The following is a 72,089-nucleotide window of genomic DNA, read 5'->3' as shown; positions in this document are numbered from 1 at the left end:
GCTCTGCATTGGATTGGTCAGTAAGTCCCACAGGCTCTGACTTCATACTGTATCGAGAGCCTGACCTTTCAGCACCGCATCCTCACTCTTACTGTGGTATTAGCATATAGTGAGCACTCAACCACCTCTCACCTGGATTATTCCCTGTGACCTTTCAGTCTATTCCCAACAGGACAGCCACGGTGATCATGGGGAAAATTATAAGTCAGATCATGTAACTCCTATTTTCAGATTCCTTCAATGGCTTTCCATCTCATTTGGAGCAAAACCAAAATCCTGACTATGGGTTGAAGTCTATCCCACTCCCACCATCTTTCTGATCTCGACCAGGCATCATTTTTGCTCAACGTGCTCCAGTCACTCTGCCTCAGTCTGTTGTTCCAACGTTCCAAGCACACTCACATCCAAGGCCTTTGCGTGCCATTTTCCCTTTAGTAGTCTCATAGCTTTATCTTAACCACTACTTCCAAACATTTTCTATGCTCCTTTCCTGTTGTTTTTCTTCTTATCTCTTACTACTTTTCAACATACTCATTTTACTTATTATGTCACTCATTATCCTTTTTCCCCCACCAAGTCTAAACTCCTTCAAAGCAGGCATTTTTCTTTTGTTTACGTTCATAGCACCCAGTACAGGATCTTGCACATAGTAGGTTATAAAAAAATACTTGCTGAATGAAAAGGAACTGTGAATGAAAAATGGAAAAGTTACTTCTTTTTACTTTCTATACACTTATACCAAATTGGAAGTATAGTCAAGTGTAGATATTGACACCATGCTACATGATACCGTCCATAACACACCATCTGTCTCCAAGGCAGGGAAAGTTTATTTTTAATGAAACTCTGTTGGCTTTTAAAATATATCCTTTATTTTTGATATAAAATTTCAGAAAACTATGTGTAATGGGAGTTATTCTGACCTTGGAAGTTCTGTATCTTTTATTTATAATGCACAGAGTCTTGATATATCTCAGCATATCTATGTCTATGTACCAAACCATTTCAAAATTCAACTGCTATCATCCAAATCAAATAGAGGAGAAGTTGTTCTGCCACAATGTAAGTCACCTTTTTTTTCTAGACTTCAAAAATAATTTTAAAAGCCTGGATTTCCCCCCAGGAGGTTTCTCCCTAGTTAGCTCAGACTTTTTCTCATGGTATCTACCTTCCAAGTGGTCAAAAGAGGAGGCTGTGGCCTCTTGAGTCTGAGCTTGGAAGGCCTGCAACATGTCTCTGCTGCATTCCACTGAGTCAAGCAAATCGCAAGGTCAGCTCAGATCCAAGGGGTAGAGAAACAGACTTCACTTCTAGATGGGAAGAATGGTGACCTCACAAAAGGTAATAGCAATTTCAACTTCGCATGATGATGGGAAGAACAGAAACATTACATCACAGGAATCAGAGGAACTTTGTGTCATATTTTGCAATCTACTATTATCTGTCATTTGTCCTAAATTATTCATGTTAGTTCTCTTGGCAAACTGTTCCTGTCATCTCAGAGACCCCATAAGGCCAATAGCACTAGTTTAGCAGGTCTAATTGTCATAGACTTAAATCTTTCTATGTCAGTGTTTCACAGTGCATGGTCTCCAATCCAGCAGCATCACCTGAGAACTTTCTAGAAATGCAAATCTTGCACGCCCTCAAGAAAACTACTAAATCAGAACCTCTCAGGAGAGGGAAAGGATCTTCTGTTTCAATAAGCCCTTCAGATAATTCTTACAGATGCTAAGGTTTGCGAGCCTCTGTTGTATATTTTACCAAAGAGTCTGAGCTCTTGACTTGATCCTCAGCCAAAGCCCACTTCTTAAAATGGGAATCATTTGCAGAATAGAGAAACTGGGGATGAAAAATAATTTAATTTTCCCATTCAGCCAGTCTTAGAGATGCTAGGTTTTCTCTAAATTTTGTTTGTAAGCTGAAAAGTTTCTTCTTTAGTTTGTCTCTCTTGTGCAGTAACATGTCACGAAGCTAGTAAGAACTGAAATGACCTTTCCAATATTCTGCCTAGAAATCTCCTTAGCTAGATCCATATATTTTACTGGGGACCTTTTCTGTCATCCAAGTTATCTCAGAACACAATCGTTTCACAACTAAATAGCATGAGTTGCCCAGTTTTAGCCTTCAATAACAATTTACTCATGATTTCTTTCAGCTTACACTAACATTTTGCCATTTTGTTTTATATTTTTATTGGTCGACTATTTCCCCACTGCTTCTCCAGTTTTGGCTACCACCCATTCCCAAAGCAAAGGCCACATGTTTTCAATTTTTGATTCATTAACATTCTACTTCTAGGTACTAAATTTTGTAATCATTATTTTTTGCTATGTATCGACCACCCCAGAACTTAGGATGTTTAAAACGACAACCATTTGTTTCCTCCAAAACTCTCAGATTTGCAGTTTGGGCCCAGCTGAGCCATGGCTGGGGTTCTCTTTCATGCATGTGGAGTCAGTTGGCAGTCCTGCTGAGGGTTAGTTCTTAGAAGACAGCCTCACTCACATGTCTGACAGCTGGCTAGGCTGTGAACAGAAGCGCCTCTGTCCTCTTTTCCATGGCCTCCACAGCAGACTAGGCTTTCTCACATGGCGGCTAGGTTCCAAGAGGGCAAAATGGAAACTTCAAGCCTTCCAACTTCACTTTTTTTGCATTCTTTTAGCAAGGTAAATCACAAACTTGGCCTAGATTCCAGAGGGAAGAAAAAGAGGCCCTCCTTTGTTTGGAGGTGCAAGAATATCTCATCATAATACAATGTCTAGGGAAATATCTGGTCATATTTTACAGTGTACCAGATTATGCTTGGGAATATTTGCAAACTAAGCTCAAATCAAGGTTGAGTTAGTGGCCCCCAACTCCATATAACCTGGAACCTTTACCAAAATAAGATACTATATGTCTCTGAACCGAGAGACCTATGAATAGATTTTATCAAAGGCATCATATGAAATGAATAATTATAAGTCAGTGTGTTATGCACCAAAGGTGGCAAGAGCCGAACAATAATGACAGCCACAGTGCTATGGGTCAAGTTCGTCCCCTCTGAAACTCATGTTGAAATGTGATTCCTAATGTGGCAGTGTTGGGAAGTGGGGCCTTGTGGGAGGTGTTTGGGTCATTAGAGTGGATCCTTCATGAATAGATTAGTGCCCTTCCATGGGAGCGAGTAAGTTTTCCCTCTCATGAGACTGGATTAGTTATTGCAAGAGCAGGTTGTTCCTTCTCATGTTTGGTCTTTTAGCACACACCCACTTCCTTCCTTCCTTGCTTCCTTCCTTCCTTCCTTCCATCCTTCCTTCCTTCCTTCCTTTCTTCCTTCCTTCTTTCCTTCGTTCTTTCCTTCCTTCCTTCCCTCTTTCCTTCCTTCCTTCCCTCCTTCCTTCCGTGAATTGAAACAGTATGAGGCCCTCAGCAGATGCAGCTGCCCGATTTGGACTTTTCAACCACCAGAAACAGAAGCCAAATAAACCTTTTGTCTTCATAAATTACGCAGCCTCAGATATTCTGTTATAGCAACACAAAATGGACTAAGACAAACTGTACCTTCTGAAATGTCAACTCCCAGAACTTCTTAGGGCTTATATATCACTTGACTGACTATCTAAATTTGAATGTCAAATGAGAGAAGGTTAAAACATGCTCAGTTGATATAAGGAGAAATATGATTAAATCAGAATATGCACCTAATGTGATTAAACTTGCAAATAATATGGAAAGAAAAATACATGCATGGGACCCCTGGAAATGATATTTCAAGATACTTATCACCTAAATTAGAGTGGAACCACCTGGGGTTTGGTAGAGGCCCATATATTGGATAAAGTGAGGCACACGCTAGGGACAGCATAACATGCAACTAATTATTCACGGTTATTTATAAAATAATTTCTTCACAAATTATTATAAATCATGAAGAAAAATGAAAACCTCAGGAGAAAAAGAAGGAGGCAAAAGAGAAGAAAGGGAGATGGGAGGAAAAGAGGAAAGGAGAAGAAGAAGGACTCTTTGGCATAACTTATATCAGGTCGATCCTAGAACAAAACAGGACCAATTCACCTCAGAGACAAATTCCAGATTCCATCTTGTGCACTATGCTTGTATGTGGTGGGTCCAGTAGTTTGAGAAATACAATTGGTACCCACAGGGGTTTGGACATATTGAAGTACAGCCTAGAGCCTCTCTTGACATGATTTACCTACCTCAAACATGGACAGATAGCAACTGGAAAAAACTCAACACTTCATTTTTCTTGCTATAATATAGCTGGGATTATGTTTCATATGTATTTGCTTGTTTTTATCATCAATTTTCTCTTTCAGGTCAGGGACATTTTCTCTTTGTTTCAGTCTTGAGTCCCAAGTCTAGGTCGTGCAGAGACAGAGAAGACACTATTTTTAAATGAGGGATTAAATAAATGAAATGAGTGTGCAAGCACATGGCAATCTGGTGAGTTTGAATATTTCCTTAATTGTTAAATTCAAGAAATTATAATTCATTCTACTAAGTTAAATTCATGGCTATTCTTTCATATGAATCCTAGAATAATTTATGCTTTATTATAAGACAGAGTTTAAAAAGTCCTCTTACCTAGTGTTTTCTAAATTCATAAAATATATTAATCTTAGAGATATTTATCTTCAGGATTTGAGAATAAGATATCAGAATTCCCTGGAATGTTCAGGAACTCTTAAAATCATTTTACACTGTATTTTTCATAACACTATTTCCATCTTTTACACTGATAATTGTTTACAATATTAATAAGCAGCAAATATTTTTAAAACAAAAATTTTGGTGGCTTTTCTATTATAAAGACATGATAAAAATAAATGGTCTATCATTATTATGAACCATTATATTATGACAAGGTTATTTCAATAACATGTAAAAATAACTTCAATTTTACATAGACATTTGAAAATAGAAAACAGTAAAAGAAAAAATATTAACACAAAAAAATCAATAAAAATCATTTAAAATTGAAAGATAGTAGAAAAACATTCATTGTTTAAAGGTAATTCTTAAAATAAAGTTTTAAAATAAAACATGAGTTGTTCTATCTAATAATTTTGACCTTGCTTTGTGATAAATATTCTAGAACAAAAAGAGGTTTGTTTTCTATTTTGTTTTACTCATTTATTTTTCAAAGATGAAAATATTTTTGTCTTCTTGCCCTAGTTTTGGTTCTGTCATTGAGAATGGTATTGCTCTGTCCAATTCAGATTTTAGATAAGCTTCTGATTTTAAATAGCAGTATTCCACAATAGTCTTTCTGCATGTATTTCCTCTGTTAAATAACTAGTGCCCATGAGGAATGTTCAAACACTGCAAAACACCAGCAAACAGAGCCACATAAAACCCAAGTTGACAAGCACTACTCAGAATCAGAATTGCCAACTTAAGCACTTACTTTGCTTTCAATATTTACTTATTGTAATACAACTCATAGGATAAAGTCTACAGTGCATATCAACTTATTAATACTTGTTTATTTTAAGAATGAGCAACCTTGAGAGTGGATCAAGCACCATGAACAAGACAATCAGAGCAGGCTCATTTTGCTCTGTCCCCTTCCTAAAATGTTGTCCTTAACTCTGTGTCCACTTCCAACTCAGCGTCAGTGGATTCCTTAACCAACTGATATCTCTATGTTGATTGCCAAGCATTATTTCTCATAGGATATAATGCTGCTTTTTCCTGTTTTTCGAATTTCTTGTTGTTTTTCAGAATAAGAGACTCTTACAAACATAAATTTCCGGAGACATACTGGGAATAAATTTCCACCTAGAAACATTGCACTCACCTCACCGTATGCCACTTCATAAAAACCTTGGTATTGTACTTTGAAACAATTACCTGGATGGGGGAGTTCTTTCTATGTAATGAATAGTCGTAAGAGATTATTTTGAAATAAAGTGAAGATGTATGTTCTGTTGAATGAAATTCAATATCTGTTTCATATCTGGTATTTTATTTTCTCTCCAAGCTGCACTTTGGTTTCTAAAGAGATGAGTCAATTTTATGCCTCAATCTTAAATTACTCAGATGTTTGCAAAGACTCAAACATTTCCATATTTTATGTTCACATTTTGTTAGCTCTTACATTGTGAAAATAGGTATTTGCTAGCTATTAAAATATAGGTAAAATAGGTAAACATAGCTCCAGTGTCAAACATTGGTAAATGAAAGGGCTGAATAATAACAAATTTATCTTATTAATACTTTAACAAAAGATTCTCATTCCATTTAATACAAAAGATAGAACATGATTTTTATAGCTGCTCAAAGAGAGAATATTGTACTTTTATTTCTAGCTTAAAATAAGCCTTTGCTATTCCTTTTTTGTTTGTTTTGTTTTACTCCCTTTTGTTAGTGAATATCTTACCAAAATATCTTTAGGAATTCTTAGAATTTGTGTCGTCAGGAATTCTCCCAAATTCGATCATTGCTTTGTTCTATTTTTCTACTTTATACAGCATGGCACTTGGAACTATGCAAATACCTGCTTACCCAAAAGCTTGTTCTGACAGCCTTCTCATTTGAAGTCCCAGGAAATATAGATACTTCTTCTGACTCTGGTTGCCAAAGAATAGCCAAAGCCAGCAGCAGTGTCTCTTTTATGACATCATGTTCTTAGAGAAAGCACGAAGGAGAGACCCTGTTGGATAAACTAAAGTCAAAGCTGAAATTATTGTTAGAACTCAGTTCAAGAGAAGCCTCTGTAAGGCTTGGTGCAAGAGATTATTAAATCTTCCTGTATCTGTGGATGTTGGAAATGGTGGAGGATGGGAGTGGAGGATTCTTATAGATTCAGGATAGATTCAGAATAGATTCAGAGTAGCTGGCTCTACCAAGAAGCACAAGTTTTACAATATTATAGACTCCTCTGAATATCCATTATTGCCGAACTCCACAAAGCTACCTCCAGCCCCACTGACCTGTATTTGTTCTGCAGTTATCTATGTTGGACTCTGAGCCGCCCAGGCTGTTTCTGCCCTTTGGGCTGAGAATGCAGAATTGCCATTATAGTGCCTGGAGCTAGTTACAGCTCTACCCCAGGAAGAGAAGGGCCAAGCCCTGCCTTCCACACCCAGTCTATTCTGACAGCCTAATATTTCATCCTGTATGCTTTACCTGGGCGAGCCTCTGAAGAAGCCATTGGGTTGCTTCTTTAGTTTTATTATCTACTTGGTTATTGATTTGCCCTGAAGTGGCATCCATTGGATCATTCTCAGCTTCAAACTCAGAAATCCTGTCACCCAAGTAGAACTTCAGTTGCCCCCTTGACCAGAAGGAGATTTCAGACAGCAGGAGCTACTCACCAAGGAATCTGAAGGCTCTATAACCACCTGTTGCCAATTCCCACTCCACCCCCCCCCATCTCTAAATTAGAGAGGTTAGATTAGGCAAAATCTAATCCACATCATACAACTCTGTATGATGCAATTAATCAGTGATTCTATGATCTCCCTATTAACAAATTTATGCAAATTGGATTCAAAGTAAAAGACTCACCAAAACAGTCACAAATGTAGTTTATGAAAATAACATAGGACAAGTACTCTTATATGGAGTCTAGGTGCTTCTTAAAAACAAGTTCGTTAACAAATTTTCATTTTACATTTTCTCCAAACTGTTATTCAAAGATTAAACTGTAAATGTAAATGTAAACATTTTACATTTTCTCCAAACTGTTGTTCAATGTCGGCCACCACCATTTTCTGGAAGTCAGGAAGGTGCTAGCCACTACTCATGGTCTATATTCTTCTATAACTTTATGTAAATTTGGAATTTACCCTGAATTCCCTGCCATCTCATTCCCTGCTTTGGTCCTAGAAAATATAGGTTACCAAAAAGCCTATGGTCTATCCCTCATGACTGTCAGGAAGGCAATGTCAATATTTCCATTGCATATGCTACTCATATCCAATAGCATCTGTTTCACTTTGGATGCTAAGTTGTAGCTATGAAGACTTTAAAATAATAATAAAAGGCTTAACCTGTCCCAAGGGCTTACAGATGTAAGGGCATTTAGCTGAAAGGAGCACACAAGATATGGAACTTGAAAACCAGCTTATTTTGTTTCTCTCCTTGATGGTAAAATGACATGTCTCATTTGTGAAAATATGTTTTTATCGTCTGCCATGTTTTGTGTTCCATTTAGTTGGTGCTTATACAGTCAGAATCATATTTTTTTCCCTTATAGGGGAGAAAGGGTATAAAAATTGAAGTGATGAGTTTTAAATAAATAGTAGTTTGGGAATTTAAGCATGACGCTGGCCCACATTTACAAAAGTACATTGTCTGCATAAGTCAGTAAATGGGATGAATATTTTTAAATGCATCATTAAAAACCAATATGCAAATAATCTTACCAATTATAATGGCATCTGTGCCTGGGCCAATGGAAGAAAATAGACACATTTCACCTTATTATGCATCAGCATAAAGAACTATCTTCACCAGCACCAATATAAAACACACACAGAGAGGCATGTACAAACAGGTGAGTCAGTGGTAGTCTTCATATGGAGTCTTGCCTCTTCCCTTTTCATCAACAATTTCATTCCTTTGTTTGTGGCTTATTTTCAGGTGACCCAGAGAAGGGAGGGTCTGCAAACAGCATGTTAAATCTCATTGTACTAATGGATACATTGAAATAGAGGAAATTTGTTGCAGAATTTGAACTAAAACCAGATTTTTTTAAAAGGCTAATGTAACTATGCTTAAATCTAACCTTGCTTAAAATCTTTCAATGGTTCCTTGTTAGTCTGATAAAATCCCAAATTCAAAGCCCACCTCTCCAGCCTCATTTTGCTCAGCACGTCTCTACCTTCTCTGTTCTCTAGCCACACAGAATGTTTTCTATGCTTCAGATGTGCTCTTGCATTATCAACAACCTTTCACGTGTTGTGTTCTTGGCCTAGAAAGCTGCCTTTTATTTTTGATTGGGTGATACTCATCTCATAAGTCTCTGTTTAAACATTATTTCCTTAATAATGTCTTTACTAACCCTGGAGTGAATTACATTCCCTTGCAATATGCTCTTCTTCTTTGTTAAGACTCATCACATTTGTCATTAGTTATCATTATTTTTCCTATGTGCATCCTCCCTGCTGGACCATAAGCAACTGGAAAGCTGGAGTGACGTCTGTAGTATTATAGTTATATCTTCCACTTTATAGGCAGTGCCTCAGATCTATTATATATTAAATTAAAATCAAATAATTGATGGTTAATTGCTTGGTCATGTTATCTTGCTTTCAATGATTATTTCTGTATTATATCATACTTCCTCAATATAAAATACATTTTACAAATATATTGCTGTATAAATGTTTACAGTTTGTTGTGACTAAAGATGATTTGAGATGGTCCTTTCAGTAATTAAAATTACTGCATCTTCCAAGTAAAGCATGATGGAGGAAGTTACCGATTTGAAAGAGAAGCATTACTGCAGGGCCAGGCAGTTATTTTAAGAGTCCTTCCTTTACAGTCGTCATTTTGTGGTAGGGATTAGGGCAAATACTGATGATGTCATATTGTAATATCCCTCCTACTCAGTTCCAAATTAAATCCTACACATAAGAAAAATTTGTCTAGCCATATTTTAATATCACTATTTAGAAAAGCAATGTTGAGTCTCTTAAGTTCATCAGCTCTCAGTTAAAGCTAACTTTTCATTTGTTTCTCTTATTTTTTATAGTCTTTTTCTTCTCAGATTAGCTGCCTACATTCTTCCTGATGATGCTACTTTAGTAGCTAAGCTCAGAAGAAAGCAAATTCTAACCTGTTCTTCTTGTATAATCAACCCACCTCATATCCCTTTTCTGACAACGTTACCTGTGACTGCTAAGTTATGGGTGTGTCTGGATATCTAATTGAAGTGCAAAAGGTGCCAGTGTCTAGAAAAAGATAGATCATGTCTAATCTCATTAGCATTTTTCTGGCCTTTAAAAATTTAAGCCTCCTATTCAAATGATAGGATGTTCTGACAAGTTCAAATTGTTTATCTCTTACACCAGCTGGGGAAAAAAATGAATTCTCAAGTACCTTATATTTTCAAAAAGCCTTAAATAGTTGACACCATCCAAAAAGTTTGGTTGATCTATTTACAGTCATTGTACATACAAAATGGTCTGACTGAGGCACACAGGATGACTCCAGTAAAAATAAAAGGTAATGAAGGGAGTGACTTGGGATGTGATGAGTGACTTGAAAATTTTAAATATGAGACTTCATCATTACTGTTATCATCATTACTGTTATCATCACTGTCACGACATTCAGGACTCAAAGCAGCTGCTGCCAGCCCTATGCTAGGTACCGTGTATACAAACAGTTGTGCCTTATGTTGTCAAAAGTGCCTAAAATTCCATACAGTCAGTGACATTTTTTATTTTTTTAAAACATTACAAAATATTACACATATTTTCTGAGTTATTATATGTATATACATGTACACACACACACATATATGTTGTTTATAAGTGATTGTGCCTGATTTTTCTGGGGACTGAGCCAAGTTTGGCTTAATTTTTATTTATTCATATGTATCATGTCCTAGGTTGTTTTTTTTTTAGATGATGTCTTGCTAATTAGCATTATCATATATGGTACCATTAAAACTGAACAGAAAGAAACAAAGAAAAATATAGTTCCGCCAGTAAGAGTGATGATGTGGCATGAGGTAAAAATCAAGTGGAGGACAAACATATCTGGAACCAGCAAAAAGCTGGCCCTCACTTTCATATTGCACCAAGGAGCCAGCCTTCAAGCTGTATTGTTCAGGCATGAAAGAAAAGACCATTAGGTTCTAAAGGACCAACTTCTTTTTAAAAGCAGGTTCAGATTCTAGCTAAGCCCAGTCAAAGAAGACTCAGTAGGCCTAATTCTTATTCTATCCCTCTGTACTCTCATTTACCATGCTGATGTACAAAATGCTCATTCACTTTGAAAGATCTGAGCTGCCCTAGGAAACGGCACAGGAAATCTAGATACCGGGTCACATGACCTTTACTAACTAATCTTGGAGAATTCTGATGATAAAGTAAAGTTTCCAGGGGATCAAAACCTCTTTCATTAAAATCATAAAAAGCAAAACCCACAATGATGGAGCATCAGGAAATCACCCTCTAGAATTGTCAGAAATAGATAAATAGCAGAGCTAACTGATCTCTAGTTTTTTGAGCTGGTTCCTCATGCCTTTCTCTCATTAGTTAACCTCATGCAACTATCCCACACCGATGGCCTCAGAATTCATGCTAAAAGAGATCATTTATTGGTACCAATGTCGTAGTTGACTGTACCTTGGCTAAGCTTGATGTAATTATCAGACTCACACTGACTTAACCAGGGGTCTTGTCCTCTGTCCATGTGAATGTAGAAAAGAATGGAAGGACAAATGTCCTATATTGTGGCCTAAGGAGGCAAAAGTCTTCATCATTGATTCCTGACAAAAACTACTGAAAGTCAATGTTCTTAATTAAAAAACAAACAAACAAACAAAATGAGGTCTTGCTCTATCACCCAGGCTGGAGTGCAGTGGTGCAATCACAGCTCACTGCAGCCTTGAACTCTCCAGCTTAAGTGATCCTCCTGCCTGAGTCTACCAAGAAGCTAGGACTACAGGTGAGCCTGGTTAAGGTTATTTATTTATTTATTTATTTATTTTCATGTAGTGATGGGGTCTTGCTATGTTGCTTATGATGGTAATGAACTCCTGGCCTTAAGCAATCCTCCTGCCTAGGCTGAAAGTCAATTTTTGATGTAGTAGTTCTAGAGATTTCCCTGGCTTATTTTGTCATTTTTTGTCATAAAGGCTAAAGGAAAAAAAAACCTCTGTTCAAAAATGGCTTTAACCATTTTTTTCTGCCTGAATTAACTGAAAAATTACATCATGCTGCTGCTTTGAGAGTGAAGACCTGGCACTAAATGAGAGAGAAAAAAATGCTTTTATGCTGCATTTGTTCTCTCAATTAATATATATTTTGGGGGTACTACAGAGACATAATGAATCATCACAAGTTTAAGGATTTTATAAGAAGAAGAATGAAGGAGTATCTTGATTTCTATGAAAATTAAAGGAGGAAATTGTTCTAATATAATAAATCATTATCCAAAATGAATTTTTATGACTCTTTTCAGAGGTTCATGACCAAAAGACCATGAATGTCGTGACAAACTACTATCAAATGCGTGAATAAAGTGAAATCATAACTTGTAAAAGCTATCATGATCATTTTGGTTATGAATGACTGAAAACCCTGCCCCAACTAGCTTACGTATAAAGGGTATGTTTTAGCTCAAGTAACTGTAAGGTCCAGAGTAGCACAGTCTTTGGACACGTTTCATGCTCTGGTTTCTCTGTGGGTTGGCTCCACAGTCTCCCGGTTTCTCCTTCTGTAGTTGTGGGTTCTGAAACAGCAGTTCTAGAACTAACATCTTCCTAAGTTCATGTCTGATGCAAAAAGTGTGTTCTTCAAAAATCTATAACTCTTTGGCAGTGATCATCTCATCACCACTCTCAGGCTTAATCTTTATGGCTAGGGAAATGTAATGTCCTATGTCACATGCTCCACCCCTAGATTCTTGGCTAAGACACTTCACTAAAGCCACACGGTCTGAGAATGGTGAGCAGGGTAGCTCTCCACAGGAAAATAAAGGCGTGGTTACCGGAAAGTGAGCAAATGAGTTGGTGGTGGTACAAAAAAGAAACAGATGCTCATACATTATTTTTTCTTCTATGAAAGATTTAGAATGCAAATAAGAGAGCAAGATAATAGTATCTACTCCCCCAATTCCCAGAAGTATATTTCATTAATATTTTAATGTATTTTTTACAGATACCTATATTTTTCCCTACATGATCTAATTTGCTTTGTTTAAGCAATGGACTTGTTTTTTTTTTCCACAGTTATCAAAATTCACATATTCTTGGATAATTTAATTTTTCTTTATTTAACACTGTTCTGTGAAGCCTTTTAGGAGTATCAACATAGTCCCCATGCTAATTCTTCCTAAAGCAAAATTCATATCCAGGAATCTGATGCTTAAACTGATTCTGCTCTTAGGGAAAAGTGTAGTTGGGTGTGAAGACGATGTAGAAATGTCTGCCTGACAATCATATATACTTAAAATAAATGGGAGGACACTCTTGATATAGACTCCCCCTTAGGCAACATTGTATTGTGATCATTCTTTGTATCTGTCTCTGGATGATATTTGATGACACAGATTTTAATGGCAGCTTGTATTCCTTTGTCTAATGTTTCATAATTTATTTGGCTAATCTCTACTATGACACCTTAAATATTACAATTTCAACTACTCTATATGCATAAAATAATGTCAATAAATATTCTTGAATATAAATCTTGTTTTGTGTCTCTAATTATTTCCTTAGGATATATAATTCAAAACAGAATTACCGGGTAAGATGGTCTAAAATGTTTTAGGTCTTTTCATGCATATTGCCAAAATGCCCTCTAGAAAGATGGTTCCATTTATATTTATAATCCCACCCTTGCTAACACTTAGAATTATTTTATTTTAAATTTAGAAATAATATATGCATATGGTTAAGAAATTTAGAGTCCCATTATTTGATTTAAAGTCCCATTATTGTGATAAATTCTGCTTTCAGTGCATCTGCTGATTAACACTGTAAATCTATGTAACGTATTTTTAACTCCATTTCCTGATTTATCAAATTTCAATTTCAATTGTCTTTATTAATGTCTGTGCTATAAAATAAGTAAAGTAGCTGAATTAGTCACGGTTGAATTCTCCAGAGAGACAGAACCAATAAGATGTATACATAAGGGAGATAGATAGATGGATACATGATAGATAAATAGATAGATCGATAGACAGAGGAGGGACAATTTATTAGAGAAATGGCTTACCTGATTGTCAAGCTGAGAAGTTGCACAACAGGCTGTCTGCAAGCTGGAGAATCAGGGAAGCTGGTAGTGTGGCTCAGGACAATTCTGAAGGCCTCAGAACCAGGGAAGCCAATAGTGTAACTCTCAGTCCAAGGTTGAAGGCCCAAGAAACTGAGAAGCCCACTGGAGCAAATTCCAGAGTCCAAAGGCCAGTTCTGATATTTAAGGGCAGGAAAAGAAGGGTATTCCAGGTATAGAAAAGACAGAGAGCAAATTTGCCATTCTTCTATCTTTCTGTTCTATTCAGGCCTCAGCTGATTGGATGTGAGGGTGGGTCTTCTTTACTTAGTCTACTGATTCACATGCCAGTCCCTTCTAGAAGCCCCCTCACAGACACATCTGGAACTAATGCTTTACCAGCTGTCTGCATATCTCTTCATCAGTCAAGATGATACCTAAAATTAACCATGTGGTAGTTTGGCATACCTATATTACCTCCTCCCCCCAACTTTTTCTCATTTTTAAAATGTTATTATATCATTATAATTTGATCGTCTAAAATGAAAAGTTTTTACTTTTTATTTTTTTTGAGTTTCATCAAATCTAGGCAGAATCCTTGATCTTTGAGTAAGTTTGTTCACGATCACTTCTCCAACTCTTCCCTACCTTACGTCCTTTTTTTTCTCTTTCTTCTGTCAACTACAGCATTGCTTCTACCCCAGAGGGGTCATGCAAGTGAATAGAATCTATCAGACCAATATGGCAGATGCTGCAACCTGGATATAGTGAAAAATCACAAGAACAAGGCATGAAAACATTACTAAAATAACATTGAAAGTCTTATTTTATTGGTAGCAGGGTTTCTCCACCTTGATACTATTGGCATTTTGGACCATATAATTATTTGTTGTCAGGGACTGTGTTGTGCATTGTAGGATATTTTGCAGTGTCCCTAGCCCCTGCTCAGGGACCCTCCCAGCTGTGACAACTAAGCATGTCTCCAGGCACTGCCCAGTGTCCCTGTGCATATTGCCCCAGTGGACAGCCGCTGTTCTATAGGTGTTCCCCAGTAGAGCTTCGTCTGCACTGCTGTTTTAATTTCAGTGGGAAGAGTGGTCTGGACTGAAAGCATAATGGGAGCATATTCTCATTTGCAGGGCAAGTACAGATGCTACGGTTACACAGTCGGTGATCTAGCTGGGATCTTCCTGTTGTGATGAGATTGTGAGCTTTAATCTTAAGGGGCAAATTTGTGCTTTTCCTTTTGAGGCAGAACAGATTGTTTTTGGTGTGTGTGTGTGTGTGTGTGTGTGTGTGTGTGTGTGTGTGCGCGCGCGCGCGAGCATGTGTTTTCCCCATGCCTGTTATGGATACTTAAGTTCTCCATTTCTCTAAGGAATATTCCAACCCGAAGCCCCAAGCAGCAGTTCTCGCATATTTAAGTTCCCTTTCAGTTTATCTGCAATATTTACTTCTTAATGCTTTGTTCTTTCCTTATGGAGTCCAGCCCCACTTTCAGCATTTTGAATAATTCAAGCACATTTCTTTAAAATTGCTTTCAGATTGCTATGAAGTTAGAGCTCATTGGTTAGGAATTCAGATGGTGTTGCATTTTTGCTTTTAATTTTTGACTCTGAGCTTATCTTCCATGTGAATCATTTTTTGCAGAGTCTTGCTAGGGTCTGGTGATGAAGATATTTGAGTAGGGAAGTTTTTGCCTCTCACTGGGCACTATGAGTTGAATCAGTTTTAATAATCAAGTATTTAAGGTTAATTTATCAGCTCATGGTGTTCTCACCCTGTACAAAATTAAAGACTGAACCCTAAACTCATGCAGAACACAAATTTGAGTGCCTGGGTTTTGTTGCTGTTGGCACTGTTTGCAAACCTGTGGTCCAAGGCTGGCAGCATGCTACATATGGCACCTCTGGACAGGTGAACACAGTTTTGTTTTAGTCCTCCTTTTATGGGCATGACTCCTCTTTCCAGCTGCCTCTTACTCAGGGGCCTCAGTTACATTTAATTTAGAATCCGGGGAATACAGCCTTAACTCTTCTACAGAGTGAATGTGAAAACTCCACCTCAAGACATAGGTCAAATTCCAGTGTCTTTTTTAGGTAGTGGGTAATTTCTGGCACCTGGGGATTTTCCTTTCTTACCTTCCAGCTCAGCTATGCTTCTTATTTTGTTTTTATTTTGCTTATTACTTTTTGCTGTCATAAATTATGCAGCTTGTCTCTATGTTTAGAATGGAGATGGGAGACCAGTGTTGCACAAGAGTCGAGTCTGGCATGTTGACTCAGAGACTCTGGCCAGCACTGCTTTGCATGGTGGGGAAGGGTACCCTCAGCGCAGATTGAGACCAGGTGCACAAAGAGTGAGACAGGCAGAGCAGGGATGGTGAGAGGGGAAATAAGCATTCTTCACATGGCAACAAAAAAACTCATGCCTTTGTTTCTTTGTAGGACCAGAAGTCAATGGAAATTTTTAAGTATTAGCAGTGCATGGCCAGAATTATTTTTGAAGATATTCTGGCAGTCTGTAAGATAGTTGATGATATGGAGTGTAAAACATCTAGTGAGAAAAACAAATTAGAAGGCAGATGGTAGGTTAAGCTGAGATCATATGATAAGGAAGATCATTAATGCAGTGGTAGTTATAATGGATAGGAGGCTAAATTTAGGAAAATTTCCTGAGGTAGACTTGCAGTATTTGGTCACTAATGAAGAATGAGGAAAAATAGAGCTTGGGAGGATACTGAAGTTGCCATTTGGCAGGTGTCTTAGTCCATGCAGACTGGTATCAAAGAATATCATACAATGGGTGGCTTATAAACAACATAAATTTATTTCTCAAGTTCTGGAGGCTGAGAAGTCCAGGATCAAGGCACGAACAGGTTATATGTCTGAGGAGGGCCTTCCTCCTGGTCACAGGCAGCCATCTTCTCCCCATAGCCTCACAAGGCAGAGAAAGTAAGCAAACTATCTGGGCCTCCTTTATAAAGCACTGATCCTATTCTGAAGGCTCTGACCCCATAATTTAATTACCTCCCGAAGGCCCAACCTCCTAATACCATCAACTTGGAGATTAGGTTTCGCCATGTAAATTTGGGGGTACACAAATATTCGGTCCACAGAAAAGGTACAATACAAGAAGTCATGAAAAACTAGCAGGTCAGATTTGGATGAGGCTGTACCATACCCAGAAATCTATGTCTAGTGGTCACATGAAAATGGTGTTCAATAAAATAGTCAAAGCTAGAAACATACATTGAGGAAAGTGGGACAGGTGGACCACATCTCTAGATTATGGTAAAGCAACAAGACATCAGAGCCAAGATAAAACATGTGAGGATCCCAACTGTTAAGGAGCAAGGGAGGAAGGAAGAACAAACAAACACAAATGAAAAGTAACAGCTAGAAAGTACAGAAAGAGAATACAGGAGACATGGCAGCGTTGAAGAGAAGCTGCATGTTCTAAAGAGAGAATCGATCATCAGCACACACTGCAGAAAGTGTAATAGGAAAGATACTGAAAGTAAGGAAAATAGGGTCAGCATTTAGATGTACTGAACCGTTTTATTCCTTAAGCGGGGGAGTATCGAAGAAAATATGATAAAATATTAACACAATTATACTCTAGATGGTTCACTTGTGGATATATTGTTGTATGCTTCCTATACTTCTTGTGTGTCTAGAAATATAGAATGTGTCATTATTAAAATTTAGTAGAAATTTAAAGTGAGAAAATTCAGCTCCTGATTAAGTTGGGCAATTAAAAGAGCTTAGCTACCTTATTAAACCTCTCTCTGCAGTAGTAGTAGGCACACATCTCAGGTCACATTGGACGGAAGGAACAGGCTGGGGAGGAGGTGAGGACCAGGAAGGCAGTCTATTCCTCTAGAACGTCTGGAAATGCAGGAATGACTGCAATTAGAGTAGTTGCCTGAGGTGGCAACAGGATTGAAGGAAGAGTTTTTAAAATGTTTAGCATGGGTCACTGGTTTGTGGACTCATAACAGAAAAAGAGAGATCTAAGATTTAGAAAGAGGCACAGGAACAGTCACTGATGAGTCCTGGAAAACATAAGCCTTATTCAGGTTAATAATTATAAGCCAGTTGGAAATTTTTAACTGCAGTATTCAAATTATCAATTACTACTGAGTAACAGTTCAAACCTAAACACCAGTTTTCCTGGACACAGAATGTGTCTTAAATAGAGATTTCCTATCCAGGCTTTACAAGGGCAAACTCCACAAAACTCACTCTCAGAAAATGCCCAACTTGCCCTAGGGGTGGACTGGTGAGAGCACCTTATCGTTTCCCAAATCTCAAAGAGCCAGGGAGATAGCAGGCAGCAGGCTGATGCTATGTGCAATAGTGATTGATCGCTGTTTAGTAAACCCTTGTGTAAATATAGACATCCAAATTTCTAATAAGCTCAGAAAACAGATAAGCAAAATGGATCTTTAAGACCTCTTTCAACTGTAATTTCATCAACATGTAAATTTTTATTAAATCCAAGATACAGTAAAAAAGAGTCTAGTTTTAATAATTAGTTTAATTGGTTTCAAATTGTTTGTATGTTTGGCATAAAATTTTCAACACAACAAATGGAAGGAAGCTAGATATAGCTTAGCATCCAGAGAAGATTAGCTTTATCTTAGCTTTTTCTGCATTATCAATGACAAACATTTTTGAACATCAACTATACATATATGAAGCACTGATCTAGGCATAGCAAGGGTAAGATAATAATACATCTGCCTTCTACGAATTCACATGCCAGCAGAGGAGACCAGCAGATGCAAAGCCATCTCACTAAGAGCAGAATGTGGGCTGAGTGTGGAACTAGTTTGGTAAAATTTTAAAATGGAAATTTTGTACTCATTTTATATTTTGCCCCCAGAACAAATAGGTAATTTTAGATATAGAAGTAAGGAAAAAGTAAGAATACATGGGCTACCTGTAAATCTGCATATCATCCTTGAGATGAGAAGGCTTCAAAAGGCAATGGCTTTTGCAGGGGCCGAAGTGCACCAGACTCAAAACCCGGACCTGAATTTGTGATTCGTGTCCCACTCTGCCACTTTCTACCCTGTGTAAGCTTAGCAAGGAAATTTAATCTCTCCAAGTTCCTCCTTCCTCATCTGTAAAATGTGGCTAGTGATTCCTACCTCAAAGTTATTGTAAAGATTAAACGAGATAATGCATTTTGAAACTGTCTTACAAATGTAAAGCTTTATATAAAAGTTAGTTACACATACACATGAAGGGAGTCATAAAAAGAAAAATGTTGTTAAATATTGAATAACCTAAATACATCTGCAGAGAATATGTATCCTATGTGTAATGTAAATTCTCTCAGGAATAAAATATTCATTAGTTTAATAAAAGCAATGAAATCTATGCCCTAGTATTCCTCCTCGTCAGTAACCCCGGAAATGATACATGACTTTTGATTTGGTGTGATCCAATTAGGAGATAGTATGTTTAATCATCTACATTTTAAATTTCAGTTTTAGATTATTAGGATGGGGGAAAGGGTTTTTTTTCAAATATGTTTTACATTTTTATAAACCTAGACATAGCCAATAAAACTACAAAGCTTTTAGCAAAGAAAACATATTTTCCGCTATCAGATTATAAAAATAAAATATTGATTACACTGGGTAGTATTTTAAATTAACTCACAGTGCTAGATTTAATCACATTTATGATTATATGAATTACTGTTTATTTTCTCTTTGCTTGCTTTTTTTCTCACTAAAGACTACACGTTTTAAAGTGTCTATCTATCATTTCTGCACAGAAGCCACAATTAGTTTACTTGTATTTTAAGCAAACTCCACCTCCTGTGCATAAGAAAGATAACAGTATATCAAACCAATAAGCCACAGTGGTAGAATCAACAGAAGATTCAAACCAGAATGGGTCAAACGTAAAGGGATACATGGAGGACAGTTGCGTGGATCTGGCTATGGGTTCTGATTTATAATAACAGCTTACTCATTTCTGCAATGTACTAAATAGGCTTATGGCTTTTCATGGTTGAAATGAAAGGATTTGTTACATATTACTTGGAAAATGTAAAACATCATAGAAAGAGTATTAGAAATGCATACATTTGCTTTCTAGATCATAAAACCAACATAAATAATTTAGGCTAGACTGGAAAACTGTAACTCACTGTTCCCCAGCAAGGCCCATTGCTAATCCATATTTGATGGAACGTACATATTTAATGAAAGAGGAACAGTATTCCATTGCACACGGAAATGAAGTGCTGGTTGTTCTGTAATTAAAGGGAAAGGAGAAAACACCAGGTTTGCTTTTCACGATTCAGCTTCCAGGTGGTGACTGTTGCCTGAGGGAGAGGCCTGCCATTTTCTTCTGCCTCAGTTCTTTCCATTTCCTCTTAAAACTGTGAGGCAGAGGGCAGGAACTATGTTCGCTTGTTCACAGTCTTTCTTTAAATAGACCTCTCTGCAGATATTTAAAGCCCATTCCAGATGTGTTTGCCTCACTACCCCAGGGAGATCAGAGAAGGGGCCCAGAGGACTTTTTAATCTATGGGCCAGTTTTGTATACTTTCTTAGAAGACTTTGGCCTATAGAACTGGGCAAGGCTTTGCAGTGCCTGGGTGTGAGAAGAAAGAAGAGCACATTTCATCCAGGCTACTTATTTCTGTATTCTCATAGAGAGAGACACACTGAGATCATGTACTTTGCCTGAGTTTGAACACCGAGAGAACAGATGCACAGGGAGAAGCCTGAGAAACAAAGCAAAGAACAAAGAACATTGCTTTGTGGCTTGCTCATGCTCAGAATTTAACTGTTCAAGATGTAGCCCTCTGGGTAAAAATGCCTATGTAGTCAGAAAGATCCCACAAACCTACAAAACCCCTAAAAAGTCATATGTCAAGGCTTGATGAACCATTTATACCTTGACATGTATTAAAATAAAGCTGCTTGCCATGTTTTAGGAGAAACGAGCTATAGAACAGATGAGTTTGCCTGGGAAAACCTACACAGATGCAGGCAAGGAATAATACTCCAAGAAGAACAATCAGTGATCACAGTATATATTGACTGGCATCCCAGTACTTACAGATCCGTACTGGGGACACAGGCCCTAGGAATGTGGGGCGGAAGGAGCTCTGATTGAAGGGGTCACAGAGTAAAACTTTACAATCAACTCAATATACGTTTATTTCATACTTAATGGTCCTCCTGTTACAATGCAGGCTATTAAACAAATATGTCTAAATGATTCAAGAGTAATGCAGACTGGAATATTGGATTGAAGAGGGCAAACCTAGAGCTATTAGGATGAGAGAAGAGAGAGAGAGAGAGAGAGAGATTTCTCTCTGTGGGTACCTAGGAGAGGAAAAGAAAGGAGATACATTGAAGAGAAATACCACCTTCTCAGAATCTTTCCTAAAGTCAACCATGTCACTACATTCAGAGTAAGTATAGTCATTGCTGTTTATTTGTTTATTTTTTAAGAAACAGAGCCGCCGTATCATTTTCAGATTCCCCTTCAGAGAGATAGATGTGTAGGGACTGTTGAATGGGCAGGCTCAGCAAAATAACAGAAGGGAACTCAAATCTCAGGCACAACTCTGTGGCCAGAAGCATTAAGATAACTTTCTTTTTAAAATATAAAGATTGAGTCATCCACTCCCTAAAAGGGATAAGGGGGAGGATTTGGCCATGTAATTGGCACATTGCCATATTAGCTCATATGGCAGATGAACAGAACTATATGCTTTGATTCCTAGCACTGTTCATGGCTTAATGCCAACTTCAAAACTTTAAAAATGCTATTCTACAGTCCATAAGAGGAAATTTGGGGGACCAGTAAGGAATTTATTTTCTCTGGATATTTCCAGTGAAAACTCAGTTGAAGGGAGAGGAGAAGAAATGAAATAATTATTTGTGAATGTCTTTAATTGACACAAAAACAGAAGACATCAAATTCAATCAGTAATAACTCCTAGCCAATGAATGCATTTACTAAATTATCCATAATACGTTTATCCTCAAGATGAGGGCCTAGAAAAACAAGCATTCTAATTTGCTTCACCATTAGATTTGACATTTGGGCTCAAGTTGTCTTTTAAAAGGTACAGAATACTCACCTAGACAGATATTGGGTTTTCTGTGTAATTTCTGTCTTAGTTTCTTTGAAACCTTTTCCTCTACCTCCCTCTAGTGATTCAAATGCAGCAAAGCAGAAGAAAACCAAGCAACTGGTTTGGCCAAAAGTTTAAATTGGAAGAAAAAAATAAAAGCAGAGAACTCCAGGATCCTCACGCTAAACAGCAAGGTAACTTGCTCGTCAATCCTATATTTCTCTTAGTTTGGGCATTATCTTTATCTTCTGTTTTGTGTATTTTTTTAGAATATCAATAATGAGATCTTTACAAGTAGTGTAGAATAAATTGGAAATATCCAGTCAAGATATGACAGTAGAGCAACTATGATCAGCACTGGTCAAGCTTTTCTGAGACAGAGCTGGCTTTGAAGAACCGGGTGGTTTTTCCTAGGAATGCAGGAAACGTGATGCCTACGCCCCTCTAAAAGATCAAGGGAACACCGAGAAGAGACTATTCAATGTCAGGAAATCGTGGCCCCTGCTTTCTGCCAAGCTCCTCAAGATAAGGACAAATCTTACAGGAACAGAAGAAGCTGAACTATATGCCAATTACATTCAACAAGGTCCTATCAAATGTCTGTGCTACAAGTTGACAGAGAGGAAAAATGGAACAGAAAAGCCTTTGCATTATGCACTCATATTACATGTGAAGTGTTTGAGAGGACAGGTGAAAATGTCCACTTTAAATGACACTAGGAAGGCTTCACTAAAGACATGTTTACAAGCTCTCAATTATAAGCACCTTAAAAGGATGGGTTTCCCAGCATAGAATCAGAGATCACAGTGGCATCTTAGAGATAAGGGTGGAGGTCTGCAGCAAAACGAGACGGAAAAGCTTGCTAGGGGTAGAGATGCTGATAGCATCAAATAATATTTCAGTGTTATTTAATTACAGTTATCATATGCCATGGCTTTACACATTAACTTCGTGTATAAACTGTGACAGTCTTCAAATTATTCAAGGGCATTCCATGTTATACGTCCTGCCATACTGTCATTGAGAAACACCGTGATTCTGATTTTTAGTGCACTTTCACATTTACTTACGCACAATTTATCTGTCATATATATTGTACAGAGGCTTTCCTAAGCCTTCAGAAACAAATTAGAAGTGACCTTTACTACCAAGACATTCAGTCTAGCAGAGAAGTCACAAATATAATTCATTAATAGCAATACTATGTAATAAGATCGATGATAAAAAGTAAACACAGTGGATATGAAACACAGAAGAGAAAACACGGATGGAGAGGGAACAGTGGGGAAAAACAGGGAGTTTCCCTAGATGAGGGACACATGAGCTACCCATCTGCCATAAGGTGCCCAGGAAAGACCTGAAGACATGAGTGAGACTTTATAGACTAGTCTCCAAGTCAACCTCCAATAATGGCAATAATTATAAATTCAATAGTTCTGAATCTCACAGAATGCTAAGATCAGTATCTTCCATTGTTTCGGCATTCCTTTATCAAGTAAAATCTCATTGAGTGCTTACACGGAGCTTTTTTTTTTTTTTTTAACTCTTTTAGGTCTCTTGAACACAGCAGGAAAACTGGAGAGACAAGGTTATTACCCTCCAGGAACTTCCAGCTGGGAGACAGGGAACAAACTCGTGGCTTACTGACCAGGGAGTTTGGCTTGCAATAAGCCCTAGAAAAGAGGTAAATAGGGCGACATGTTAAAAGGTCAAAGGGGCAGGGTGAGGGGAGCATGCAGGAGCTGGTCACAGACAGCTTCTTTGAGGCACTGATACGTGAGTTCAGACCTGAACATGAAGAAGGAGCAGGCAAATAAAAAGTTGAGATGGGACGGGAGGCATCCCCTGCAAAAGGTATGGCCAGGACAAGTACTGAGCCTGAAGGAGAGAAGGAAGGTCAGTGGGCAGAATGCATGGATCGTGGGGAGGTGCACCAGGAGAGATTGGAAAAGTAAGCAGGGCCAGAGGGGGGTAAGGAGCTTGGGGTGTATTTTAAGTGTAATGGAAGTGATTGAAGGAAGTTAGTAAGTAGGAGATGACAAAGCCTGATTTACCTCTGAAGACAGCCACACTGGCTGCTGATAAGTGGAGAATGGACAGTCGGAGGAGCGGGCAAGAGTGAAAGCAGAGACCAGATCTGAGGCCGCTCAGGAGCTCTGGCTAAAGACAATGGTGGCTTAGACTAGAGAGATGACAGAGAGGGAGAAAGTGAGGTCACAGAAGAGCAATATAGTGCAGATACGAGAGAGAGAATAATTCTCAGTTGATTCCTGGGTATTTGGGAGATTACCTGGAGGGATAGTCGTGTCTTTTACTGACCTGGGGGATTTTTTTGGAAAATTGATTCAAAAGGGAGGATTAGAGAGTTAAAGTTTGACAGGAGGAAGGTGGGCAGCTTCTTATAGGCCAATGTGCTAACACAAGGAAATGTGTCTGTACAGGACCGGGGAGAGACCAGGAAATTCACAAAATTCTATGGGACCGACCCTCTGACAGCGCTGTTTGTTCCTAGAGCATGGGATGGGCCTCCTCCCACTCTCCCTGAGTCTGAGCTTGCGGTCTTCTTGGTCTTCTTGGTGGCTCATGAAGGGAACACGCTGCTCCATCTGCTTCCAGGTGGGGCTGAGCAAAGAGGAAACAGTCCTTTAAAAGAGAGGGCTGGCCGGGCGCGGTGTGTCACGCCTGTAGTCCCAGCACTTTGGGAGGCCGAGGCGGGCGGATCACGAGGTCCAGGAGATCGAGACAATCCTGGCTAACATGGTGAAACCCCGTATCTAAAAAAAAAAAAAAAAAAAAATTAGCTGAACGTGGTGGTGGGCGCCTGTAATCCCAGCTACTCGGGAGGCTGAGGCAGGAGAATCTCTTGAACCTGAGAGGCAGAAGTTGCAGTGAGCCGATATCGTGCCACTGCACTCCAGCCTGGGCGACAGAGTAAGACTCCGTCAAAAAAAAAAGGGGTGGGGGGGCTTCTGCTTTTCATTAAATATATACTTAAAATTTTAAAAATAGAAAATGATGGGCCAGGCCCGGTGGCTCATGCCTGTAATCCCAGCACTTTGGGAGGCCGAGGCGGGCGGATCATGAGGTCAGGAGATCCAGACCACGGTGAAACCCCGTCTCTACTAAAGATACAAAAAATTAGCCCCAGCTACTCGGGAGGCTGAGGCAGGAGAATGGCGTGAATCCGGGAGGCGGAGCCTGCAGTGAGCCGAGATTGCGCCACTGCATAATGTCTGCCTGGGCGACAGAGCAAGACTCCGTCTCAAAAAAAAAAAAAAAAAAAAACACTAGAAAACGATGGATTTACAATCTTTTAAAACCTAGAGATCTGCTAGGCCTTCTAACTCATTTTTTATAAATGAGAAAATACAGACCAAGAGACAATAAGTGATTTGCTAAAATCATACTGTGTTGCTGTTACTAAGAGAGCTTGTGGCTTTATCTGACAGTTGATGCTTAAGTATTTTCTTCGTACCTCTGAGTCTCTCAAGTCAATTTTAAGTCAATCTCAAGTCAAGTGCTCAAGACTTTGCCGATCTACAAAGCCAGATCACATGATTTGAGACAGAATGGGAAAAACCTTCTTTTCCCTTATACACCCAACGATGCCAGCCTGGGGTAGTTGTTTGTGATGGACTTGCTTTCATTAAAAATAGACTATACAAAAGCTAAGCAATAAAATTTAAAATGAATTTAATAAAATTATGTCAAGATTTAAACTTATCTTCACATAATTAAGTGGAACCACCCAGGACCTTTGATTTAGTAAACAGTAATAAAATATTTTATCCTTCCCAAATCTTAACCTGTTTTCATTAATTATGTGAGTTCACCAGCAGAGGGCCCCCGATACCTTTTTTCTTTCTCGCCCCCTACCAAACAATTTAAAACAAGTGGCTAGAAAATCAGAATCCACTTGATTACATCCTATTGATAATTCACTATTCATAGGAGCAATTAGGGATTCTCTTAATGTCAGCAGAGTATACGTGTTCATTCTTTGGGGTAAGGAGGTGAGACTGGGTGATCTGGAGGACTTGCTGAGAGCTGGCAGGACTTTGAAGCTGTTTCCATGAATGTTTCTACTGTGTGAGTCAACAAACTTGAGCTAGCATGGCAAGGTCATATTATTTAATGTGAAAATTCTTACAAATAATGTTTCACAATTAACATTAAAAAGCTTGTTTTGAAAAAAGATCTGATTTTTTTTCTCACTGACTAAAACTGGGAGTTTCATCTTCAATCAAGCTGGAAGACCCAAGACTATTATTTTGATATTTGGCCAAAGCAAATTAGTTAAATAAATTTTATCTGCTTCCAGCCTACTTTTGATTGTTAAATTTGAACTTTTTGAATGCAGTGTGTATTCGTATCATCTCTTTGAAGAGTAAACTATTGTAAATCTGTAAATGATCTTACTTCCTGAACTCTATTTTGTTTCTCAAGGCATTTAATGGTGATTAAGGACTTCATTTGTCTAATTTATTTTATTTAGGGAAACGTTGTGGTCTTCAAATTGTAATTAAAGTTTTATGTTCTATATGATATTGTGTTGATGGATATTTGACATTATGCCTTTGCTAAAACCCTTAAAACTGTACAACAAAAAGAGTAAACCCTAAGGTGACTTGCAGACTTTAGTTAATAATGTATCAATATCAGTTTATTAATTCAGACAAATGTACCACACTAAGGCAAGATAATAACAGTGGAGGGAATGCTCTCTACAATCTGCTTAATTTTTCTGTAAACCCAGTACTGCTCTAGAGAGAGAGAAAGGAGGAACTGGAATGAGATTCCTATATCCTCCTTCTCCCTCCAAGGGAGGGAGAGACAGGTAATGCCTGCTCACTCTTCCTGGGCAGAGCCTTTGCAGCATGGAGCCTTCGAGAATTTCCAGTCTGCTGCTGATTGTGTTTTAGTCAGTGTTTCTGATTTAGGAGATTGGTGGGGGGGCCCTAGAATTTGCATTCCTAACAAGTTCTGAGGTGATGTTTCAAATATGTCCAGGCAAAAAAGCCCCCTCACAAAGATTTCTACGACATCGCATGTGAGTGAAGCCACACATATCCAAAACTTCAAGCCCACTTATAGGAGTCCACTTACTTCCATTCATTAGCCAGAACTGTTCAATTTTATCACTATAGCAGAGAAAAAAAATGGTTACATTAATAACATTAAGCCAGCATTTCTAAATGTATAAGGATGTTTCTGGTGCATGCCTTATATGAAAAATTCATAATCCTGGCAAAACTTTACAGGTGGGACACAGTAAAAACTAAAGCTTGAAGTTCTATTTAAACATTTGCAGATGGATTTTATGTTGCTCTATTCAAATTGATGTGAATACATTTTTTCTACTGTCTATTGCCTGGTGGGGCTAGACATGTTTCTCTGTCAAATGTAAATTGTCTTCTCTAGCTTCAGATTTCTTATATCAGGAGTATTCTATGAACGTAGTGACAAATTTTACAGAGAAAGTGGCAAAAGAGATTCGTAAGACCCTGCCCATCATTATTCAGGATCTCCATTGTCCTTTCAGCTTCAGCCATCAGGGAAAGTTGAATGAACAAATGATACCCCCAGACAAACTTACCAAGTCATCTATAGACTTACAGTCAAGTTTTAGTGCAGTTCACCCAAATTCACAGCCATCAGGTATGGGCAGTTTTTCCCATGAATAAACTATAAGAACCCCTGTACAAACTTCAGCCAGAGACCTGGGAGCAGCATCAGTGTATGATGATGCTCTTGAACCTCATGTTCTTGAACCATCAAAGGTCTTGTCAGGTACTGTTAAAGACAAGAAGAAAAAACAATTGTAGTTAAAGCTCCACGGAATTAACCACTGGGTTCATTTTTCTCAGTTAAAAAACATATGACACAGACATTTCCTGGGTTGCCAGGTCTGTGAGATATATATATATCGATATCTATATCGAGAGAGAGAGAGAGAGAGAGAGAGACTCTCTGAGTATTTTTAAGAAGCAGATGACAACATGAAAGAGAAAAATTCCCAAGACTTCCCTATACTGCTAGATATGAGTGAGCTTTTGCTACAACATTTGGATAAGGGTATAGAGTGCAGGAGCCAGTGGCATTCTCTGTTATGGTATTCTCCTCCTTATTTTCCAGCTGTCTTGTACCCTCACTGCTAGTGTCATGTTCTAATTGTTCGTTATCAGGGATGGAAACTTTAATATATCTTTTTTTTTAATTCTGATGTTTGGTTTCCAAGGCTAATTCCCAATATTTTGACAACACTTGACTGACAGGCAGAAAACATGAGTAAGCTTAGAGCCCCAGAGAATGCGCCACACTGTGGGTTGCTTGGGAACTCACATGGAGGATAGGATGAGGGAAAATAAGAGAGAGGCTGAGGGGTGTATTTTGTGGCACCTTGATTCTTGTCTTTATCTGCATTAAGATGGTCACATACATCCCTATTCTTCACCATTTTTATTGCATCTGGAAAATTGAAAAGAAAAACAACATATCAATTTTCTCTGATGCTATTCCCAGACTTCACTGAAATCAGACGTCTTCTCAGAGAGATTTCTGACCTGTGCCCAGAAATTTTGAAAAAAATCCATTAAATGTTATTTTTTGCACTTTTAATGTATCTCCAATCAAGCTCTTTACTCCATTGAGCATTGTGATTGTGTGATGTTTGTTAGCTTCGAACTATAAGCTTTTCTTTAATAAAAAATACTGGGTTGCAAGAAAACAGCTTTAAAAAGATGTGTACGGAGGTCTCTAAAGCTTTGGGGTTTCTGTAATAACAAACATAATTCATTCAGCTCCCACTGCATAGCAACCTCTGTACTAAGGACTATATGTTTATTATCTAATTCAGTCTTCAAAACATTATTTCGAAGTAAGATGATGAAACTGGGGCTGAAAGAGACTAGATAATGTACCCTAGGTTAAGGCATTGGTCAGTGGAAATAGGACTTATGTACGAGATACTAAATAACATTGATGCTAGAGACATATCTAAGATTTGTCTTTTGGTTAAGACACATATCTACAGTCTAAACATCATTTTATCTATTGTAAAATTAGATTGTGAATGCAGACATTATTGCTTCAGCTCAGAAGTCAACAAAAATCTCCGTTGTAGGTATGAACACATATCTTTTGTGAAGTAGCTTACTTTCTGTAGAACTGGGTAGACTACACGATATTGCCGTAGTCTGATGGAAACATTAATAGCCCTCCCTGAGCAGTCTTTATGGGCCACTATTAATTATGTGAGTTGTTGGGTACAGTTATACTCAAGAGCAATTGCCTTACTATTGCAATGCACCAGTAAATAAATTCCATTTCTTAAACTGACATCCTCTGTAATCTTGCCCCTTCTTTCCTTAAGCCTCATGTATCTCTTCTAAAGCTAAGTTGTACTTTACCAATTGGCAAATTTTTTAGGTTAAGAATCAGATAGCGAATATCTTAGACTTGGTGGGCCATAGATCTCTGCTGCAATTTCTCACCTTTGCAGTTGTAACATCAAAGCAGCTATAGGTAATACATAAACAAATGAACATCACTGTTTTCAATAAAACTGTATTTGCAAAAATATGCAGGGGGCTGGATTTAATCTGTAAATTAGTAGTTTGCCAACTCCGGTTCTAAACATACATTAAATGACCTTAGATGAATTAAAACTTATAAAACACAAAACAGAGCCTGATACACAGTAGTTCCATATAAGTTAATAAAATAAAATAAAGATAAAATAAAAACAAATATATGCAATTCTCTAAATATATCATGCTTTCTTCTGTTCCCTTGTTTTTGCCCATGTAACTCCTTTTTCCTACAATTCTCTCTCCTCTTGTACTTGAACACCTTTATGACCCTCAAGATTCTACTTGATGTTGACCTAAAGACACCCCCCGTTCTATATTCCTAGTTAGGGTTGATATGCCTGCCCATCCACTCTCACAGTACCATGTACCTGCCCGAAAGACAGTCCTCCCAATTGGCATGGGAACTCTTGCCCTGATGTGATATTTGGCTCTCTATCAGACAGCAAGCTCAGTGAAGGCAAGGAGTTTGCCCTTCCACTCAAGTTCCTCAATATTTTTTTAACAGGCAATGCTTACTAATTGTTTTTTTAAAAAATCACTGAATGAATAAAATTTTTCAAATGAATAAATTTTTTTCAGAGGCAACAGTCACTAAATATATTATCTAAATGAAAAGTTATAAGTCTTTTCTTCCAATATATTGTCATTCATTGCTGAGATCAGCTTGGTCATGGAGACCCTAACCTGGCAGCGCTAGAGGAATTAAAGACACATACACACAGAAATATAGAGTGTGGTGTGGAAAATCAGGAGGCTGACAGCCTTCAGAGCTGAGAGCCACAAACGGAGTTTTATCCACATATTTATTGACAGCAAGCCAGTGATAAGCATTGTTTCTATAGATTATAGATTAACTAAAAGCATTCCTTACGGGAAACAAAGGGTTGGGCTGAAACAAAGGGATGGGCTCTGGCTAGTTATCTGCAGCAGGAACATGTCCTTAAGGCACAGATCACTCATGCTGTTGTTTGTGGTTTAAGAATGCCTTAACGGAGCTTGTAGTGAGCTGCGATCACGCTACTGCACTCCAGCCTGGGCGACAGAGTGAGACTCCGTCTCAAAAAAAAAAAAAAAGAAAAAAGAAAGAAAGAAAAAGAACACCTTAAGCAGTTTTCCACCCTGGGTAGGCCAGGTGTTCCTTGCCCTTATTCCAGTAAACCCATAACCTTCAGTGTGGGCATCATGGCCATCACGAACATGTCACAGTGCTGTAGAGATTTTGTTTATGGCCAGTTTTGGAGTCAGCTTATGGCCAGATTTGGGGGACTGTTCCCAACATGTTCCCCCTTTTTGTTTTTGCAAGATGATAAAAGCAAAGGCAGCTTTATCATGGTGAGCTACTGCTCACAGGAGTTGGGATCTGCATCTGCAGACTATACAAAGACAAACAACAGAGAGTAAAAGCACAATCATCATTGAAATCACAGAGCTTCCAAGTGTTTTTATCTATTTTAATGGGTTAATAGCTACTAATCTGTCTGCAGCTCCTTCAAGCACTCTAGTCCCTGGCATTAAGGTCAGGTGTGCCTGGGATGCTTTAAATATTTGTTATTTTAATTTTGCAATATCCAAAGACAAGTTTATAGAGTGTCCTTCTAGATGCTTTTTGATTCTTTCCCAAATTTTGATCTTATTAAGAGCTATTAATAGTCTCCACAAATTTTTATGCTTAGCTCCTAGAGCGGGCCATATCATTTGAGGTTGAGGTGTCACTATACCGCCGCCACGTTTCCAGATAATAGGAACCCTTGCCATATTTCTTACCATTTCTACCATCTGACCATTTTGTTTAGACCAGCTGAACATTGCGTGGCCATGGCATGCAGACTGAGAGGTGTAATTCAAGCTAAACATTCCCTTTGGGCACCTATCAATAATGATTCCATAGGAATCATTGTGCAGCACCTCTGCCTGTTCTGCAATACAATCTTCCCAAACAAGTACGTTCATTTTTTCTGGCCAGGTCCAATTCTGTTTACAAATAGGTTTTTGAGGGTGGTATCGCTCAATTATAGGAGCAGATTTATTATGGTAAATACCGAGATCAGAAAGCATGTGCAACTGTGTCACAGGATGATTACAGCCAAGATTGATAAATATATCCAAAAAGTATAACTGTTCTCTGTGTCAGCCCTTATTGAAGGAATATTCATGGCAGTGGTGATCACCACTATCATAGCCATCATTAAATTACTCATTGTGACTGGTTGCCCCGCTTTCCTCAGGTTTTCTTCCACCATCTGTGACAGCTTCTTCATCCTTCCCCAGGTAGGTGGCTACATTCGACGGGTGTTGCTTGTGATAGTTGGGGTCCTCCTCAGCATCAGTCTCGACATGGCTGCGACCAGTGGGCCTTTGGGATCCTCCCAAAACCTATTCCTGGGTATCTAGCTCATAGTAAGGTTTCAGGTGTCTTGATGGTAGCCAAATTGGCTGCTGGTTCGGTCCTGGAGAAACACAAGCATAACCTCTACCCCAAGTTTTTTATTTTATCTATTTCCCAACTTTTTGTTATCTGAGCTCTCCACAAAACCAGTTGTTCAGCTTCTGTCTTTGAAGCTGGTTTCTGCAGATGCTGTTCAGCTGCTGAAAGCATCTGGCCTTTAGGCAGGCTCAAAAAATTTAAAGTCAATAATGCTGGATTCAATTGCATATGAGGTGTCCCGAAGTCCCTGTTTCCCTCTTTTTGCTTTTGCAACTGCTGTTTCTGGGAGAGATTCATTCTTTCCACTACGGATTGTCCTTGAGAATTATATGGGATACCAGTAATGTGTTCAATATTCCATATAGAGAAAAATGTGGCTAGAGCTTTGCTAGTATAGCCTGGGGCATTGTCTGTTTTAATAGAAGCTGGAATGCCCATCACCGCAAAACACTGCAAAATGTGACATTTAACACAGGCAGAAGACTCTCCTGATTGGCATGTACCCCAGACAAAGTGAGAAAAGGTGTCCACACATACATGTACATAAGCTAGTCTCCCAAACGAGGGAACATGTGTGACATCCATTTGCCAAAGAGAATTAGGTTCCAATCCTCGAGGATTAACTCCTCCTGTAAAAGATGAGGAATGCACCATTTGGCAAGTTGGGCATTGCTGGATAATAGCTTTAGCTTCTTTCCAGGTAATGCTGTATCTGCGTTTGAGACCAGAGGCGTTAATATGGGTTAAATTGTGAAAGTGTCTGGCATTAGATATTGCAGTAGCAACTAGGCGATCAGCCATTAGATTCCCTTCAGTTAAAGGTCCTGGAAGTGGTGTATGAGCCCTAATGTGAGTGATGTAAGAAGGGTGCATTCTATTCCTAACTGCTATTTGCAATTGGGTAAATAAAGTCATCAGTTGCTCATCTGTATGGAATCGTAACTGAGCATTTTCAATTAAATGTCTAGAATGAACCACATATGAAGAATCAGAAATCACATTAATATGCATATTAAAAGCAGTCAACACCTCAATCACAGCTACAAGCTCTGCTTTTTGAGCTGAAGTATAGGGTGTCTTAAAAACTTTACCTTTTGAGCTGGAATAAGAAGTTTTACCATTACTAGACCCATTTGTGAAGATATTTCCAGTACCTTCAATTGGTTTAAATTTGGTTATTTTAGGGAGAATCCAATTAGCTAATTTCAAAAATTGAAACAGTTTCATTTAAGGAAAATGATTATCAAGAATACCCACAAAGTCAGCTAAATGGGTTTGCCAAGTAAGACTACTTATAAAAGCTTGCTGTATTTGTGCCTTCGTGAGAGGGACAATAATTTTTCCAGGATCATATCCATGTAATTTAACAATCTGAGTTCTCCTATTTCCTATCATAGTAGCGATTTGATCCAAATAAGGAGTTAGAGTCCATGAATTAGTATGTGGAAGAAAAAACCATTCTACTAAGTCATGCTCTTGGACAATAACACCAGTAGGTGAATGATGAGTTGAAAAAATTAGCAAATCTAGAATTTTCTCTGGATCTATTCTATTTATTTGAGCTTTATGGACTTGCTTTTTGATTAGCTGCAACTCTGCCTCAGCTTCTTTTGTTAATTGCCAAGGGCTAGTCAGACTAGGATCTCCTCTAAGGATAGAAAATAGATTACTCATGGCATAGGTAGGAATGCCTAGAGCAGGTTGTATCCAATTAATGTCCCTTAGTAATTTTTGAAAGTAATTTAACGTTTTCAGTTGATCCCTACATATAGGTTACTTTCTGTGGCACAATTGTAGTGTCATTTACCAAAGTCCCCAAGTAGGAGTGAGGAGTAATAGTCTGAATTTTGTCAGGAGCTATAATTAAACCAGTGTGAGAAATCGAATTTTGCAAGTGTTCATAACATTGAAGTAACTTTTCTTGAGTGGGGGCAGCACAAAGTATACCGTCCATATAACGAATAATGTAATATTGTGAAAATTTTTCATGAGTAGGTTCAATTGCTTGCCCTACATAAGTCTGGCAAATTGTTGGATGGTTTAACATGCCTTGTGGCAACACTTTCCAATGAAAACACTTAGCAGGCTGCAGGTTGTTTACTGCGGGAATTGTAAATGCAAACCATTCACAGTCTTGCTCAGCTAAGGGGATAGTAAAGAAATAGTCTTTTAAATCTATGACTATTAAAGGCCAATTTTTCAGAATCATAGCAGGATAAGCCAATCCTGGCTGTAATGTCTCCATAGGTTGTATAACTGAATTAATGTCTCTAAGATCTGTCAACATTCTCCATTTACTTGATTTTTTTCTTAATAACAAAGACTGGAGAATACCAGGGGGAAAATGTCGGAGCTATGTGTCCTTTTTCTAATTGTTCAGTAACTAATTTCTCTAAAGCCTCCAGTTTCTCTTTACTCAGTGGCCATTGTTCCATCTAAATTGGCTTATCTGTTAACCATTTAAAGGTATAGGTTCTGGAGGCTTAACAATGGTCACCATCAAAAATGATATCCTAAACCTTGGCAGGAACTTTTTCTTTCTGCTTGAAGCAGTTCCTTCAAAACTTGCTAATTTTTTCCTAGTCCCGTACCAGGGACAAACCCCATTTCATGCATCATATGTTGACTTTGAGGGCTATATAACTGTTCTGGAATTAGAACTTGTGCCCCCACTGTTGTAATAAATCTCTTCCCCATAAATTTATAGGTTCAGAAGTTATAATTGGTTGAATAGTCCCAGGTTGTCCATCGGGCCCTTCACAAGGCAAAATATAACTGTTTTTAGCGGCTTTACCAACTCCAATTATGTTAGATTGAGCAGGTTGAATTGGCCACGTGGACAGCCAGTGCTGTAGAGAAATAATTGAAATGTTCACTCCTGTATCTACCAAAACTTTAAATTTCTTTCCCTGAATAGTTATTTCACAGGTAGGACATTTATCAGTAATTTGATTCACTCAATAAGCTGCTTTGCCTTGTTTACTTGTGCTTCCAAATCCTCCTGTTCATTTAATTTCACTTTTTCCCATTTCCACATATGGTAAAATTAGGAGCTGTGCTATACGCTCTCCTGGCTCTGCTTTCCAGGGAACAGAAGTAGATATAACAATTTGAATTTCCCCATTGTAATCTGAATCAATGACTCCTGTAGGTACTTGCTTTTAAATTTAAACTAGACCTTTTAAGTTTACTCCTTTTAAATTTAAACTAGACCTTCCTAGAAGTAATCCTATCATCCCCACTGGCAAGGGTCCACAGACCCCTGTTGGGACCCTTTGCAGGTGTTTCCCAGGCAGAAGTCTCACAGCTTTTGTGCAGCATAAATCTACTGCAGCACTACGGGCTGTGGTGGGGGACAGACATTGTACAGGGGTGAGGGAGTGGCCTGAGCCAGAAAAGCCCCAGTTTGGAATGGGGCCCAGGACAGGCCGCTCATGGCGTTTCCCAAAATCGGGTTCCCATTTTCATCAAACTTAGAGTGACACTGATTAGCCCAATGTTTTCCTTTTTTACACTTTGGGCATAGACCTGGTTCATACTGATTGATAGCCTGCTTAAACTCTTTAAGTATTTTACAAGGAAAAGGCTCAAACGTAGCTATAACATTCCCCTGTTGATCTGCAGGGTGTATTTTAACACACAACTGCCAAGCCTCTAAATCACCCTCTCTTCTAGCTTGCTGGATTGCTGCCTGAATAGAACTGAGAGCGGTCTCTCAAGGCGCACTCAAACAGTCACTGGGGCAACTACTTTTCACCCAGTGTCCTCCAGAAAAGAAAGACCTGGAGGGTCAGACCACTCTTTTTCTTCAAATAATGAGGGGGTGCAGAAGGTAGGAATGAACCTCTTCTTCCTTTGCTGCTTTAGCTTTAGCTGGCAAACAAACCTGCTCTGTCATCTCTTCTGTTACTTCATTATACTTTCGTTTTTTCTTATCATCAGTGTGAAAAGGTTCCAAGGTGGAACAAACCAGAGCCCACACTTGTCCCATTGTTACCCTGATGCTTCTAAGCGCCCCCTCTTACTCACCACAAGGATTGCTTAAGAGTACTTGGTGTCCTCCAGCTTAGTTCCATGTTCCCCAACTGTCACTCTGGCAACCCTTCACCCCAGGTTTGAGCCCCACATATGGGCACCACTTGCTGAGACCAGCTCGGTTCTGGAGACCCTAACCCAGTGGCACTATAGGAATTAAAGACACACACACAGAAATATGGAGTGTGGAATGGGAAATCAGGAGGCTGACAGCCTTCAGAGCTGACAGCCACGAACAGAGTTTTACCCACGTATTTATTGACAGCAAGCCAATGATAAGCATTGTTTCTATAGATTATAGATGAACTAAAACATTCCTTATGGAAAACAAAGGGATGGGCCAAAACAAAGGGATGGGCTGAAACAAAGGGATGGGTTCTGGCTAGTTATGTGCAGGAGAAACATGTCCTTAAGGCACAGATCACTCATGCTATTGTTTGTGGTTTAAGAATGCCTTAAGTGGTTTTCTGCCCTGGGTGGGCCAGATGTTCCTTCCCCTCATTCCGGTAAACTGAAAACCTTCCAGCATGGGCATCGTGGCCATCATGCACGTGTCACAGTGCTGCAGAAATTTTGTTTATGGCCAGTTCTGGGGCCAGTTTATGGCCAGATTTGGGGGCCTGTTCCCAACAATTCATCACAGACCATGGGAGAATGAGGATAAAATATTTATACTGGGGAAGATCTCTGCTCCTTTTTAACTTCAAGTAAGTCCTAAAGAAGAAAAGTGTTTTGTGAACAGAAAAAAATGCACACTAGGAACTCAGAGGTATAAATATAAAGATGAAGAATCAAAAAATGAAAATCTTTTAAGAAATGAGTAATATGAATGTAAACGAAGCTGTGTCTTAGTCCATTCAGGTTGTTACAACAACATACCATACACTGGGTGGCTTATAAGCAACAGAAGTTTATTTCTCACAGATCTGGTGGCTGGGAGGTCCAAGACCAAGGCAACAGCAGGTTTTGTGTCTGGTGAGAGCCCACTTCCTGTTTCATAGTTGATGCCTTCTCTCTGTGTCTTCATGTGATGGAAGGAGCCAAGCCATTCTCTAGCACCTCTTTTATAAAGGCAATTATCTCATTAAGGAGGGCTCCCCTCTCCTGACCTAATCACTTTCCAAATACTCTGCTTCCTAATGCCATCATAATAGGGGATTAGGTTTCAACATACAAATTTGGACGTGACACAAACATTCATATAATAGCACGGTGGGAAATTCATCTAACTTTGTACTTCATATATTACGCAAAATATTTGTTTAGGACATTCTTTCAGTTTTTCCTCTGTCTTCTAGAAAAAAGTCACATGTATATATCTTTGTATTCATTAAGCAACTGTGTGTGTGTGTGTTCGTGTGTGATGTGCTTAGTCTGGTAAGGATCTAAAAATAAATAAAACAGGAGGTAAAACATCAATATATCTATAATATGAGTCAAAAGTCATTGATTCCTGGAAGTGTAGTGACTATCTTTTCTTTGTTTGTAATTCAGCATTCTTTCCCTATCATAGTCAATTTGTTCTGTTATAACAAAATATCTTAGAAATTTATTTCTCACAGATCTGGAGGCTGGAAAGTTTAAAATCAAGGCACTGTCAGATTCTGTGGCTGGTGAGGGCTGCTCTCTGCTTTATAGACAATGCATCTTGCCACAGCCTCACACCGTGTAAGAGGTGAAGGCTATGTGCTCACATGGTGAAAAACAACACAGCTCCCTTCAACTTCTTTTATAAAGGCACTAATCTCATTTCTAAGCTTGGAGCCCTCATGATCCAATCATCCCTTAAAGGCCCTATCTGTTAGTACTATCACTTTAGTAATTAAGTTTCAACATATGAAGGAAAGGGAAGACACATTCATATATTCAGGCTATAACATTCCCTTTTTTTTTGTTACTAGAATACCCTATTTTCCATGGAAAACGACCTCATTCTGCTTTGGTATAACTCCCATCCATTATGGTATCCTGCCTTTTTCTACCAAGGTATAGGTGCTTGAGCCCAGCAAGATCAATTAGAACCTCTATTCAGAGGTTTTAAAATTTTAATGAACTGGCACAAGGCTGAAAAATGATTGGCCTTGAGTCTTTTCAAGAAGCATCCTGAAAAGGGTAACCTCTTATTCTTATTACTTAGCTCCCCAGAACAGAGACTTTGGTAAGATACTCAGTAATAAAAGGGAGTAAAAGAAAACAAACCAACAAAAGTAATAGCAAAGGCTTATTTTAAGCCAGAGATAAAAGTACAATATTCTCTCTTTGAGCAGCTATAAAAATCATGTTCTATCTTTTGTATTAAGTGGAATGAGAATCTTTTGTTAAAATATTAACAAGATAAATTTGTTATTATTGAGCCCTTTCATTTACCAATGTTTGACACTGGAGATATGTTTACCTATTTTACCTATATTTTAATAGCTAGCAAATACCTATTTTCACAATGTAAGAGCTAACAAAATGTGAACACGAAATATGGAAATGTTTGAATCTTTGCAAACATCTGAGTAATTTAACATTGAGGCATAAAATTAACTCATCTCTTTAGAAACCAAAATGCAGCTTGGAGAGAAAATAAAATATCAGATATGAAACAGATATTAAATTTCATTCAACAGAACATACATCTTCACTTTATTTCAAAATAACCTCTTACGACTATTCATTACATAGAAAGAACTCCCCCATCCAGGTAACTGTTTCAAAGTACAATACCAAGGTTTTTATGGAGTCACATATGGTGAGGTGGGTGTAATGTTTTCATTGACTCTACCAATTAACTTATATATTTTCCTTTTGACCTAAGTTCAAAGCAGATTTTCTTGCCTTTAACAAAAACACCCTAACTGACAAAGTAAGATAAGTCAGAGTGGCTTGACAACCCAAGAGGAGAGTTTCTTTTGTTTAAAAACATCAAAGACTCCAGGGATAAGCTGGCATTTTAGTTAATTCCTAAAAAATAACTGAATATTTTACAAAAAAAAGAAACAGAACAAAAGGGGAGCTTGAGGCAGGATAGTGTACGTACAAAGATATTTAGGCAGGAAATTTTGGAAGACAATAAAGGATGCTTTAAAAAGAAAAAGTAAGAGATATTTGTGAGGATACAGAGAAAAGGGAAAGCTTATACACTATTGGTGGAAATATAAAGTAGGACAATTTTTATGGAAGACAATATGAAGGCTGAAGAACTAAAAATAGAACTACTCTTTGATCTAGCAATCCCACTACTGGGTATTTACCAAAAGGAAAAGAAATAATTATATCAAAAAGATACTTGCACTCTCATGTTTATTGCTGCACTATTCACAATAGCAAATACATGGAATCAATCTAGTGTCCATCAATGGACAACTTGCTAAAGAAAATGTGTTATATATACACAATAGAATACCATTCCACCTTAAAAATAATATAATCCTGTGTTTTGCTGCAACGTGGATAGAACCAAAGACCATTATCTTAAGGAAAACAACTCAGAGACAGAAAGACATTGCTGCATGTTCCTCCTTATAAGTGATAGTTAAATAATGTGTACACCTGGAGGTAGAACGTGGAATAATAGACCATGGAGACTCAGAAGGAAGTGGGGATAACAGGGTCTTGATGATGAGAAATTACTTAATGGGTACAATGTATGTTATTCCAGTGATGGATACACTAAGACCTCTGACTTCAGAACTATGCAATATATCCATGTAACAAAATTACATTCATACCCCATAAATTTATACAAATAAAAATTAATTAATTGTTTGACAGATATATATATATATATATATGAAAATAGGGAATAGTAGAAATAGTAGAGATTTCAATATTTCTCTAATTTGGTTAGCAAAATCTTACACAAATTCACAATTTTAGTTTTAAATTAAATTTTAATTCAAGATTTATTTGAAAGAATAAATAAAGAATAGTCAAGAAAAATTGGGTAAGGAGCAATAATGAAAAGGTGTTGGCTGTATTCGATGATAAAAAAACAATAGACATACAGGTGAATAAAACACTGCATATGAGGCAGAAACAAACACTAGGTTGAAGGGTAGAGGGTAATGGGAGGAATATATATTCACAAATAGCACCAAAAATCAAATGAGAAAGGAATGAATTGCTCAATATCAGTGAAAAAAATTGCCAGATATTTGGCAAATAAAGTTACTTTCTAATGTTTGCTGATATTATATACCTTCATGACAGAGTAGGAGCATCGCCATCTTGGACAAGCACCACCTTCCTAAAGTTCCCCTTGATCAAAAACTGCCTAAATCCAAAGGACATCAGCCTAACGGCTAACGTCAGCATGATCATCAATCACAAATGACATCTCTGACCAGAAACATTCCAACCATCAGACAAACTACTCCTTGACCAGAGATGTGCCAGCCCTGAGATAACCTTCCCTCCAGCCAGAGAGATGTCAGCCCCAAGATAACCTCCCCTCTGACCAGAGACATTCCAACCCTGCCATAAACTTCTCCCTGATACAGAAACATTCCAAGCCTGAGACAAGCTCTCTCACCCTGAAACCAATAAATACTCTTAGTCAGTAAGAGAGAGCACTCCTGATTGAAATCGGCCAGAAGCCCCTCTGGGGTTTATTCTCCAAAATAAACCTGTCTTTGACTGTTGAGCCACTTTTTGTGTTTCTTTCCTCTTTCTTCAACTCTTAGACTACACATTCTGTTAGATTAAGTAGTTAAATAATAAAAATAATAGTAAAAAACTAAAATCTTAACTAAAAAGTCATTTAATTTTTATCTAATCAGTCTCATGAAGAACAGCTTCCTAATCATAAATACAAGAAATTAAAGTGAAAATATTATAATGCACCAAAAAACTGGAAAAAGTATTTTGACATAAATAAAACAAAAAAAGGTTGATGTGTTTCATATACAAAAAAATTTTTAAGCAAATCAGAAGGAAAATATAATGTACCAATAATATGTTAACTAATGTTATAAAAAGACTAATCATAAAAGAGTTTAAATTGAACAATACATTTATTTTAAAATCAAATTTAATACTAATTAAGGAAACAAAAACAAGACTATTGTCCTATTAAATTAACATATTCAACTAGATAATGGTTAATACATATAAATACATATATTATATATTTATGGGTCATATATATATGGGTCAAAGAGTACAAACTTTCAACTATAAAATGAACGAGTACTGAAAACCTAATGTACAGTATGGTGTCTATAGTCAGTAATAATGTAGTATTAATAATAATGTAAAACTGCATAGTTGAAATTTGTCAAAAGAGTAGATCTTAAATGTTCTCACCACACATACATAAACACACACAAAGAGGTAACTGCATGAGGTAATATCAACATATTAATTAGCTTCACTGTGGTAATTATTTCATAATGTACAAATATATCAAAACATCACACAGTATAACCTAAATATGTGCAATTTTTGTCAATCATACCTCAATAAAACTAGGGAAAAAAGACACATGAGTGCAAGAACAGACAAATCATAAAAGTAAACTTAAAGGTAAATAAAAGATAGTTCAATATAATCTCTTCCCAAATAGCTCAACAACAGCAACAAAAGAATTATTAAAGGTCAAGAGAGTGAGGATTTGGAAGAGAAAATTTGTTGAGAAGTATTTTTGGAAAAAGCAGTTGAGGGTCTCAAATCACAGTGTCTTCCAAAACGAGAAGTAGTTACGGCCTGTTCCCTTTCCTTCAGTCCTAAGAAAGCAATATGTCAGGTAGAAAACAGTTGGTATACTTAAATAGAAAAATTGAAGAAGGTTTAATAAAAAGACTGGTTACAAATTTGTGAACAGGGATAAGGGAAACAAAAAAACTTGGCAAAGCACCCTCAGTACTAGCAAGAAAAGGGAGCAGTTGCCATCTCTATGAGTTTGTTATTGGAAACCATTGAGACTAATAGCTATACAAGAGAGATCAACAGGGCCTAAGGAACAGGCATAAGGTAGGGAAACTCAAACTCAAATACTTGTACACAAACATTTATAGTAGCATTATTCCTTATAGCCAAAATATGGAAACTCAAGTGTCCCTGAATGGATTAATGTGTAAACAAAACATGCCATGTCCATACAATATTATATTATTTGGCCATAAAAACGAGTGATGTACTGATATATATGCTACAACATGGATAAACCCTTACAACAACATGCTAAGTGAAAGAAGTCAGTCACAAAAGGCCAGGTGCTGTATGATTCCATTCATATGAAAATTCAGAATAGGGAAATCTATGGAGACAGAAAGACTAGTGGTTACTTCGGGATGAGGAAGGGGGTTGCGGCTGGGGCTGCAGTGGTGGGGCAGGAGGGTGATAGCTAAAGGGTATAGGTTTTCTTTTGGGGGATTTGTGAGGTGACAAAAATGCTCTAAAATTGACTATGGTGATGGTTGTATAATTACATCAATTTTCTAAAAACTATTGAATTGTACACTGTAAATTATATGATATATAAATTATATTTCATAAAGCTGTTAAAAATACAGATGCAGAACTACTGTTATGCCAGAGAAAGTAAATTTTTTTCTACCCCCAAATTGGCCCCCAAAACAACCTCTGGCAGTGCTCTGGAAATCAGCCAAAGTCATACAATAAAGTGAGCAGTCTTTAATTATGAACAGTTATAAAACTGGGTAAGAATAGAGGGAATCTTTGATGTTCTTGCCTGAGACTGCTCCCATTATACCCTTCTATCCCCTAGAATATTCAAAGTGTTAGCTCTAATGAGGAGAGACAAGACATGGACACCAGAAGTTTTGCAGCCAAACAGCGTTCAATTGATTTGGCACAGAGCACAAAAATGACCACATCCAACAATATTGTTAGTAACAGCAGTAACCTCCATGCCCAACAAATAGGGATGGTCAGCATCTCAGCAAGCCTGAGGTCAGTGCAGAAACACACCAGCAAAGAGGCCACACATTTAACAGGGTAATCCAGAGAATGAGATAGCCATGGAGGGCCTTTGTAAGCTCCCCATTTATCCCAGACTTTCTGGAAGATTGTGTGCACATGCACAAGCGAACAGATGAGATGCAAGCTAACCACATAACTCTGGGGAACATGAAGCTGTGTTCACACAAAAAGAGATGCAAGAAACTGCCTGAACTTTATGAGCCCTCCAAATCACACACAGTTCCACATGCAGACGGTAACATTTGTACTGACTTGAGATGTCTAATCACTGACTGACCAATAAGCCATGCAGTTACAAGGGTAACCCCTGAGAAGCCATGCTTAAAAATAAAAACAAGAATTTTAAGAATTTACTCTGTGGAGACACTACAGAGGATGTGATTTAGGAAGGTTAGTTTTTAAAAAATTAAAAAAGAAAAAAATTGGAAAAAGGAGTCAAGAGCTGCTATTGTGTATTATCTGAAATGTTCAATTTTCAATAAAACATTGCAAGACATGCAAAGAACAGGAAAATGTGAGCCATACTCAGGAAGACAAAAATAGTCACTTGATATAGTCTTTGAGTGGTTCAGATGTCGTACTTAACAGAAAAAAATACTTCAAGGCAGCTGTTATACATATGTGTAAATACCAAAAGGAAAGTATGTTTAAAGAATTACAGGAAAGTATGAAAATAATGTCTCAATAAATAAATTATCTCAATAAAGAAATAGAAACTATAAAAAAATAAAATGGAAATTCTGAAGTTGAATTATATAATAACTATAATAAAAACATCACTAGAATAACTCAATAGGAGATTAAGGATGGCAGAAAAAGAATCATTTCAAGATAGATTAATAGAAATACTCAAGTAAAGAATAGAGGGAAAAAGAAAAATTAAAGAAGTTTAGAGATTCATGTTTGATATTCATATCAAACATACCAATATATGTGTAATAAAAGTCCTTGGAGGAGAAAAGGAGAGAAGGCGGAGAAAAATATATTTGAAGAAAGAATGTCCTAAAGTTTCCAAATAGTTTATTAATTTTATTAAAACAATTAATCTACACATCCAAAATGCTCAATAATCCTCTTGTTAGATAATTGTATAGAGAATCAAACCTAGATATATCATAGTGAAACATTTAAAAATCAAACACGATGTGAAAATATTGACAGAGGCAAGAGAAAAATGATTATCAAAATACAGATCCAGAAATAAAATTAAGAAAATAAATTCACTTTTAATAGCACCAAAAGTTATAAAATGTTTAAAAACAAATTTAACAAGAGAAGTATACTTGCACACAGAACATTACTGAGAGAATTAAAAAGATGAACTAAATGGAGAGATGTTCTGTGTTTATGCATTAGAACACCATGTATTCCAGATGCTAATTCTTTTTTATTTGAACTATTGATTCAATACAGCCTTTATCAATATTGAAGCTGGCATTTGAATTTTTTTGGTAGTGCAAGCCCTGAATAGCAAAAGCAACTTTTAAGAGAAGAACAAAGTTCAAATACAGATACTACCCAACATTAAAACATAAAATTACAATAATCTACACGATGTGATACTGGCATAAGAGCAGGCATATAGATCAATGGAATAGGCCTGAGAGTCCAGAAACAAATCCTTACATTTCTGTTCACCTAATTTTCAACAAATCTTCCATTAGAAGTCAATGGGGGAAAGGATAGTCTTTTCAACAAATGGTTCTGTGTCAAATGGATATTTACAAACAAAACAATGAATGTAAGTTTTACCTCACACCACATGCAAAAATTAATGCAAATAAATCATTGACCTAAATGTAGAAACGAAAACTGTAAATCTTCTAGAGAAAAGATAGAAGACATTTTTGTATTCTTTGGTTAAACAAAGATATGACAGCAAAAGCACAATTCATAACAGAAAGAAATGATACATTGGACTTCATCAAAATTAAAGAGTGAGATAAAAAGTCCTCTCTTAGGGAAAGAAAAGACAAAGCACAGACTGAAAGAAAATATTTGCAAACCATGTCTGATTAAAGACTTGTATCCAGAATATGCAAATAACTCTTGCAATTCACTAATAAGACAAAGAGCAGCTTCTAAAAAAAACATGCAAAAGAGTTTTGCTCTTGACCAAAGAAGGTATAGAAATGACAGATAAACACATGAAAAGATTCTCAGTATCATTAGTCATTAGAGAAATAAAAATTAAAACCACAGTAAGATACCACTACACACACTCTAGAATGACTATAACCAAAAAGACAGACAATAACAAGTGTTGACAAAGACAATGAGAATCTAGCTCCCTCAGAAGTTGGTGGTAATGGATTTTTTATTTAAAACTTTTAAGACCAAATATACAATTTAAAAATATGCACTATTGGCATCAACATTGTAAATTAGACTCTATGAATATTTTCCATATTCCTTCAATTAGTTATTAGACATGAGGAGCCTTCAAAACATATGAGTATAATACTGTAAAATTCTCAACAATGTACTTAGAGGAAAGCCTTGCTGCAGGGTTTTGAAACTATCTTGTTTCAGTATTCAGGATCATGGGGAGTGACCAAAGTGGGGTGGTAAGGTAGAGAACCGACTACTGGGACTCGGCAACGCCCTCTCTCTCCACACTCTTCCCCCTCACTTCAACCAGAACAGCACTATTATGGTATCTTCACCTTGATCATGTATGTATCAGGTTACATATAGAGGAATTAGATTAAAAGAGAGGCACATCACATTGCTAAGGCCTGAATCATGCAATTCCCTTGAGAGGGAGGTAGGGATATGAGGACACGTTCTGAGTGTTTATACCCCTTTCCCTGGAAATCTAAGAATTCACACAGAAAGTATTTTTCTTAAGGAGCAGGATAATCTGTGCTACTTCACTAATTTCATCTTTATTCAACAGACTTTTTGATAGTTTGCATAATTCGATATGAACCTGCAGAAAGACCAAAAGGGCATGCATAGCCCCCACTAATAGGGAAGTCCAGAGCCAGTTTCTAAATATCCTTCTTGTTGCTGGAGGCTTTGCATGTATCTCCACTATTTTATGGTCAGTCAGTACCCACAGCAACACTATATTATATTTCTACCACCCCTAGGGTAGGGGTGCAGGGGAAAATAAGCTCTCTTTAATTCCTAATTCCAATTAGGTATTTCAAAAATCTAGTGTCCACCTATTGAAAGATTATTGTCCTTTATTTTTGATTAGTAATGTGAATAAATTATTAACAGTCATTTCTATGATACTCACTTATTCTGACACTGATGATTGGAGGTGATCCTTATGGGTAAAATAAATATGACAAAAAACCTGCAGAGAAAAAGTGGCTTTATGACTCATTTATGTCCTCATCACAATTCTAAAGCATTCCAATACGTATATTCAAATATCATAGTAGTAATACAACTAATGTTATAGCATTTTATTTTATTATTTATTTATTTAAGTTGCAGAAACAAAAGAAATTCCTCTTTTCTAAACAATATCAAGTATCTTGAAACGTGCTGATAAATCTTTCAACCTACTATGTAGCCTTTTGGTAAAAAATAGAAATGAAGAGTTTGTATTGACTGTGACTGTCTCTAACGTTGACAGAATTTCTTATATAGAAATCTATTCTCACCAGTAAAAAGAAGTGCTTCTACCCATTTTCAAAGAAGTCTATTGGAGAGATAGTGAAATGATGCTGAGAAGGCTCTTCAGCTTCCTCAATAGCTTAATTTCAATGGCATTACGCCACTAATAGTCCTTACTAAACAAATAAAAATATTCTATCACCTCACATAAGCCTGGATCATATTTGATCCACTTAAGATTATAGCAGCCATTAGAGGAGGGGTGCCAATGCTTAGAGTCTATATGAAGAATACCAGCTTCATTGCCAGGCTTTGGGGTCTCTCCAATAAATGAAAACTTCTACAATTAGTCAAAAGGCTATTCATTTAGGAAGATTTTTGTTGAGGCTCACCAGGGTCTTTCTTCTGGTGAGGAGAAGTAGTGAATGAGATTCAGAACAGAGTCATGAAGTGTATAGGAATCCAATGGAAGATAGAAGTAGGGGGAATTTGTCATTTTCAATAACTACATTATGTTGTACCAAAGAAAAAGATGGACAATATTTATGGTTTCTCTTTTCGTCAGCTTAAACCAAAGAGTAATTGGAGGGCATCAGTTTCTCAAAATTTTCTCAAGAAAAAATTAAAACCTGAGGTTATATCGTCAACTATTTTAGAAAATGCTTCCTCAAAATCAATCATATTAGCTAACCAAAGATTCTCTGATATTCTTCCTTAAAGAAATGTACTCATGCCTAGACCAGCATCTTCCAAACTTAAGTAGCCATAGGACGATTTAATTTTTTCATCATAATAAAGATCAATTTGAGGAAAACTGGCATAAGCCTTATTTTCTTCTCATTCTCAGGCTTCAACAAATAGACATCAATTGAACTCCGTTACTATCTTTTTTGCTGTCCTTGTATTTATTATTCATTAATGATTGCTTTATTAGTGTGTTCAGTTATGATTATATCCTACATGATATGCCTATCCTAGGAGAAATTGTATAAGGTAGTCTCCACTAAGGCTGTAAGGAAGATTCCATCCTATGGATGTGAGTAAAGGCATGAATATGATGTCCACAGGGTGGCCAGATAGCTAGTGGTAGCCATCCAAGTACCACATATCCCAGAACCTGTTTTAGTGAGTGAGAAGGGTTCTACAGTGGAATTGAGTCTGATCTAAGAAAGGAAGAGAAAAGGATCCATGCTGTTTATTCAGAGGCACTATAGAAACAGAGACAGAGCATGAACTTTGGAGTCATGGATAATTGCATTTGAATTGCATTCCAGTTGCATTGCTTACTTACCAGCTGTATGATTTCAGGCAAATTATTTTATTTCACGAGGACTTTGGTTGTCTTATCTGCAGAATAAGAACAATGACACTGCCTCAGTGTATTAGGCTGTTCTCGCATTCCTATAAAGAAATACCTGAGACTGGGCAATTTATAAAGAAAAGAGGTTTAATTGGCTCACAGTTTCTACAGGTTGTACAGGAAGCATGGCAACATCTGCTTTCGGGGTGACCTCAGGGAGCTTTTACTCATAGCCAAAGGCAAAGCGGGAGCAGGCAGCTTACATAGCAGGAGAAGGAACAAGAGAGAGAAGTGGGAAGTGCTACACACTTTTAAACAACCGCATCTCATGAGAACTCACGCACCATCAAGAGAACAGCACTGGTGCTAAACCATTCATAAGAAAAATGCCCCCGTGATCCGATCACCTCCCACCCACCAGGACCCACCTCTATCTTTGGGGATTATAGTTCGACATGAGATTTGGGCATGGACACAGGTCGAAACCATATCACTCAATATTTGGAAAGGTAAAAAAATTAATGACTATAAAGCATTTGATACATAATACATTTCTTTCTTCTCATTCTTCCTCCTCTTTTGCCCTAGGAGCACTGAACAATAGCAAAAAGTTCAATACATATGCTACCTCATATCCCTTGGGCAATTAGGCCATTGTCCAATCCAGTAGCACTGATTACAAAAAGGAATACAAAGACATTCAAGAAGATATTTACCCTTAAATGGGTTTTGTAATATTACTCAGGGAGAATAGAGTAAATTTATTAAGGAGTATTTTCTGATTGCAGTTACTCATTCAGCCTTTAATATAACACTTTATTCAAGTGATACTTTTAGCTCATTACCCATAACTATAATAACTTTATTAATGTTACTATTAAATGAGGATAATTTATAGATGAGTGAAATATAAAGCAAATAACTTACAAAGATCATTTTCTTAAAGCAGTACAAAGAAATCATTTTCCAGTGTAGTTAGAGGCAATACAGGGGATATGTTTTATACACTAAACTATGAGATCTTACAAGATTCTTAATATTTACCAATTTTGACACAAGAGATGATATTTCAGACATATTATCTTAAAAAGTATTAACATATTTTGCATTCTAAAGAGAAAAAGGCTATCAGCAGTAAAAAGCTTGAATCACAGGACTCATTTCAATTCCAGAGGCACAAAGGACATCAGATTAAATGTTTGCTTTTTTCATATGATCCTAAATTATCACAGTTGTTTTTCTTTGATCATTTTCAAGCAAGAGTAGCTTTAATAGAAAAGAATAAAAGAGAATAATACAGCTGTGTTATAGAGAAGGCAAATTTCTGATAACTTTCCTAAGAATTTCTTTTTCTAACTTCCATTATTGTTACCTAACAGCCTCCAAATTAAGCCACAGAATTTTCCTCTAGCTCCATTCTCTTTTTTTCGTAATGGAGAGTCTCTGGCCTCATCTTTAATAGCACATCAACCAATCCACACTCACCTTGAGGATTACCAGCTCTCAAAAGAGCAATCACTTCTGGCTTTAAATTGTAACAGCCACAGCTAAAGCTGCTGCCATTGTGACTTATGAGTTGACTTCTCTCCCGTGTGCTCTTTCAGGTGGATGGATTAAGAAATAGAAACCCATCATTTTGTGAATCTCCAGTGTGTATAATGAAACTGTTGAAAGTTAGTGATGGTAAAACCTGCCTGAAATGATAGATGTTTGCATATCTTTTTTATTTTCTCTTTCAAACAGTATTGTAAATCTATCAATGCTAAAACTTATGTACTATGAGTGACACTGAAGTAACTACAATGAAATAGATCTACTATTCTTGGATAAAATTTTTCTTTTTCTCTAGGTATAACTGTATAATTCTTACCAAGAATTACCTTTTCATAAACAGAAATAATCTTATCCTCTTTAACACATCAGTGATCAAGGTATTTTTTTTAATGTACATATTAAAAAGCACTGCATATGTTCCTACTGCTTCATCAATGAAAACATAAAAGTACTGGAAAATTTGTTTCTTAGACTTAAAACCTTTGAATTTGTAAGTTTTAATTTTTGCCTACATCAAAAAGTTAGTATATCTTTGTACTAACAATTAATGAGATGGGGAAGTCAGCTAGGATTAAAGGGATTATCATGACGCACACAATAAAAACAACTATGTTTTTAAAAATGTAAAATTAACTAGAAAACAATTATTAGGGACTTCCATTATAGTTACCTAGACCATGTACCCCATAATAACAATATTATGTCTCCTTAATTTCTCTATCTTCAGTTCCTAACACAGTGGTACACAGTCATTACCCCTTGTTAAATCAATGATCACTTCTCTGAATTTAACTAACGAAATCCCCCAACACATACACATACATACACAAGTGCATATTTGTTTCAAAAAATAGTTAAGTGTACTGGAGAGCACAAACTTAAATATGTACGGGGTTCAGGCAGACAAAATAGTAAGTGAGATGGGAATGGTAAAACAATTGCCCCTGTCTACTCATCTTTTATTTTCCCACTTTTGAATGAGACACTAATTCAATTAAAATTTTCCTTTTCTCCAAACCCTTACTTTAAGAAAAGCAAAGTAAAAAAGATCTGAGGTAAATGCAAAGTGACAGTGATACTTGCCCTCAGTCTCAGGAAAATAAGAACAGGTGATAAGTTCTATGGTCCCACATTGAAAGGGAGCAAGTGATTATTCAACCCCTCCAATTATTCTTCTCTGGAAACCAATGAACATATAGGCCAGCTTTTCAACTTTCATGAGAAATCTGAATGATTGTGTTAAATCTGACTTTAAGATGTTTATGTATGCCAAACTCGGTTACTCAAAGAAAACAGATCTGCTGATGGAATCTGTCTCATGGAACATCACTTTACTGCCAAGAGAGCAATCTCAAATCTGGGTAATGCCAGAGGACCCAGTAAATAGGATTCGAAGGCTCACTGAAAGTACATTACCAACAATACTAACCGGAATAAATCGTAGTGAATTTTTCTAATTTGTAATAGAGATTTACTCATATAATTAGCATAAATTACTAAGATAAAAATAAAATGATATCCTTCCACCCGGGATTATATTCCCAAGATATAATGGGCTACCTTAGAGAGGTGGAGAAAAGAGAACAGACAAATGGGCCAAAATTGAGGCTCACACTGCCTTGGTCGCAGCCCAGCAACACATACTAAGTGACAGAGTTACCGAATTATTTATTTTTTCAAAATAAAAGACTGTTCTTTCTATAGTAATGCTGTGTTTACTTTTAAGTACTTTCTTAAGTAGGCAAATTAAAAGACTGCAGTTAAAAGTATTCAACCAAGAATTAAGAAGTTAATGTGACTGCATATATATATATATATATGCAATAAATATGTATATATTGCAATATATAAAGGTGTAAGGTGTTCTGGTTCAGCAAGAAAATAGTAACACAAACAATAATGTTTATTTCATTTTGCTTACTCATAATACCAGCACAAAATGAAAAAGTGCTTATTCCCAGAGGACCACAATTGTGTAATTACATATATCATTAAATAAAGTTTTACTTTTATTATTCAAATTTCATGGCAAATGCAAAACAAATACAGAAAATGATTACTTATGTAGGCCTGGGATATATAAGCACTCAGTATATATTTTGTGGAAATATTGATGGGATTATCTTACCAGGTTCAACAAAGGATTATATATTTGCCTAAGACATCTATAACTAAAATTATACAAACATATTTGGATCTGTATGACCATCAAGAAGCCATTAATTATAGACTTATTGCAGCTGAAAGAAATCAATCTGACTAGAAAGATTAAAATAACTGAAAATAAATAAATAAAAACTCTAGGTCAAATAGCTTTACTATTTGGATCAAAGTTGAATCCGTTGCACATGAAATAAATTTATGTTTATTAATGTAGGATATCTCTAAAACTATTTTGCATTAGGAGCATAGATAGAATGTTTGTCTTTAATAAAATTTGAAAATCTTGTAGTAAATTGATTTTAAGGAGTTAATTCACAGTGTAAATGGTTTTAGTATTAATTTCTGTTAATTTTTATTTCAAATACCTCCCATATATCTACATCTACTAAGGTTTTGAAACACTAGTTAAATAATGTTAAATATAAGATCTATTTCCATTTTCTTCCTTACTGAGCAGAGGTGTTTAATGTCAAAAACATTTACTAACAGAATGTATTTACATTCTACATGAACAAACTAGACAGATCACAATCATCATTTACAGTATGCAGCACATGATGCCCAGTACAGATCATTCTCACTGTGACTAAGGAGTGATTAATGTCTCTACTGCTTTGGATTAGAGAAGACTTACCAGATGGCCCATTTGATTCACATTTACAGTATTTCTATAAAATTAAATTAAATGTAGTGTTAATGCCTATAGACTTATCTTTAAAACATCAAGATAATTGATAGAAAAATAAAGAAAACTTAGGTATACACTTAGCTTCAGTTTTTATTATTCTCGTGCTCTGAAAGTTTAGGATTATATAATTTTAAAGATAATAATCCTAAATAATATCTGAAGATGGGATATCTATTAGATGATATTGAGACTCGTTTATAAGGCTGAGAATAAAATAAACTGTCTTCCATAGTTATGGAGAAAGTCTTCATGTCTGGTGGATTAAAGCTGAGCCTCTTCATTGCAATGTTAAATTTCACCTAACAGTAAACTGAAGCATTATTTGTCCTGACCACAAGATTGATGGATAAAAAAGTTATTTACATATTTTTCTCTAATTACCTCTTCACTTTTAAGTAACAAATACTAATAATAATTCATCCGAATAGGAGGAAAAAAACAAGGTTTACTCTCAAATGTTTATCTTAATTGGATTTTAATGTCCTTAAGTGAATAAAATGTTTCTTATGAGAACTTAGTACAGAGCCCTTTACCTATAGTACAAGGAAAAACATCCAGAAATCAGGAATGACTTTGGATAAAAAGATTTCATCTTAAAACTATGAGGTTTAAATCCTGAAACCACTATACAAATATATTGAAATTGAATAATTAAGTAAATAGATGGCACATGGTAGAAGCCAGGTTTCTCACTGTTAGAGTAGGGAGTTATGGATGAGCAAGGAGAGAAGTCTAGAATAATTCATATAATACTGGATTAGAGTTGTAGACAACAGTATGAACTCATTTTTGGCTTAACATAGGTATAGATGGATATATATATATATGTGTGTGTGTGTGTGTGTGTGTGTGTGTGTATTCTCCCTATCTTTTCATGTATACACATACACACATATATTAAAAGACAGGCAGAAAGGGGGCAATTGTTTTATCATTTCCATCTCACTTATTAGGTTGTCTGTCTGAACCGCATATGTATTTAAGTTTGTGACCTATAGTACACTTAAATAGTTTTTCAAATAAATGTGCACTTGTGTATGTGAGTGTATATGTATGTGTTGGGGGATTTCATTAGTTAAAGAAGTAGCCGTTGACTTAACAATGTATCTATATGTGTGTGTGTGTGTAAATAGTAGTTATTATTCACACATATTTCCAAACTTTTTTATCTGAGAGGAACTAGAAGCAATGATATCCCAGTAACAATGAGAATACCCAAAACCCATGTCTTACTTCTTACTCCTATTCTCCAAAAAAGGAAATAAGATTTCTTGGCAAAGTGGCTTACTCTACAACAGGGGCAGGAAATACACAAGATGAGCTTAGAACATTTTGTGCTGGTAGGAGGTAAGAAAATGATAAAATTAAACAAACAAAAAAAAATCCACAACAATGGTGAAAGGGACACAAATAGCCACTGGAAAATCTCTTAATTCCTGAGCTGGAATAATTAGTTAACAAAATAAATGATGTAGTATTGGATTATAACTCAGAGTATAAAATAAATATCCATGAGACAAAACCAATATGAGTAAGTGAATGAATACATAAACAAATAAGAATAGACAAAGTATCTATACAAAAGAATTTCAAATAATGTATATAAATAACCCATCCCAAGAAGGTGGAACATGATCCTTCACCCCCTAATGTTGGCTGCAAATAGTGACTTCCTTCCAAAGAGCACAGTGTGGAAAGAAGAGTGGGGAAAATAATTTCACAGTAGAAAAGCCTGAAAAATACCACTTCAGCCAGGTGGTCAAGGTCAACGTTAACAGTGATAAGTCATATAATTTATCATATGATGGCATGTGCCCTTACTATGTTGTAATAAGAATGATATTTTACCTCTGTGGTAAGCCATTTCTCTTCCCCAAAACCCATGACCGCAGCCTAACCATGAGAAAAATATTAAACACACAAAAATTCAGGTAGAGCCAACAAAATATCTGACCATTACTCTTAATGTACAACTAATGTCTATCCAAAATAATTAAAAATTACAAACAAGGAAATCTGATTCACCTCATAGTATAGAAGAAACTAAGGTGATATGATGACTCACTGTTATTATCCTGAGTGGGATCCTGGTACACACACATACAAAAACATGTTACATAAAAACTAAGAAAATCTGAATAAAATATGAATGTTGGAGATTAAACAACACACTTCTAAGTAACACATGTGTTAAGGAAAAAATTTCAAGAGAGATTTGAAAATATTTTCAACAAAATAAAAATAAAAGCATAACAGTATTTGTGGGGTGTTGCAAAAGAAGTGCTTAGAAAGAAACTTATAGAATTGAACACATGTATTAGAAAATTTAAAAACATTAAAATTAATTATTTAAGCATTCACCTTAGGAAATGGAAAAAGTTAAAAATTTTAATCCAAAAAGTAAGTAGAAGAAAAGAAATAATGAAGGTTAGAGCAAAAAACAATAAAATCGAAAATAGGAAATCAATAGAAAAAATCAACAAAATTAGAGCTGGTTCCTTTAAAAGGTCAATAAAATTAATAAGCCTCTAAGCAGGTTAACTAACAAAAATAGGAAAGGACACAAATTACTAATATCAGAAACGGAAGAGTGGGCATCACTACAGATCCCATGGACATAATATGATCATGAAGGAATGCTATAAATAACTATATGACCATACATTTGATAAGCTAGATAAAATGGACCAATTTCTTGAAAGACACAATCTGACAAAACTCACACAAGGAGACAATCTGAATAGGCCTGTATCTATTAAAAATTGAATTAATAATTAATAACATTTCATAATAAGAAGCATCAGGCCTAGATGAATTCACTGGTAAATGAACCAAATGTTTAAGATATAAATTATATCAGTTCTCTATAATTTCTTTCAGAATGTAAAAGCACAAAGCAAATACTTTTTAACTTAATCTGTTATGCCAGTATTTTTCTAATACCAAAACTAGATAAAGACATTTTATGAAAAGAAAACTACAGATAAATGTCTCTCAAAACATAGATACAAAAATCCTCAACAAAATCTTAGCAAGTCAAACCCGACAATGTATATTTTTTAAAAAATGTCTACCACATTAATACTAAGTGGGCTTCATTCCATGCTTTGAAGTTTAGTTCAACATTTTAAAATCAAACAGCATAACCCATTACATCAGTAGGCTAAAGACAAAAATATATAGTCATATCCAAAAATGCAGAAAAAGTACCTGAGAAAAATTAATGTTCATTCATGACTTAAAAAAAAAAAAAAAAAAAAAAACCTCTCAGTAAACTAGGAATAGGGGAGAATTTCTTTAACTTGATAAAAAGCAGCTACCAAAAGCCATACTGCTAACATTATACTCAATGATGAGAAACTCAAAGCTTTTTCACTAAGACTGGGAACAAGAAGCTAACAGAAAATCTTTGCACAATTGAATTCAGCAGAGTTTATTTTCAGCAAGGAGCAATTCATGAATCAGACAGTACCCTGAAGCATTAGAAGTTCAGAGAGCTCCACCCAGCCACCTAGCAATGAGAGAAGACATTATTTATAGACCAAAAAAGGGAGTGACATACAAAAGTAGCTTGGTTGGTTACAGCTCAGCATTTTCCTTATTTGAATATGATGTGATGAGGCATTGACCTTATATAGACATGGTCTGATCAGTTGGCAGCTTGTGATTGTCTAAATCTTGGCTGTTGTGATTGGCTGGAAAAGTTGGCTATTTATTATGAGAATGCACTCTTAAGTTAGGCTGCATTTTGTTTATGCACTAAAGTTGAAGTTTGCCATATAGGAATTCAAGCTTAAAGGCAGCTTTAGGCTGATTTTAATTTAATTTTAAAAAGCAAAGATGTTCTCTATCAACATTATTTTTCAACATGATGCTAGAAGTCCTAGCTAATGCAGTAATATAAGAAAAGGAAACAAAAAGTATACAGATGGGGAAAGAAGAAATGAAACTGTCTTTGAGTCCAACTGACATGATTGTCCATGTATAAAATCTAAAAGAATTGGCCAAAAAGCCTCCTGAAACAAATAAGCAATTATAGCAAAATTTCAAAATACAATTTTAATATACAAAAGTCAATTGTTTTACCAGCAGTCATCAAGTGACATTTGAAATTTAAAACACAGCAGCATTTATATTAGCACCCAAGAAATTGAAATATCTCGGTATGAATCTAAACAAAATATACAAACCTATATGAGGAAAACTATCAAGCTGTGAAAAAAGAAGTCAAAGAAAACCTTAATAGAGAGCTATTCCATGTTCATGAATAGGAAGATTCCATATTATCAAGACATCCAGTCTTCCCAACTTGATCTATAGATTTTAATGCATTCCAAGTCAAAATTTACAGGAAGTTATTTTGTGCAAATTCATAAACTTATCATACAATTTATATGAAGAGGCAAAAGAACCAAAATAGCCAACACAATATTGAAGAGAAATAAAGTTAGAGAACTGACACTACCCGATTTTGAAGACTTACCATAAAGGTATAGTAATGAAGGTAGTGTGATAAAATGAGTTATCAAGTTATAAAAAAGATACGGAGGAAACTTAAATACATATAAGTAAGTGAAAGTAGCCAGTCTGAAAAGGCTACATGCAGTATGATTACAACTATATGACATTCTGGAAAAAGCAAAACTCTGGCAAAAATAAAAAGATCAGTGGATGCCAGGGGTTAAAGAGGAGAGAGGGATAAATAAGCAGATTAGGGGATTTTTAGGGCAATGAAACTACTCTTTATGAGACCACAATAATGGATACATGTCATTATACATGTTCAGATCCATAGAATGTATAACACGATGAGTGAACCCTAACATAACTTGGATGCTGGATGATAATGGAGTGTCAGCGTAGGTTACTCAACTGTAACAAACGTACCACTCTGGTGGAGGATGTTGACAATGGGAAGACTGTGGGTCGGGTGTGGGCATAGGATATATGGAAAATCTCTATGCTTTCAGTTCAATTTTGCTTTGAACCTAAAACTCTTCTAAAACCTAAGTGTTAAAAAAATTCAGGATTACTACTGTCATCACAAACCAGTCAATGTCAAACGTGCTCAGGTAGCTTACTGACTCATTCCAAAGTATCGCTTTAGTAACAGTTGATTTAATTCAGCCCATTCATTCATTCATTCATTCTTGAAAAACCTATGTTCTCTGTAAATGGAATCTTTTGCAGTCAATAAAAAGGCACATGCAAAACTATTATCTTAAAACAGCATAATCTAAATTTAACAGAGAAAGTTTTCAAAAGGATACAAGAGAAATGTTATTCTACTTTTACCTTTAGAGTAACACACAGTACAATAAAAACAGTTTCACATGCACATACATAGAAAGAAATTATTATTAAGCAGAAGTCTTTATTTTGTGTTTGATATTTTAACTGAAAAAGAAAAGAACATATTCTTTTGTATCAAAGAACCAAACAAATATAAAGGGATGGAATGAAATGTAATTATAGCTTGCTAAAAGTAAGTAACATTGATCAACAAAATTGATAGACCGCTAGCAAGACTAATAAAGAAGAAAAGAGAGAAGAATCAAATAGATGCAATAAAAAATGAAAAAGGGGATATCACCACCGATCCCACAGAAATACAATCTACCATCAGAGAATACTACAAACACCTCTATGCAAATAAACTAGAAAATCTAGAAGAAATGGATAAATTCCTCGACAAATACACCCTCCCAAGACTAAATCAGGAAGAAGTCGAATCTCTGAATAGACCAATAACAGGTTCTGAAATTGTGGCAATAATCAATAGCTTACCAACCAAAAAGAGTCCAGGACCTGATGGATTCACAGCTGAATTCTACCAGAGGTACAAGGAGGAACTGGTACCATTCCTTCTGAAACTATTCCAATTGATAGAAAAAGAGGGAATCCTCCCTAACACATTTTATGAAGCCACCATCATCCTGATACCAAAGCCAGGCAGAGACACAACCAAAAAAGAGAATTTTAGACCAATATCCTTGATGAATATTGATGCAAAAATCCTCAATAAAATACTGGCAAACCGAATCCAGCAGCACATCAAAAAGCTTATCCACCATGATCAAGTGGGCTTCATCCCTGGGATGCAAGGCTGGTTCAACATACGCAAATCAATAAATGTAATCCAGCATATAAACAGAACCAAAGACAAAAACCACATGATTATCTCAATAGATGCAGAAAAGGCTTTTGACAAAATTCAACAACCCTTCATGCTAAAAACTCTCAATAAATTAGGTATTGATGGGACGTATCTCAAAATAATAAGAGCTATATACGACAAACCCACAGCCAATATCATACTGAATGGGCAAAAACTGGAAGCATTCCCTTTGAAAACTGGCACAAGACAGGGATGCCCTCTCTCACCGCTCCTATTCAACATAGTGCTGGAAGTTCTGGCCAGAGCAATCAGGCAGGAGAAGGAAATAAAGGGTATTCAATTAGGAAAAGAGGAAGTCAAACTGTCCCTGTTTGCAGATGACATGATTGTATATCTAGAAAATCCCATTGTCTCAGCCCAAAATCTCCTTAAGCTGATTAGCAACTTCAGCAAAGTCTCAGGATACAAAATCAATGTAAAAAATCACAAGCATTCTTGTACACCAATCACAGACAAACAGAGAGCCAAATCATGAGTGAACTCCCATTCACAATTGCTTCAAAGAGAATAAAACACCTAGGAATCCAACTTACAAAGGATGTGAAGGATCTCTTCAAGGAGAACTACAAACCACTGCTCAATGAAATCAAAGAGGATACAAACAAATGGAAGAACATTCCATGCTCATGGGTTGGAAGAATCAATATCGTGAAAATGGCCATACTGCCCAAAGTAATTTATAGATTCAATGCCATCCCCATCAAGCTACCAATGACTTTCTTCGCAGAATTGGAAAAAACTACTTTAAAGTTCATATGGAACCAAAAAAGAGCCCGCATTGCCAAGTCAATCCTAAGCCAAAAGAACAAAGCTGGAGGCATCACGCTACCTGACTTCAAACTATACTACAAGGCTACAGTAACCAAAACAGCATGGTACTGGTACCACAACAGAGATATAGATCAATGGAACAGAACAGAGCCCTCAGAAATGATGCCACATATCTACAACTATCTGATCTTTGACAAACCTGACAAAAACAAGAAATGGGGAAAGGATTCCCTATTTAATAAATGGTGCTGGGAAAACTGGCTAGCCATATGTAGAAAGCTGAAACTGGATCCCTTCCTTACACCTTATACAAAAATTAATTCAAGATGGATTAAAGACTTAAATGTTAGACCTAAAACCATTAAAATCCTACAAGAAAACCTACGCAATACCATTCAGGCCATAGGCGTGGGCAAGGACTTCATGTCTAAAACACCAAAAGCAATGGCAACAAAAGCCAAAATTGACAAATGGGATCTCATTAAACTAAAGAGCTTCTGCACAGCAAAAGAAACTACCATCAGAGTGAACAGGCAACCTACAGAATGGGAGAAAATTTTTGCAACCTACTCATCTGACAAAGGGCTAATATCCAGAATCTACAATGAACTCAAACAAATTTACAAGAAAAAAACAAACAACCCCATCAAAAAGTGGGCAGAGGACATGAACAGACACTTCTCAAAAGAAGACATTTATGCAGCCAAAAAACACATGAAGAAATGCTCATCATCACTGGCCATCAGAGAAATGCAAATCAAAACCACAGTGAGATACCATCTCACACCAGTTAGAATGGCCATCATTAAAAAAGCAGGAAACAACAGGTGCTGGAGAGGATGTGGAGAAATAGGAACACTTTTACACTGTTGGTGGGACTGTAAACTAGTTCAACCATTGTGGAAGTCAGTGTGGCGATTCCTCAGGGATCTTGTCCTTTGTAGGGACATGGATGAAACTGGAAAACATCATTCTCAGTAAACTATCGCAAGGACAAAAAACCAAACACCGCATGTTCTCACTCATAGGTGGGAATTGAACAATGAGAACTCATGGACACAGGAAGGGGAACATGACATTCCGGGTACTGTTGTGGGGTGGGGGGTGGGGGGGGCGGGGACAGCATTAGGAGATATACCTAATGCTAAATGATGAGCTAATGGGTGCAGGAAATCAACATGGCACATGGATACATATGTAACAAACCTGCACATTGTGCACATGTACCCTAAAACCTAAAGTATAATAAAAAAATAAAATAAAATAAAAAATAAATAGATATATAAAATAAAAAAAAAGAAACATTAAAATTACATTTTTAATAAGAAGGTTAGAAAGGATTTATAAACAAAAAAGGGTCAGGTATTTAGCCTTAATACTATGAAATACAAGCATACAATTTTGCCAAGCTCACATACTTTTCTTTATATTACAAGCAATTACCTTAATAGATTTTTTGTATCAAACTATGAAAAAAAGAGCATTAAATAATTGTCCCAAAAATGTTGATTTCAGATATATTTTTCTTCAATTCAATTCTATTGACCAGGATCCCTCAAGCAGAAAATGAGATGATTTTTAAATTTTATCTTCTTGACTTACAAGCCATTTCCCGCCCCCACAGTCATGTTTCCTTTCATAATTTACCTGGAATACCAATTGGAAATAAAAATATGTAGTAGCAATATTAACTCGTAAGGATTTAAATAATAGCATTGCTCAAACGTCTGGGTGAGGTAAAGGAGTCTGCAAAAATTAAGTGGTTACAGGCCGGGCGTGGTGGCTCACGCTTGTAATCCCAGCACTTTGGGAGGCCGAGGCGGGCGGATCACGAGGTCAGGAGATCGAGACCACAGTGAAACCCCGTCTCTACTAAAAATACAAAAAATTAGCCGGGCGTGGTGGCGGGCGCCTGTAGTCCCAGCTACTCGGAGAGGCTGAGGCAGGAGAATGGCGTGAACCTGGGAGGCGGAGCTTGCAGTGAGCCGAGACTGCGCCACTGCACTCCAGCCTGGGCGACAGAGCGAGACTCCGTCTCAAAAAAAAAAAAAAAAAAAAAAATTAAGTGATTACTTCTTAATAAAAATGCAAATATTCCTGTACTGATCAAGTATGTTGAGGGATAAATTTGTCTAAAATATAACTGGCTTACAAACTTTTCAAATAGTACTAGTGGGAGCAATACCTGTTGGGTTATTTTTTCTAACATTTTATTATAAGAATGTTCAAACATAGAGATAAACTAAATGAACTGTGTAGGAAAAATACTCAGTCTCATCACCCAGGTTCTATAATATTTACATAACTTCTCATGTAAATAACTGCTCCTATATTCATCAGTCTATCTTTGTTTCCTAGATTTCAAAGTAAGTTGCAGTCATTAGCACATTTCCCCATAACATTTCATTATTCATATCATTAATTCCAAGTAAATATTTGTTCATTTATTTTGAGGAAGAATTTACATTTAGATTTAAGGTTAATATTGTCTCTTGCCTAATTTCTGTGAGTAGAGTCACAATAAGATATCACCTCACTCCAGTTAGAATAGTTATTATCAAAAAGACTAAAAAATTAAGATGTTGGCAATGATGCAGATAAGGGGATATCTTATACACTGGTTATACGAATTTAAATAGTTTAACTCACAAAAGCAGAGATATAGGTTAAATTGAAAGAAACATATATGTTAAAAGTAACAGTATGACAAATAATATATCATGCAAACCATAAGCAAAATAGAACTTGATGGCGATAGTAATGTCAAACATACAGATTTTATTTTACTAGTTATTTTTGCCATATAATTATGCTTTTATGCCAGATGCTATTTTCCAGCATTTTTGAGATGTGATTAGCAAATAAACATTGTATATTTTTACAGTGTACTATATGATGTTTTGATATATGCATGCATTGTGAAATGATTGCCATAATCTAGCTAATTAACTTATCCCTCATTGTACATTGGTTATTATTTATCTTATTTATGAGAACATTTAAGATTTACATTTTTAAAAAATTTCTAATATACAATACTGTATTGTGTTAAAAATACTCACTGTACTAAACATTAGATATCCAGATCTTATTTATTCTGCAAAACTGAAATGATGTGTCCTTTGACCAATATATTACCGTTTTCCTCACTCTCATAGCAAAATAAATTTTAAAACCAAAATTGTTACTACATACAAATCAGACATTTTATAATGTTAAAACAATCAACGCAGTAAGAATATGTAAAAATTATAAACATATATTCACCAAAGACACAGCCTCAAAATACATGAAACGAAAGTTGACTCAATGAAAGAGAAAAAATAAGCAATTCAACTATAATATTTGCACTGTGGTTTTGATTTGTATTTCCTTAATGATAAGTGATGTTCGTCATTTTTTCATATACCTGTTCACCATGTATACAGCTACTTTGGAATGGTGTCTATTCTGATCATTTGCCAACTTTTTAACCCAATTGGTTTTTGTTTATGTTTTTGTTTTGGTTTGGTTTTTGGTTTTGAGTTGTTTGAGTTCCTTGTAGATCCTAGATATTAACTGGGTATTATTTCCTTGTCAAATAAATCGTTTTTATTCTGCTTGTTGTCTTTTTATTCTGATGATTTATTTACTGTGTAAAAGTTTTTCAGTTTAATATAATCTCATTTATCTATATTTGATTTTGTTGCCTGTGCTTTTGAGGACTTCTCCATAAAATCTTTGCTGAGACCAAGATCCTGAATCATTTTCTCTCTGTTTTTGTTTGTTTTTAAGTGATATAATAATTTGGAGTTTTACATTAAAGTCTTCAATCAATTTAAAGTTTATTTTTGTTTATGATGAGCGATAATGGGTCTAGTTTCATTCTTCTGCTATGGACATATACTTTTCCCAGCAGCACTTATTAAAGAGATTGTCCTTTACCCAATGAATATTCTCCTTTGTCAAAAATGAATTCGCTATAAATGTGTAGATTTCTTTCTGTCTTCTCTCTTATGTTACTTTGTTCTGTGTCCATTTTTATGCCAGTACCATGCGATTTTGTTCACCATAGCTTTTTATCATATTTTGAAGTCAGATAATGGGATGCCTCCAGGTTTTTTCTGTTTGCTCAGGATCGCATTGGCTATTCAGGGTTTCCTGTGGATCCATGTACATTTTAGAACTTTTTTTCTATTTATTTGGAGAATGTCATTGGTATTTTGATAAGATTGTATTGAATTGGGAGTTTACTTTTGGTAGTATGGTCATTTTCACAGTGTTAATTTTTCCAATCCAAGAATACTGAACATATTTCAATATTTTAATGTTTTACTTGATTTTTTATCATTGTTTTATGGTTTTCCTCATGGAATTCTTTCAGCTCTTTGGCTAAATTTCTTCTTAGGTGTTTTTTTGTAACTATTGTAAATAGTATTGCTTTCTTGATTTATTTTTCAGATTGTTCTCTGTAGGTGTATAGAAATGCTACTGGTTTTCATATGCTTATTTTGTGTTCTGCAAATTTACTGAATTTATCTACCAGTTCTAACACTTCCTTGGTGGAGCTATTTGGGTTTCCAGTATATAATGTCATGTTAAACAGGGACAATTTAATTTTTTTCTTTCTAATTTGGATACCTTTCTTTCTCTTGCCTAATTTCTCTGTACAGAGCCACAATAAGATATCATCACACTCCAGTTAGAATGGTTGTTATCAAAAAGATGAAAAAATTAAAACACTGGCAATGATGCAGATAAGAGGAAATCTTATACATTCGTTATAGGAATTTAAATTAATATAGCCATTATATAAATCAGTATAAATGTTCCTCAAAAAACTAAAAATAGAACTACCATATGGCCCAGTAGCCCCACTATTGGGTGTATATTCAGCAGAGATAAAATTAGTATACCAAACAGATACCTGTACTGTTATGTTTATTGCAGCACTAGTCACAATAGCCAAGATAAAAAATAAACCTATATGTTTATTTATAGATGAAAAGATAGAGAAAATTATATATAGATATATATGTATGTATCTACACACACACACATATATATATACACACAATGGAATATTATTCAGCCATAAAAAGCAAAATTATATTATTCACAGCAACATAAATAAACCTATAAAATATTATGTTAAGCTAAACAACCAAGGAACAGAAAGACAAGTATATTTTCTCAGTCATATGTGGAAGCTAAAAAAGTGATCTCATGGAAGTAGGGAGTAGAATAATGGTCAATAGATGCTTGAAGGAGTGGGAGTCGGGATAGCCAGAGGTTGGTTAATAGACACAAAATTACAGCCGGAGAGGAGGAATAAGTTCTACAGTACCGTAAGATTACTATAATTAACAGCAATTTAGAGTACATTTTCAAATAGCTAGAAGAGTGGATTTTGAACATTTCCAATACAAAGAAATCATATGCATTTCAGGTAAAGGATATGCTACTTACTTTGATTTGATCATTACATATTGTGTACCTATATGGACATATCATATTATATCCCATAAATATGAACAATAATGTGTCAATTAAGAAATGAAGAAGACACTAGTAACAGCACAAAAAAGAGAGAGAAAGAGAAAGAAAATGACAGACTCAATACTTGATTTTCAATAATGAGTAGAACAGCCAGACAGAGGATGAACAAGGAAATAGAAAACTGGAAAAACATAATAAATCAAATAGTCCTTTAGAAATCTATAGGACACTCCACTCAATAGCAGTAAGATATAAACTCTTCTCTGGTACACATGGAACAATCTACAGGATACACAATGCAACAGATATTAGAAAAAGTCTCAATAAATTTTTTAAAATTGAAATCATAGAAAGTCTATTCTGTGAACACAATAGATGAAATTAGAAATCAATAACAAAAATAAATTCAAAAAATTAACAAGTATGTGAAAATTAATGCAGTTCTATATATCCAATCAAAAAAGAAATCACTATGTTAAAAAATACTTTAAAACAAAACATGGAAGTACGAAAACAAAATCACAACATACCAAAACTTATGAAATACAACAAATATAGTTTCTGGAGGGAAATTTTTGGTAGAAAATGCCTATATTACAAAGAAAACAATCTGAAACTTAATTTTGAAAACCTACAAACAGATCTACAGCTAACTTTATACTTACTAGTGAGAAACTAGATACTTTTCTGCTAAAGACAACTGCATGAAGCAATATTTATGAATTTGTTTTAAGGTACACAATTAAAATGTAATTTTTATCACAATGAGAGCACAGAGAACAAGGATGAAATAAAGCTATATAGAAGAAAGGTTTCTGTAAATTATTAGAAGAAAGTTGGCATTAACCCAAATTAAATTGTTGTAAATGAAGAAGTTAATTTTAATCCCTAGCCATTTACTTAAAAAATGACTAAAACATATTTTTAAAAATTACAAAATAATTAAAATCATACACTAGAAAATATACCTTTAGTTAAAAAAAGAAGGCAGTAATGAAATATTAGCCAACCAAAAATCACATAAGAGATATAGAAGAAAAAGACAGAAAAATAGCAAAATGGCAGATGTAAATTCTGCATTATTAGGTAATAAGTTTGAATATAAATGATTTAACTCAATAAACAAATCTAAATGGGCTAAATGCCCCAATTAAAAGAGACAGACTGGCCATCAGTGTGCTGTATTCAAGAGACCCATCTCAGGTGCAAAGACACACATAGGTTCAAAATAAAGAGATGGAGAAAAACTCACCAAGCAAATGGAAAACAGAAAAAAGCAGGGGTTGCAATCCCAGTTTCTGAAAAAAACAGGCTTTAAACCAACAAAGATCAAAAAACACAAAAAAGGGCATTGCATAATGGTAAAGGGATCAATTCAACAAGAAGAGCTAGCAATCCTAAATATATATGCACCCAATACAGGAACACCAAGATTCATAAAACAAGTTTTTACAGACCTACAAAGAGACATAGACTCCCACAAAATAATCGTGGAAGACTTAACTACCCCATGTCAATATTAGACAGTTCATTGAGACAAAATTAACGAGACTATTCAGGACTTGAACTCAGCTCTGATTCAAGCGGACCTGATAGATATCTACAGAACTTTCCACCCCAAAACAACAGAATAGACATTCTTCTCAGTGCCTCATGGCACTTACTCTAAAATTGAGCACATAATTGGAAGTAAAACACTCCTTAGCAAATGCAAAAATCTGAAATCCTAACAAACAGTCTCTTCGACCACAGTGCAATCAAATTGGAACTCAAGGTTAAGAAACTCACTCAAAACCACACAACTACCTGAAAATTGAACAATCGGCTCCTGCATGACTCCTGAGTAAAAAACGAAATTAAGGCAGAAATCAAGAAGCTCTTTGAAACCAATGAGAACAAAGTGACAACATACCAGAATCTCTGGAACGCAGATAAAGGAGTGTTCAAGGGAAATTTATAGCACTAAATGCCCACATCAGAAAGCTAGAAAGATCATAAATCGACACCCAAACACGACAACTAAAAGAACTAGAGAAGCAAGAGCAAAAAATTCCAAAAGAGAGCAAAAGACAAGAAATAACTAAGATCAGAGTGGAACTGAAAGGGATAGAGTCATGAAAAACCATTCAAAAATCAATAAATCCATGACCTGTTATCTTGAAAAAATAACAAAATATATAGACCACTAGCTATACTAATAAAGAAGGAAAGAGAAAAGAATCAAATAAACACAATAAAAAATGAAAAAGTGGATATCACCACTGACCCCACAGAAATACAAACAATCATTAGAGAATACTGTAAACACCTCTATGCAAATAAACTAGAAAATCTAGAAGAAATGGATAAGTCCCTGGACACATACACCATCCAAATACTAAACCAGGAAGAAGTTGAATTTCTGCATAAACTGTAACAAGTTCTGAAATTGAGGCAGTAATAAATAGCCTACCAAACTAAAAAAGCTAAGGACCAGACAGATTTACACCGAATTCTACTAGAGGTACAAAGAGGAGCTGGTACCATTTCTTCTGAAACTATTCCAAACAATTGAAAATGGGGATCTTCTCCCTAACTCATTCTATAAGGCCAGCATCATCCTGATACCAAAACGTGGAAGAGATACAACTAAGAAAGAAAACTTCAGGCCAATATCACTGATGAACACCCATGTGAAAATCATCAGTAAAATACTGGCAAACCAAATCCAGCAGCACATCAAAAAGCTTATCCACCATGATCTAGCTGGCTTCATCCCTGGGATGCAAGGCTGGTTCAACATACATAAATCAATAAATGTAATTCATCACATAAACAGAACTATTGACAAAAAACACATGATTATTTCAATAGTTGCAGAAAAGGCCCTCAATAAAATTCAACATCCCTTCATGTTAAAAACTTTCAATAAACTAGATATTGTTGGAACATATCTCAAAATAATGAGATATTTATGACGAACCCACATCCAATATTATACTGAATGGTCAAAAGCTGGAAGCATTCCCTTTGAAAACTGGCACAAGTATGCCCTCTCTCACAACTCCTGTTCAATACAGTATTGGAAGTTTTGGCCAGGACAATCAGGCAAGAGAAAGAAATAAGGGGTGTTCAAATTGGAAGAGAGGAAGTCAAATTGCCTCTGTTTGCAGATGACATGATCCCATATCTAGAAATATTGTCTATTTCTATTGTCTATTATCTATTGTCTTAGCCCAAAACCTCCTTAAGCTGATAAGCAACTTCAGCAAAGCCTCAAGATACAAAATCAATATATAAAAATCACATTCCTATACACCAGAAATAGACAAGCAAAGAGCCAAATTATGAATGAACTCTCATTCACAATTGCTACAAAGAGAGTAAAATACCTACGAATACAGCAAACAAGTGATATGAAGGAACTCTTCAAGGAGAACCACAAATCACTGCTCAAGGAAATAAGAGAGGACACAAACAAATGGAGAAACCTTCCATGCTCATGGATAGGAAGAATCAATATCATGAAAATGGCCATACTGTCCAAAGTAATTTATACATTCAATGCTATTCCCATCAAACTACCATTGGCATTCTTCATAGAAATAGAAAGCTACTTTAAAATTCATATTGAACCAAAAAAGAGCCCGTTTAGCCCAATCATAAGAAAAAGATCAAAGCTGGAGGCATCATGCTGTCTGACTTCAAACTATACTACAAGGCTACAGTAACCAAAATAGCATGGTACTGGTACCAAAACACACACATAGACCAATGGAACAGAATAGAGATCTCAGAAACAAGACCACACATCTACAACCATCTGATCTTTGACAAGTCTGACAAAAACAAGCAATGTGGAAAGGATTCTCCATTTAATAAATGGTGCTAGGATAACTGGCTAGCCATATGCAGAAAATGGAAACTGGGTCCCTTTCTTACACCATACACGAAAATTAACTCATTATGGATTAAAGACTTAAATGTAAAACTCACAACAATAAAAAACCCAGAAGAAAATCTAGGCAATACAATTCAGGACATAGGCATGGGAAAACATTTCATGACAAAAACAGCAAAATCAATTGCAACAAAAGCAAAAATTGACAAATGGGATCGTATTAAACTAAAGAGCAAAGCAAAAGAAACTATCATCAGAGTGAAAAGACAACCTACTGAATGTGAGAAAATTTTTACAATCTATCTATCTGACAAGGTCTGATATCTAGAATCTACCAGAAACTTAAATTTACAAGAAAAGCAAACAAACAACCCCATCAAAAGGTGGGCAAAGGACATGAACAGACACTTCTCAAAAGAAGACATTTATTTGGCCAAAAAGCATATGAAAAAAAGCCCAATATCACTGATCATTAGAGAAATGCAAATCAAAACCACAATGAGATACCATCTCACTCCAGTCAGAATGGTGATTATTGAAAAGTCAGGAAACAAAAGATGCTGACGAGGCTGTGGAGAAATAGGAATGCTTTTACACTGTTGGTGGGAATGTAAATTAGTTCAACCATTGTGAAAGACAGTGTGGTGATTCCTCAAGGATCGAGAAGCAGAAGTACCATTTGACCCAGCAATCGCATTACTGGATATATACCCAAAGGAATATAAATCATTCTATTGTAAAGATACATGCACATGTATGTTTATTGCAGCACTATTCACAATAGTAAAGACATGGATTCAACCCAAATGCCCATCAATGACAGACTGGATAAAGAAAATGTGCTACATGTACACCGTAGAATACCATACAGCCATAAAAAGGAATAAGATTATGTCTTTTGCACTTTTTTTTTTAGTGTGTGGCTATAATGTCTCTGCTCCATGTTTTTAATATTATCCTTATTTTTATGTTAAGCTGGACTTCCTAAATGTCAATTTGTAAAACAAATTTAGATCTCTGATCATAAATTAAATCATGATAACAAATAATGCCTTGTGTAAAGGGAAAATTTCTCTGACTTCACAAATAATTTTGTGATCATGTCAGCAGCCAAGAGTAAAAAAAACGTTGGTTGGTTGCTCCATACCACTGATAGGTTTTTCCTTTTTTTAAAAGTAAACAATCTTGAACATTGTTCTAAGTCAGCACTGTAGAATTCGTCTTGGCTTACATGACATGAGTGGTTTCTTTGATTTCAGTACACATATACAATTTTTATGTAAACGTATTTTATAATATTTCTAGTTAAATTACTGATAATTATTAATATTCTGTGCTTCAATTCTGTCCACCAAATCAATGATGGCTTCTTAACATATATTGTATTCTGGCAAATATGTAAAAAGCCAAAATTCACAGTTTTTCCAATTTCATATTTCAGAATCATATTTCAAAAGTTATTGCTCTGAGATACACAATCTTTTTTTTTAATCAGCTCAGGGTATATAGAGCTTATGGATTCACTCTGATTTTATGGGTAGATTCAAAAAGTAACTCAGCATGAGTTAAAGGCAGACATAGAATTATGCATATGAATGTATTTTCATGTTTATGCTATCCTTTTCCATATCTCTTTTCTTAATTGACAAATAACGATTGTACATATTCATGGGATACATGGTATTGCTTCAATATATATAGTGCATAGAATCATATCAGGGTAATTAGCAAATCTATCATCTCAAATATTTATCATTTCTTTGTGCTAAAAGTGTTCAATATCCTCCAACTCTTTGAAACTATGTAATACATTATTATTAACTATAGTCATCCAACAGTGGTATAGAAGACTAGAATTTATTTCTTCTATCTAGTTATGAAGATATGGTATCCCCCACATGACAAGAAGACAATAAGTGTATAGTACATGTCAAAATCTGAGACACAACATTTTCACAAGATGCTCCACCGTATAAAGGAATTGAGTGACTTTAAAAGTTTGGAAAACAGTATATATCATCCCTGTTTTGTTGATGTATACGTTGGTTTTTTAAATGATCTGTGAATCCTCAGTATCAAAATAAAACAAAACAGAATCTCATTGGACTTAGCATCCTTCAGCATCCAGATATTTTGGAAAATATTAAAAAACATTACTTGGAGTGAATGTTCTACGGTATGTGCTTTGAAAATGATTCTCTAATGGAATTAAAACAGATTTTCTTGCAATCTATTTTATCACAACAATCTGTCTGGGATTATTAAACATTCTCAATAGATTTTCTTATATAATTCTAAAGGTGTCAACTGGAGCTTTATTATGCCCACTGAATGAGCCTTATCTATATTGCTGCCCAGTTTATACAGTAATAAACCCAGATGCTTTCAAGAATAACTAATGGCAGATACAATTTCCCATTTTATGATGAATTGCATATGAGACAATTCTATTCTTTTTGAATTTTGTTTATTTAGGTTTATCTACATCCATAAGTAATTTAACATTCATTTCCAATGACAAAATATATAACAAAAATGTGATGAGTTTTTACAATGCATCTATTGTAAATAGATCATTATAAATGATCTATTGTAAATGATCAGAAAATAAAAGGTATACGTTAATGTAATATACTTCTCATGGATATATAGGGGGAGAGATCAAAAAAGGTTTAAAATCACATTTTGGCATTATTATAATTGGAAGCTCAATAAGTAGTCATCAAAATGAAAGAGACATAAAAGATTGACAACATTGATTTCTGGGATTAACAGTAACCTAAACTTCCGCTTCTATTAAAAACCCACTCTTTTGTATACACTTTCATTTGGCAGCTCTCTCAGAAAATATTGTAGTCACTATTTCCTAAAGGAAAACAAACATGAAACTGGGAGTAAATTTTAATTTGTTGCTTGAAAATAAGCTCACAGAAAAGTCTCTTTACCATGTAAAATTCTGTAAGAAATTTGATAGAAAGACAAAATGTCAAAACAAAATATAATAGCTATTTTCATGACTCAAACTAAATCTGAAATAGTGCTAAAATGATTAGAAAACAAAAGGTCTGTATGATGCAAGATCCTATGTAATTAATGTATTATTTCTTTTTAAATATAGTTTACTAACATTTATCCTTTATACAAAAAGCAGCTGAGTGTATAGTACTGATGTTAATAATGGAGCAAAGAGAGGAGAAATGTGTGATTTGGCTTCTATTTTCCTATGAAACATACATTTCTATGTTGATCAGGTTACCCATGTCTAATATCTCATCTATTCTCAACAAACAAATACAAAGAAATTTCTAGGACATTGAAATTAGACATTTTAGGACACTTCCCGCATCTTTAAGTTAGGGTCACCTATTCTTTAGCTATCCAGATCATGCCTTTTTAAAATTTCTGATCTGACCAAAAAACATTTCAGTTTTATTTCATCTTGTTCCTCATATGAGAGAGAAACTTTATCCTTTTTTTAGTCCCTCCCTTCGATTTGA

At 35.9% G+C, this 72,089-nt stretch overlaps 1 long non-coding RNA gene across 1 annotated transcript; it reads right to left on the bottom strand.

The window, feature by feature from the left end:
• Positions 1 to 28,432: 28,432 nt before the first annotated feature.
• On the bottom strand, positions 28,433 to 47,927 carry LOC116483354 (uncharacterized). Its single transcript, XR_004252258.1, has 3 exons — positions 47,872 to 47,927; positions 46,255 to 46,314; positions 28,433 to 28,493 (listed from the first exon to the last, which is right to left on the bottom strand). It is a non-coding gene; the product is annotated as an uncharacterized LOC116483354 (long non-coding RNA).
• Positions 47,928 to 72,089: the final 24,162 nt, after the last annotated feature.

Source organism: Hylobates moloch, unplaced genomic scaffold, assembly GCF_009828535.3.
Source record: "Hylobates moloch isolate HMO894 unplaced genomic scaffold, HMol_V3 SCAFFOLD_15, whole genome shotgun sequence".
NCBI lineage: Eukaryota > Metazoa > Chordata > Mammalia > Primates > Hylobatidae > Hylobates > Hylobates moloch.
This window is presented reverse-complemented; position numbering and strand designations above follow the sequence as displayed.